Here is a 72089-nt window from a genome sequence, read left to right as displayed (position 1 = left end):
AAGATGTAGAGATATCATCCCCACCTTGACAAAACGGAAGATTATCTTGAGTCTGTGTCTTCCCTGTCTAGACCACACCACCTTGAATCTCGGAAGGATTCGGTGCCTCTGAAGCGGGTACAAATCCTTCACCCCCACCCATACCTCAAACATATTTCTCTAAGGGTGGATTGCACTGGAGATAGAGACTGTGAATATGGCTGAAGGATTATGAATTTGGAGGGGCCGAAGGGTTTATATGTAAGGGGAGTAACCCCCTATCCTACTTATATAGAGGGCAAACTGGTGGCATTTAATCCATGCAGGTTTCCAAGAAGTGCTACAGACAAGACGGTCTTGGTACAATTTCCAACACCATCTGCAACCATAAGGTTTGAATAACCTCGTGAAGGAAACATATTAATGGCGCGCCTCGAACACTAAAATATCGAGGACGCCGTGTGAGAAAACCTAGAGGGATGTCTCACAATTTGGCGCGCCCCCCACGCAAACGAAGAAACCCCGACATTAATGAAATGTAGAGCTGGGCAAGTCATGGTTTGGGCCTAACATCATCAAAACCCTCCTCCCCAACCACAAGGTCGGGCAGTAGGATTTTGAGGAGTTATTGTGGGGCTGGGAAATTTGAGGTCCCAGCCCACTTTACATTCAGGGCCCAAAGCCCAGGCCGAGGAGCCTTATTGCCGAGGATGTATGATGAAAGCCCCAAAAAGGCCCAAGGATGTGGCAGAGGATGATCTCACGCTCAACACCTCACAAAACGCCTGAAGAAAATGACAAACTCAGTACAGGGGCAGGACAAGGGAGAAAGCTGCCAACACCGCAGTATGGAGCCCTGCATCTGACAGGCCCATACGCCAGACCATGCTATTTAACCTTTCCCAACCACCCCCAACCACTCGGATGTATGGATTGATAGGACGAGTCTATACCCCAAAAAGCAAAACCTACACGTGGACACTAAATGGGAAGTAAACACTAGTATAAAAGGGAAAGAAAGCCAAGGGGGAGGGGATCCCGAAAAAGGAGGATAAAAATCCTACAAAAAGGGAGAATGGGAAGGATATGATGCTCCTCGGACGAAGTCCGAGGACTTAAACCCTCCAAGCTACATCGATGTAAGGCTTAGTTATTCAGGCCAAACCTACCTTCGTATGAGCTTCCATAAAAATCTTGACCAGACCGCTATCCGGTGACCAAGGTCCAGCCTTTCAAGTCCGCACTCTACAAATTATATTGTTCGGGCCCTTTACATACGAGCCCAATGTCACTCTTGAGTCGTTAATAATCATGTCCCTACAAATAAAATTTTCTCTCTACACATCATATTTACTGTATATTTAAATCTGCTTACTACATTCATAAAACCTGTTTTTGCATTAATTAAAATTGTTTACTGTTTTCTCATAAAAATTGTTCACTGTTTTCTGCATAAACTATTTCTAGCATTCTGCATAAAATTATTTTCTGTTCAGCATTATTTAAAAAATTGTTCACTCTCTTTTCTGCGTAAATTATTCTCTGTTCACTGTTTAAAAAATTGTTCACTATTTTCTCATAAAACACCTAGTGAAATCATGTTTTCTAAATTTAAAAGCCAAATCTGAATGCTTTTTCATGTTTAAATTTCACAATAATCGAATTTGTTTTTCTGCATTGATAAAATTTGTTTCTACGTTAATAAAATTTGCTCTCTACACATCATGTTTACTGTATTTTCAAAGCTGCTTACCGCATTCATAAAATCTGTTTTTTGCATTAATTAAAACTGTCCACTGTTTTCTCATAAAAATTGTTCACTATTTTTTGCATAAATTGTTTATAGCATTGGCGCAGTTATTGCACTTATATGGTTTTTGTGTTTTTTTTTTTAAAATATGTAACCATATGAATAATGGACAAATTCCATGAAAGAAAAATGAATGATTCGTATAAATCACCTAATGGTAAATGCCTCGAAAAATTCGAATTTGTAAAAAAGTTTGAATTAGTTGAATGTAGAACTGTTCACTAAGTAAAACTATTTTCTGCATTAAGTAAAACTGTTCACTGTTTTCTCATAAAAATTGTTCACTGTTTTCTGCATAAACTATTTCTAGCATTCTACATAAAATTATTTTCTGTTCAGCATTATTTAAAAAATTGTTCACTCTCTTTTCTGCATAAATTATTCTCTGTTCACTGTTTAAAAAATTGTTCGTCGTTTTCTCATAAAACACCTACTGAAATCGTGTTTTTTAAATTTAGAAGCCAAATCTGAATACTTTTTCATGTTTAAATTTCACAATAATCGAATTTGTTATTCTGCATTGATAAAATCTGTTTTTACGTTAATAAAATTTGCTCTCTATACATCATGTTTACTGTATTTTCGAAGCTGCTTACCGCATTCATAAAATCTGTTTTTTGCATTAATTAAAACTATTCACTGTTTTCTCATAAAAATTGTTCACTATTTTCTGCATAAATTGTTTTTAGTATTGGCGCAGTTATTGCACTTATATGGTTTTTGTGTTTTTTTTTTTTTAAATATGTAACCATATGAATAATGGACAAACTCCATGAAAGAAAAATGAATGATTCGTATAAATCACCTAATGGTAAATGCCTCGAAAAATTCGAATTTGTAAAAAAGTTCGAATTAGTTGAATGTAGAACTGTTCACTAAGTAAAACTATTTTCTGCATTAAGTAAAACTGTTCACTATTTTCTCATAAAAATTGTTCACTGTTTTCTGCATAAACTATTCCTAGCATTCTGCATAAAATTATTTTTTGTTCAGCATTATTTAAAAAATTGTTCACTCTCTTTTCTGCGTAAATTATTCTCTGTTCACTGTTTAAAAAATTGTTCGCTATTTTCTCATAAAACACCTAGTGAAATCGTGTTTTCTAAATTTAAAAGCCAAATCTGAATGCTTTTTCATGTTTACATTTCACAATAATCAAATTTGTTTTTCTGCATTGATAAAATCTGTTTCTACATTTATAAAATTTGCTCTCTACACATCATGTTTACTGTATTTTCGAAGCTGCTTACCACATTCATAAAATCTGTTTTTTGCATTAATTAAAATTGTTCACTGTTTTCTCATAAAAATTGTTCACTCTTTTCTGAATAAATTGTTTTTAGCATTGGCTCAGTTATTGCACTTATATGGTTTATGCAGAAAACAGTGAACAATTTTTATGAGAAAACAGTGAACAGTTTTACTTAATGCAAAAAACAAATTTTGTGAATGCAGTAAGCATATTCGAATATACAGTAAACATAATGTGTAGAGAGCAAATTTTATTAATTTAGAAACAGTTTTGATCAATGCAGAAAAATAGATTCGATCATTGTGAAATTCAAACATGAAAAATCATTTAGATTTGGCGTTTAAATTTAGAAAACATGATTCACTAAGTGTTTTATGAGAAAACAGCGAACAATTTTTTAAACAGTAAACAAAGAATAATTTACGCAAAAAAGAGAGTGATCAATTTTTTAAATAATGTTGAACAGAAAATAATTTTATGCAGAATACTATAAATAGTTTATGCAGAAAATAGTGAAAAATTTTCATGAGAAAACAGTGAACAGTTTTACTTAATGCAGAAAATAGTTTTACTTAGTGAACAATTCTACATTCAACTAATTCGAACTGTTTTACAAATTCAAATTTTTCGAGGCATTTACCATTAGGCATTTACAATAACAATGATAAGAAAAATACTATGAAGATTGGAAATAATCATTATTCCATTAATGGCAGCGGGTGGTGGTTGAGGTGAGAGAGAGTAGATCTATGGCGGCGGCGGCTACAACTAGGGCGATGGCGGTGGCGGCGGTTAGGGCTAGGGAGGTGGTGGTGGCTAGGGCTAGGGAGGTGGTAGATCTATGGCGGCGGCGGCTACAACTATTGGATTATATGTTCTTAACATGCATGCCAATCAAATATAATTTACCATTTGATTTATGAACTCATTTTTTATGCATTATTTTAAATTACTAAAATTGAAATCTAGACAATTGATTGATGACATGGCTATAAATCTTTGATCACCTGGAAATTTTGTAAGCATGAAAAATATACAAAGATAATATAATCTAACGGTAAATTTGTCAAAATACATCAAATTAAGAAATATAGGTTTGGATTCAAGTTGCACCTGATGTAATTCTAAAAAATGTTACACCACCCAATAACTTATTATTGAATTCATATTTTGAAAATCCAACCGTTGGATTACATGTTCTATAAGTTCTTAACATGCATGCCAATTTTCATGCCAATCGGATGTAATTTACCATTTGATCTATGAACTCATCTTTTATGCATTATTTTAAACTACTAAAACTTGAATCTAGACAATAGATTGATGACATCACTATTGATCTTTGATCACCTTGAAATTTTGTAAGTATGAAAAATATACTAATATAATGTAATCTAACAATAGATTTTTCAAAATTCACATCGAATTAAGAAATATAAGTTTGGGTTCAAGTTATACCTAACGTAATTCTAAAAAATGTTATACCATCTAATAACTTATTATTGAATTCATATTTTGAAAATCCAACCACTGGATTACATGCTCTATATGTTCCTAATATGCATGCCAATTTTCATGTCAATTGGATGTAATTTACCATTTGATTTATAAACTTATCTTTTATGCATTATTTTAAATTACAAAAACTTAAATTTAAACCATTGATTGATGACATGACAATTAATACTTGATCACTTTGAAATTTTATAAGCATGAAAAATATATGAAGATAATGTAATCTAATGGTAAATTTGTCAAAATTCACATCGAATTAAGAAATACAGAGCTGGGTTCAAGTTACACGTGTTGTAACTCTAAAAATTGTTACATTACCCAATAACTTATTATTGAATTCATATTTTGAAAATCCAACCATTCGATTACATGTTCTATATGTTCTTAACATGCATGTCAATTTTCATTCCAATCGGATGTAATTTACTATTTAATCTATGAACTCATCTTTTATGTATTATTTTAAACTACTAAAACTTGAATCTAGACAATTGATTGTTGACATGACTATTAATCTTTGATCACCTTTGAAATTTTATAAGCAAAACAAATATACGAAGATAATGTAATCTAACGGTAGATTTGTCAAAATTCATATCGAATTAAGAAATATAGGTTTGAGTTCAAGTTACACCTAACATAATTCTAAAAAAATGCTACACCACCCAATAACTTATTATTAAATTCATATTTTGAAAATCCAATCATTGGATTACATGTTTTATAAGTTCTTAACATGCATGCTAATTTTCATGCCAATTGGATGTAATTTACCATTTGATCTATAAACTCATCTTTATGCATTATTTTAAACTACTAAAACTTGAATCTAGACAATAGATTGATGACATCACTATTAATATTTGATCACCATGAAATTTTGTAAGTATGAAAAATATACGAAGATAATGTAATCTAACTGTAAATTTGTCAAAATTTACATCAAATTAAGAAATATAGGGTTGGATTCAAGTTACACCTGATGTAATTCTAAAAAATGTTACATCATTCAATAACTTATTATTAAATTCATATTTTGAAAATTCAACCGTTGGATTACATTTTCTTTATGGTCCTAACATGCATGCCAAATTTTCATGCCAATCGGATGTAATTTACCATTTGATCTATAAACTCATATTTTATGCATTATTTTAAACTACTAAAACTTGAATCTAGAAAATTGATTGATGACATGACTATTGATCTTCGATCACCTTAAAATTTTGTAAGCATGTAAAATATACTAAGATAATGTAATCTAACGATAGATTTTTCAAAATTCACATCGAATTAAGAAATATAAGTTTGGGTTCAAATTACACCTAACGTAACTCTAAAAAATGTTACATCATCCAATAACTTATTATTGAATTCATATTTTGAAAATCCAACTATTGGGTTACACGCTCTATATGTTCCTAACATGCATGCCAATGTTCATGCCAATCGGATGTAATTTACCATTTGATTTATAAACTTATCTTTTATGCATTATTTTAAATTACAAAAACTTAAATTTAAACAATTGATTGATGACATGACAATTAATATTTGATCACCTAGAAATTTTATAAGCATGAAAAATATATGAAGATAATGTAATCTTATGGTAGATTTGTCAAAATTCACATCGAATTAAAAAATATAGAGCTGGGTTCAAGTTACACGTGTTGTAACTCTAAAAATTGTTACATTACCCAATAACTTATTATTAAGTTCATATTTTGAAAATCCAACCGTTCGTTTACATGTTCTATATGTTCTTAACATGCATGCCAATATTCATTCCAATCAGATGTAATTTACCATTTGATCTAGAACTCATATTTTATGCATTATTTTAAACTACTAGAACTTGAATCTAGACAATTGATTATTGACATGACTATTAATCTTTGATCACCTTTGAAATTTTGTAAGTATGAAAAATATATAAAGATAATGTAATCTAACGGTAGATTTGTTAAAATTCACATCGAATTAAGAAATATAGGTTTGGGTTCAAGTTACACTTGACGTAATTCTAAAAAATGTTACACTACCTAATAGTTTATTATTGAATTTATATTTTGAAAATCCAACCGTTGGATTACATGCTTTATATGTTCTTAACATACATGCCAATTTTCATGTCAATCGGATATAATTTACCATTTGATCTATAAACTCATCTTTATGTATTATTTTAAACTACTAAAACTTGAATATAAAAAATTGATTGATGATATGACTATTGATCTTTTTGATCACCTTGAAATTTTGTAAGCATGAAAAATACACGAAGATAATGTAATCTAACGGTAGATTTTTCAAAATTCACATCGAATTGAGAAATATAGGTTTAGGTTCAAGTTACACCTGACGTAATTCTAAAAAATGTTACACTACCCAATAACTTATTATTGAATTCATATTTTGAAATTCAATCGTTGGATTACATGCTCTATATGTTCTTAACATACATGCCAATTTTCATGCCAATCGGATGTAATTTACCATTTGATCTATGAACTCATCTTTTATGCATTATTTTAATGGTAAGTAACTTTTATTCACTTTTGAGAGAGAGAGAGAGAGAGTACAAAATGCTGAAATTCTTGAATTTTAGGCTACCATTTTGAAGTTGAAAGTGCTATCATTTTTTTTATGGGTACAATTGTTTAGGAAATAAGGACAGAACTTCCTTATATAGGATGTATATAAAAGATTTTTTTTTAGACTGTAAACAAAATGTTCATCTAAAGAATACAAAGTGCTATATGTTTATGCTTTTCTTTTTATTTTTCTTTGAATTTTAGAATAACTTTTATCTCCCAAAAAAAAAAATATTTTAATGATTTTTTGCGAAAGTCAATCGTGGCCTTCGCAAATAATTTAGTATTAGTAAGGGCATATTTTTAACCCACATAAAAAATAAACTTTTTGCAAGGGATTTTTATTGTCCCTTGGAAATAATTTGGTGGGAACATCTCCCTCCAAAAATTTTGACATTTTAATGATTATTTGTGAAGGTCAATCCTAGCCCTCGCAAATAATTTAGTATTAGTGACAGTTTCTTTTAACCGTCACAAATAATACACTTTTTGCGATAGATTTTTAATTGTTCCTCGCAAATAATATGGAGGAAAAATTTCCCTCCAAAATATTAGTATTTGTGACGGTTATAACACATAATTGCGACAACTTTTTTTGTTGGTCACAAATATTTCACATTTTACCAAGTATTTGCAAGGGCTTTATTTTGCCATCACAAATAAGATTTTTTGAGAGGGCTTTTTGGGTCCGTAAAAAATTCTTGGTCACTAATAGGCATTTTTTTTGTAGTGATCATTCATTTTTCTTTCATGGAGTTTGTCCATTATTCATATGGTTACATATTTTAAAAAACACAAAAACCATTTAAGTGCAATAATTGTGCCAATGCTAAAAACAGTTTATGCAGAAAACAGTGAACAATTTTTATGAGAAAACAGCGAACAGTTTTACTTAATGCAAAAAACAGATTTTATGAATGCAGTCAGCAAATTCGAATATACAGTAAACATGATGTGTAGAGAGCAAATTTTATTAACGTAGAAACAAATTTTATCAATGCAGAAAAACAAATTCGATTATTGTGAAATTTAAACATGAAAAAGCATTCAGATTTGGCTTTTAAATTTAGAAAACACGATTTCACTAGGTGTTTTATGAGAAAATAGCGAACAATTTTTTAAATAGTGAACAGAAAATAATATACGCATAAAAGAGAGTGAACAATTTTTTAAATAATGCTAAACAAAAAATAATTTTATGCAGAATGATAGAAATAGTTTATGCAAAAAATAGTGAACAATTTTTATAAGAAAACAGTGAACAGTTTTAATTAATGCAAAAAACAGATTTTATGAATGCAGTAAGCAGATTTGAATATATAGTAAATATGATGTGCAGAGGGAAAATTTTATTAATGTAGAAATAGATTTTATCAATGCAGAAAAATATATTCGATTATTGTGAAATTCAAACATGAAAAAGCAGTCAGATTTGGCGTTTAAATTTAGAAAACACGATTTCACTAGGTGTTTTATGAGAAAATAGCGACCAATTTTTTAAATAGTGAACAGAAAATAATATACGCATAAAAGAGAGTAAACAATTTTTTAAATAATGCTAAACAAAAAATAATTTTATGCAGAATGATAGAAATAGTTTATGCAGAAAATAGTGAACAATTTTTATAAGAAAACAGTGAACAGTTTTAATTAATGCAAAAAACAGATTTTATGAATGCAATAAGCAGATTTGAATATATAGCAAATATGATGTGCAGAGGGAAAATTTTATTAATGTAGAAATAGATTTTATCAATGCAGAAAAATATATTCGATTATTGTGAAATTCAAACATGAAAAAGCAGTCAGATTTGGAGTTTAAATTTAGAAAACACGATTTCACTAGGTGTTTTATGATAAAACAGTGAACAATTTTTTAAATAGTGAAAAGAAAATAATTTATGCAAAAAAGAGAGTGGACAATTTCTTAAATAATGCTGAACAGAAAATAATTTTATGCAAAATCGTAAAAATTGTTTATACAGAGAACAGTGAACAATTTTTATGAGAAAACAATGAACAATTTTAATTAATGTAGAAATTAAATTCATATTTCGAAATTAAAATCTCTATATTTTACCATGCTTCTTGTGGGGCCCAATAGTTTAGGGGCTCGGCTCGCTCGTTTATGAGGAGTCTACAGGCCCCAAACTAAAGGAGGTCAGGGCCCAAGTCCACAAATAGGAAGCCCAAAGTGACCCGAAGATACAGCCGAGGACAGCTTAGTCCTCGGCAGACCCAAAGTCTCCCGGATTAGAGTGGAATACAAGTTAACTTGAGAGATCAGAAAATATCTTGGGGCAGTTGTCCTTAATACCCTTCACTGATATGACACTGCACCCAACAGAGCCGGATTTTTAGGCTTTATTGATCATCTCCAACAATTTCGGGATTAGATTGATGGGACAGATATCTGTCCTGGAAAAATTGACCCTACACGTGGACGAGGGACAACAAGCGTAGGCTAGTATAAAAAGAAAGGTAAACTAATAAGGAAGGGATCCCCATCTCACTTCCTAAAAAATACTCCAGGAATGAGAATGCCCGGATAGTATATGCGCTCCACCATGGAAAACCCATCGACGGGTAACCGGAGAAAAACACTAGTGCTCCTCGGACAGGATCCGAGGAACCCAATCCCTCAATTTGTAAAGTTAATGGGCTTAGATAACCGGACTAAAGCCTTTTCTAGTCTAGGTTTATCTAATGTCCGGCCCGTACTAACGCCCCGTGACCCAACTCTAGCCTTTCAAGCCCACTCTCTACAAAATTTATTGTGAAGGATCCATCACGCGCGAGCCCAACGTCATTGTTGGGCTGCTTGAGAATCGTGTCCCTACAATTGGCGCCGTCTGTGGGGAGGCTTGCGCGTTGGCGCGAGTGGCGCATAAGTCAGCTCTCTAGCAAGCAGAGATTCACGAGTCTTTCTCATCTCCGGCGACGTGCAGTTGTTGCTCCGCCATAAACTTCTGCTAGGGGCTACGCCTTGCACCGCTAACGGCGCGGGCTTCTCTAGGGGCTTCCGACCCCAAGTCAGCTCCCCCCATCATGGCCAAGGGGCTGACCTCCAAAACAAAAACAAAAAAGTTTTGGACAGAACCAAGGCCTTGCATGGTCCTCGGACCCAAGCCTATGGGGAAACCAAGTACAAACAAGAAATCTTACAAGTTTTGGACAGAACCAAGGCGTTGCATGGTCCTCGGACCCAAGCCTATGGGGAAACCAAGTACAAACAAGAAATCTTACAAGTTTTGGACAGAACCAAGGCATTGCATGGTCCTCATACCCAAGCCTATGGGGAAATCAAGTACAAAAAAGAGATCTTACAAGTTTTGGATAGAACCAAGGCATTGCATGGTCCTCGGACCCAAGCCTATGGGGAAACCAAGTACAAAAAAGACATCTTACAAGTTTTGGACAGAACCAAGGCCTTGCATGGTCCTCGGACCCAAGCCTATGGGGAAACCAAGTACAAACAAGAAATCTTACAAGTTTTGGACAGAACCAAGGCCTTGCATGGTCCTCGGACCCAAGCCTATGGGGAAACCAAGTACAAACAAGAAATCTTACAAGTTTTGGACAGAACCAAGGCATTGCATGGTCCTCGTACCCAAGCCTATGGGGAAACCAAGTACAAACAAGAAATCTTACAAGTTTTGGACAGAACCAAGGCCTTGCATGGTCCTCGGACCCAAGCCTATGGGGAAACCAAGTACAAACAAGAAATCTTACAAGTTTTGGACAGAACCAAGGCATTGCATGGTCCTCGTACCCAAGCCTATGGGGAAACCAAGTATAAAAAAGAGATCTTACAAGTTTTGGACAGAACCAAGGCCTTGCATGGTCCTCGGACCCAAGCCTATGGGGAAACCAAGTACAAAAAAGACATCTTACAAGTTTTGGACAGAACCAAGGCCTTGCATGGTCCTCGGACCCAAGCCTATGGGGAAACCAAGTACAAACAAGAAATCTTACAAGTTTTGGACAGAACCAAGGCCTTGCATGGTCCTCGGACCCAAGCCTATGGGGAAACTAAGTACAAACAAGAAATCTTACAAGTTTTGGACAGAACCAAGGCATTGCATGGTCCTCGTACCCAAGCCTATGGGGAAACCAAGTACAAAAAAGAGATCTTACAAGTTTTGGACAGAACCAAGGTATTGCATGGTCCTCGGACCCAAGCCTATGGGGAAACCAAGTACAAAAAAGAAATCTTACAAGTTTTGGACAGAACCAAGGCGTTGCATGGTCCTCGGAGCCAAGCCTATGGGGAAACCAAGTACAAAAAAGAAATCTTACAAGTTTTGGACAGAACCAAGGTCTTGTATTGTCCTCAGACTCAAGCCTATGGGGAAACCAAGTACACAAAAGCACCATCGGAGTTCCGTACTTCCCCGTCGATTGCTCGGATGGATTATTTCGAGATTATCAACCTTGGACGATGTTCACGCGCTTATCACAGAATATTCAACTGTTATCCCGGTTAGTTACCTAAGTTTGATTTACTATGAATTATCGATATAATGCCTGGTAATATTGATAAATTGGAGTTAGCTAGATTATGTTTCAAACTATTTTGCTCTAAATATTCTGAAAGAAACACACGCATGGGGCACACTCACTCACAAAGTAGTGTAGTCAAAAGAACAGTGTCCATAACAAGTAAAGAAATTTCCATTATCACTAAAACAAAGAAATAGTACAGCGTACAATGAAAAACTGGAATCAGTTTGCGTCAAAGCTCATTACATAACCGAAAAGAAAGGAAGATACAAGAGAATAAAATGAAGCTGAGGAAGTAGGTCAGAGGAGAGGTCGGCTACAGCCCCAAGACCTTGTTCTTCCTCAATGCTTTCACATGCCCACAACTCAAACAGCAAAAGAGATCCAACTTGAGCCTGACACCGTTGAAGGAAAGGTGCAGGGAGTTGGAGGTTGAGGGGCTTTCACTAAATATATGCTTGCCGCAAAGCAGAGGCGCTGATGGCGGAAAATCTTTCTTCTGACATACCAAAATTCTGGCATGAACAGAACCTGCTTCGGATTTTGACTAAAAGAGGGAGAGACACCCTTCCCCCTCGGTCGAAATGGAGTATTCTCCTGAACCTATGCCTCCTGTGCCCATACCGTACTATCCAGAGTCTCATAAAGGCACGGTGCTTCTGCGGCGGAGAGAGCTCTTTCTTCCCAACCCTTGCCTTAAACATGTTGTGCTAAGAGAGGAGAGCTCCAGATGTGGGAGTTATGATATGGGAGAAAACTGAAGGATTTGTGCGTATATAAAGCAACTTCCTCTCCCTCCTATTTATTGGAAAAGACAAGGTGGTGGCAGTCAACTCACGCGGCATCCCCAGGGTACGCTACAGACAAAACAGTTCTGGCTCAACTTCCAACATCAACTGCAACCACAGGATTAAAGAAGCCTCGTAAAGGCGCACCTCGGTCATTGTGACATCAGAGAGTGCTGCGTGGCCAGAAGTTGCAGAAATATCTCTTAATTCATGGGCTAAGTGGATTCGCGGCCCAGGCCCGCTTTGCGTGAGGGCCCAGATACTGTGGCCCACGCCGAGAAATAGCCGTTGCCAAGGACGACCCCTGCTCGGCGCCTTGGGAAATGCCTGATGAAAGGGAGTCTTGGACAGAACCTAGGACTTGCATCGTCCTCGGACCCAAGCCTATGGGGAAACCAAGTACAAAAAAGGTATCTTACAGGTCTTGGACAGAACCTAGGACTTGCATCGTCCTCGGACCTAAGCCTATGGGGAAACCAAGTACAAAAAAGGTATCTTACAGGTCTTGGACAGAACCTAGGGCTTGCATGGTCCTCGGACTCAAGCCTAGGGAGAAATTGAGTACAAAAAAAGATATCTTATAAGTCTTGGACAGAACCTAGGGCTTGCATGGTCCTCGGACTCAAGCCTAGGGAGAAACTGAGTACAAAAAAAGGTATCTTACAGGTCTTGGACAGAACCTAGGGCTTGCATGGTCCTCGGACTCAAGCCTAGGGAGAAACCGAGTACAAAAAAAGATATCTTATAAGTCTTGGGCAGAACCTAGGGCTTGCATGGTCCTCGGACTCAAGCCTAGGGAGAAACCGAGTACAAAAAAAGATATCTTATAAGTCTTGGACAGAACCTAGGGCTTGCATGGTCCTCGGACTCAAGCCTAGGGAGAAACCGAGTACAAAAAAAGATATCTTATAAGTCTTGGACAGAACCTAGGACCTGCATGGTCCTCGGACCCAAGCCTATGGGGAAACCCAGCACCGAAAAGAAAAAGTATAAGCCCTAAACAAAACCCAGGCTGTGTGAAGTCCTCGGACTCAGGACTCTTGGGAAACCAAGTACTCGGATGGAGAAGTTTCTCGGCTCAAATATCGTGAAATGTTAAGGCCAGTGTGTTAAGAAGACGGCGAAACAAATTGACGATCGTTAGCTTAAGGAAACTATTCATTGGGAAGGTGACATGTCCTCGGATAACTACTTCTTACACCTTATCGAACATTTAGTCCCCACCTCGACTAATTTTAAGGTAAGTCTCGTTCTTAACTGGTCGGATTGTTATGTCGAATAATAATTTGGTTAAAGTTATTATGGCGTCTTTTTATTAGCAAGTATTTTGGCCTTAGTTGTTATTGATTCCAATGCTATACTACTGTGCCGAGCAGAGCTTGCAAATTTATTAAAACATATAAACAGAACATGCGAAATAGAATAACAGTAATTTTTATTAATATAGAAAAAAAAAATTTATTACAACGTACAAGGAATGGCTTAAACAAGCCTATACAAAAAATGAACTGCCGAAGCAGTAATAACATCCGTAATACAGATAAGTAAACCGTCAGGTGTCCTTTAAACTCGCCTTCAAAGTCTCTCTGAAGTCTCTGCCTCCGTACTGCTCATATCAGGAGAAGAACCTTATATAGAAAAGATGAAGGAGAAGGAAGAAGAATTGGAACACATGGAAGCACTTCAGCAAGCTCTTGTCGCTGAGGAGTGTAAAGGAAAAAGAAGATGGAAGACATGAGCAAGAAGGAGGAGAAGAAGAGGGAAGTAATGAAAAGAAAGTAAAAGGAGCAAAAGAGGGAAAAAGAAAAACACCAGGATGGAGCTGGTGGTGGAAAGAAGAAGAAAGAAAAGTAAAGGATGGCGCCAGTGAACGAAGAGAGGAAGAAGCCGGGGCAATTAGTCCCTGCCTCAATCCTAACTCTTAGCACACTGGAGCCATATTAGGTATGCTCATGAGAGAGCGGATGGAGATGACAAGGGAGGTTTTCGACTCAGTCACACCGGAAGTGGGGTGTGACGAGTCCCTGCTTCGGATTTTGGCTAAAAGAATGGGGAGGTAGATCTTGAGTCTCCGCCATCCTTGCCCCGACCGAGCCATCTCAAGTTTTGTTAGGACATGACGTTTCTGGGAAAGGAAGGGTTTGTTCATGGCTGATTACTATGGGGGATATATTATCGGATAGGGAATAACCAGATTGAAGAAGTGAACTCTGAGAAGAGCCTGAGGGATTCTGATATGAGAAAATCACCTTCTGTCTTCTTTCTTTATATAGGGGACGAAGAAAAGGGTATATGTTGCGTTCAGATCCCCAGGGAAATCTGCAGAGAAGAATGCGCCGTTTCGTTCCCCCACGCCATCAGTAACTGTTAGATCTGGGAGGTCTCGTAAATGGGAAAATATTAAAGACACGCTGCGGATAACCAGACGGCATAATGGCAACGTACGCAAATTTAGGAAAACGGCTCATAGACCGGTACATTCCTCGGGGAGGTGAAGAGTCGCCAACGTTGATCAAGGGCTGAATTAAACGAACCGCAATGAAGGCTTGATATTATCAAAACCCACCTTTCCAACCATGACGTTGGACAGCCAGGTTTTGAGGGGCTAATGTGGGGCCCAATAGTTTAGGGGCCCGGCTCGCTCGTTTATGGGGAGTCCACAGGCCCCAAACTAAAGGAGGTCAGAGCCCAAGTCCACAAATAGGAAGCCCAAAGTGACCCGAAGATACAGCCGAGGACAGCTTAGTCCTCGGCAGACCCAAAGTCTCCCGGATTAGAGTGGAATACAAGCTAACTTGAGAGATCAGAAAATATCTTGGGGCAATTGTCCTTAATACCCTTCATTGATATGACACTGCACCCAACAGAGCCGGGTTTTTAGGCTTTATTGATCATCTCCAACAATTTCGGGATTAGATTGATGGGACAGATATCTGTCCTGGAAAGATCGACCCTACACGTGGACGAGGGACAACAAGCGTAGGCTAGTATAAAAAGAAAGGTAAACTAATAAGGAAGGGATCCCCATCTCACTTCCTAAAAAATACTCCAGGAATGAGAATGCCCGGATAGTATATGCGCTCCACCATGGAAAACCCATCGACGGGTAACCGGAGAAAAACACTAGTGCTCCTCGGACAGGATCCGAGGAGCCCAATCCCTCAATTTGTAAAGTTAATGGGCTTAGATAACCGGACTAAAGCCTTTTCTAGTCTAGGTTTATCTAATGTCCGGCCCGTACTAACGGCCCGTGACCCAACTCTAGCCTTTCAAGCCCACTCTCTACAAAATTTATTGTGAGGGATCCATCACGCGCGAGCCCAACGTCATTGTTGGGCCGCTTGAGAATCGTGTCCCTACACTTCTATTTAAATAAATAAAAACATAAAAAAGCTACTTATTTTTATCTTTATGTTTATTTGTTGTTTATCCCCAAAAAACAAAAACAAAATTTACATGGTACTCGAGTTTGGTAAGCTCGAGTACTGTAGAATTTTTTTTTTTTTTTTTGCATTTTTTTTTTTATAAAAGGTACTTGAGCTTGGTATACTCGAGTATTGTGTTGCATGGTACTCGAGTTTACCAAGCTCGAGTACCACATAATTTTTTTTAATCGTGCAAATCCAACTCAGCAATGCCACAGTGGCAGAACTGATGAGGAACTCGAGTTTCTGAAACTCGAGTTCTGGAAAAAGTGGTAGTTTGCCATTTATTTCTGAAACAGTGTTTTTTTGCTAAAAATTTCCAAAAAAGGTGGTATTTGGCCATTTTGGCCGGAATATTTTCCTATTTTTACTGTATACAGACAGTACCATGTCATGAAAAAATAAATAAATAAACACATTTCCCACCTAAGAAAGTCCAGAAACGTCTAGAAACACAATCAAAATTTCGCAATATATTTACAATACTCATGTTTTTAGTTGGGATGGATCTTAGAATAATTTATTTATTTTATTTTGACCTACAATATACTAACACCTTCATTTATTATAAAAATATTGTGAAATTTTATGGTGTTACTGAAAGAACTACTTCCACTATTATCAATTAGCCTACCGAAGTTTACCAAAAAAAATTAGCCTACCGAAATAAGTGACTACCAACTATAACCTTTATTTTTAAGTTAAAGCCTGTTTGCACTTTGACCAATATTCAAGGGTTTTTTTTTTCACTTATCCAAATTCCTCTCTAAAGTTCCTTTCTTTCACTTTAGGTACAGCCTGGGGAACTCAAAATTTACACTTAATAATAATAATTATTATTATAATACAACATCTTGTATGGTATTAAAGCAGTAAAGCATCCATTATTTTTTTCACCTCTATCTCTTATTTTTTTCATGGTTTCAAATTTTGAGTTTTTACAATAAATCTAAAATTTCAATAATTAGAAAAATAGAGAAAGAAATTTGGAAATTTATGGTATGTTTGGTAACTGTTTTTTCTCCTTATTTTCTGTTTTCAAAAACAATTTTCTATTTTTAAAACTAAAAAACTTGGTTGGCAACTCAAAATGGATAGAAAATAAAAAACTGTTCTCAAAACTTAATTTGTAAGGAAACTGAAAACATGCAAAAAACTGTTTTCAATTTCTAATTTTCAAATGTCAATGAAAATACGCATTTAATTCAATGAATCTGTCTCATTTAAGAAGTTAGCATTAAAGTTCAAATCAACAACATTTTATAGTATTTTCTTTTTTTTTCCTTCAAAAAACTTTTTTTTTTTAATTTCAACTAACCAAACATGTTTTTGATTTAAAAAATACAAGATTTTTTTTTTCTTTATATTCCCAAAAACAAGTTTTTGAAATTGAAAAAAAAAAAAATTGTTGCCAAACATAACCTTATTTTCTCAAATTATTACATGGAATCAAATTAGATGTCTAAAATTTGTGTATATAGATTAATTTCTTACTTTAATTGTTAGTAACTATGAATTTGTTGTTTTACAATTGTTTATTTATTTTACAGGTTGTTTAAATTTTAATGTTTTTTATAATAATTATATTTATAATTTTATTAGTAATATTGATTATTATCATTATTATTATTATTGTCTTTTGATCTTCCCCTCTAAACTAAAATTATGGCTTTGTCCTGCCTTGAGTTGTTTGGTGAAAGTGCAAATTTGGTGGGTTTGTTCATGTGCTCCAAAAAGAACACGTTTTCAATCATACTATACATGCAAAACCTACCCTAGTGAATAGTGTGAATCATGAGTCTACTTTCCAATCTAAATTTTCAGAATCCAATTGTATACCTTTTGTTTTAACTATGATCTCTCACTCTTGTCTCACTCTTCACCTCTATCTCTTATTTTTTTCATAGTTTCAAATTTTGAGTTTTTACAATAAATCTAAAATTTCAATAATTAGAAAAATAGAGAAAGAAATTTGGAAATTTATTTTCTCAAATTATTACATGGAATCAAATTAGATGTCTAAAATTTGTGTATATAGATTAATCTCTTACTTTAATTATTAGTAACTATGAATTTGTTGTTTTACAATTGTTTATTTATTTTACGTTTGTTCAAATTTTAATATTTTTTTTAATAATTATATTTATAATTTTATTAGTAATATTGATTATTATCATTATTATTATTATTATTATTGTCTTTTGATTTTGCCCCCTAAACTAAAATTTTGGCTTCGTCACTGCCCTGAGTTGTTTGGTGAAAGTGCAAATTTGGTGGGTTTGTTCATATGCTCCAGAAAGAACTTGTTTTCAATCATACTATAAATGTAAAACCTACCCTAGTGGATAGTGTGATTCACAAGTCTACCTTCCAATCTAAGTTTTATCAATCCAATTGTATACCTTTTGTTTTAACTGTGATCTCTCACTCTTGTCTCACTCTTCACCTCTATCTCTTATTCTTTCATAGTTTCAATTTTTGAGTTTTTACAATAAATCTAAAATTTCAATAATTAGAAAAATAGAGAAAGAAATTTGGAAATTTATTTTCTCAAATTATTACATGGAATCAAATTAGATGTCTAAAATTTGTGTATATAGATTAATCTCTTACTTTAATTATTAGTAACTATGAATTTGTTGTTTTACAATTGTTTATTTATTTTATGGTTGTTTAAATTTTAATATTTTTTTATAATAATTATATTTATAATTTTATTAGTAATATTGATTGTTATTATTATTATTATTATTATTGTCTTTTGATTCCCCCCCCCCCCTAAACTGAAATTCTGGCTTCATCACTACCCTGAGTTGTTTGGTGAAAGTGCAAATTTGGTGGGTTTGTTCATGTGCTCCATAAAGAACTTGTTTTCAATCATACTATACATGCAAACCTACCCTAGTGAATAGTGTGATTCACAAGTCTACCTTCCAATCTAAGTTTTATGAATCCAATTGTATACCTTTTGTTTTAACTGTGATCTCTCACTCTTCACCTCTATCTCTTATTCTTTCATAGTTTCAATTTTTGAGTTTTTACAATAAATCTAAAATTTCAATAATTAGAAAAATAGAGAAAGAAATTTGGAAATTTATTTTCTCAAATTATTACATGGAATCAAATTAGATGTCTAAAATTTGTGTATATAGATTAATCTCTTACTTTAATTATTAGTAACTATGAATTTGTTGTTTTACAATTGTTTATGTATTTTATGGTTGTTTAAATTTTAATATTTTTTTATAATAATTATGTTTATAATTTTATTAGTAATATTGATTGTTATTATTATTATTATTATTATTGTCTTTTGATTCCCCCCCTAAACTGAAATTCTGGCTTCATCACTACCCTGAGTTGTTTGGTGAAAGTGCAAATTTGGTGGGTTTGTTCATGTGCTCCATAAAGAACTTGTTTTCAATCATACTATACATGCAAAACCTACCCTAGTGAATAGTGTGATTCACAAGTCTACCTTCCAATCTAAGTTTTATGAATCCAATTGTATACCTTTTGTTTTAACTGTGATCTCTCACTCTTCACCTCTATCTCTTATTCTTTCATAGTTTCAATTTTTGAGTTTTTACAATAAATCTAAAATTTCAATAATTAGAAAAATAGAGAAAGAAATTTGGAAATTTATTTTCTCAAATTATTACATGGAATCAAATTAGATGTCTAAAATTTGTGTATATAGATTAATCTCTTACTTTAATTATTAGTAACTATGAATTTGTTGTTTTACAATTGTTTATTTATTTTATGGTTGTTTAAATTTTAATATTTTTTTATAATAATTATGTTTATAATTTTATTAGTAATATTGATTGTTATTATTATTATTATTATTATTGTCTTTTGATTCCCCCCTAAACTGAAATTCTGGCTTCATCACTACCCTGAGTTGTTTGGTGAAAGTGCAAATTTGGTTGGTTTGATCATGTGCTTCAGAAAGAACTTGTTTTCAATCATACTATACATGCAAAACCTACCCTAGAGAATAGTGTCATTCACGAGTCCACCTTCGAACCTAAGTTTTCGGAATCCAATTATATACCTTTTGTTTTAACTCTGATCTCCCACTCTGGTCTCAACTGCACGACAATTACTATTAATTAAGGACCCTTGACTAACAGTAGGGACACCTTTGTGTGACAATGGTTAAATGAGGGATCACCATTGGATTCAGATCAGCTTAGATCCACGTGTTTACCTTCTGACCTATTAAAAAAAAAAAAAAGTCCGCAGGCTTGGTAGGTGAATGGTCAATCAACATTGACGTGTAATGATGTTATGTAATCACTAAAATGGTGTGCCCAGGGGCAAGGACCAGGAGGACCAACAAGACCTACTATAGCCAACACTCACTTCATATGCATGAAGACCTTTTTGGACGTTTACTATTGTAAGTTTTTTTAAAATTTTCTTTTATTTTTTTTATGTATATTAAAAATATTTAGTAATTTAAAAAAAAAAAAAATCATATGCATGGTATGGATATTTAAAGCTACTATCTTTGCTTTTATTCCAGTTTAAATGGATAATTAATGCATATGCAAAAGGTTTTGGCACAATCATTTTTATGTAAAAGTTAATGGATATTTTAGTGCATCATAAAATATTTGTAAAAACTTTTTATGAAAAAAGAAAAAATTAATTAAAATTTTTAACTGCTTTTTATATTTTTTTTATGAAACTAGTATAAAAGTTTTTTTAAAATAGTCCATTAACGAATACTTTGAGAGTATCTATTAATCGGACCTTTATTTTTATCCAATTCATTTCTCTCTCTCTCCTCTTTTTTTTTTTTTTTTTTGCAGTTCTTTCTCTCTCCTCCTTTTGTTAAACCTAAAGACAATCTTTTTGAGAAAGAACCTAAAGACAATCTAATTCTCAATCTTTCTCTCTTTTAAATTCTATCTCCTGATTTTGTCTTTCTAACCCGAACAAATACTCAAGCTATTTGAAAAACTTTTACAAAGGAGTCTCACATAAAACCTCCTTATCCGGTCTGTTATAAGTTTTGTAAATAATGTATTTGTTCTTCTAAATGTATTGTCCTCATTTGGTGTGGATAAAAATTACACATAGGCTTATATTTTCTTTTTATAATAATGCAGGAAAAAAAAACGTGGAGGATAAATTATTGCAATAATAACATATAACTACTAAATATTTAATACTAATACCAATAATAATAACAAATTCTGATAATAAAATAATAATAAGACTATAAGAGTGATGCTAGGAAATTGGAATACATTTTACTACATAAGTTTTTTTTTTTTAATAGGAATTTTACTACATAAGTTATACAAACAAATGTGTCATAGATTATAAAGAGTACTTTAATATTTATTTATTATATTGTGAAAGTGATACCAATCACATTTATTATTAGGCTGATTTATAAGCTCTTTTTAAATGAAATTTGTAATCGTTTTAGCATTCCCTAAATAATAAAATATCAACAATATATTCCTAAATACTTAATGATTATTATCTTACAATTAATCAAGCAAATCTCGTATGGTGGACTAGGTATTGCACCGAGTGCAATTCACCTTACCATTTCTCACAAAAAAAAAATTAATTTATACTTTTTTTAACTTATACTTTTTATTTCTTTTTACTTTTTTTCTTTACTTTTTTTTAATCAATGATTAAGGTTGAAGGTTACTTTTTTGTAACAATCAATCTCAGCCCTTAATAGGAATTGCAGCAGTGCAATTCCCTATCAATTTCTCGTTTGGTATCTCTCACATTAGATGGATAGGAGGCCACCTTTATTTTGCTAACCTTTTTTAGCTAATGATGGCTAGGGGAGTGGATTCAACCATTCTTATGACGATTGTCGACATATATAGGCTAGGTATAGGTATATATCCAATTTGATAATCAAAAACATGCCACTCATGTAACGATCATATATGATTTTTTATAGTTGATGAGTCATATCATAGATTACGATAGATAATAAACAAAATTATTGGTATAAGCTATGTTGTCACTTGTCACCAAATTTTTTTTTTTTTGAAAGGTCTTGTCACCAATTCTAATCCTTAGGGCTGGACCCAAGCAAATTATTATTTAGGGATTTAAAAGTTGCACTTGCAACACGAGTTCAGCAGTCGCAATCATATCCGATGCAAAATAGGGATTTTGACTACGAGCAAACCCTTTAACATAGGAGTTGGGAGTGTCCACGAAGTTTTGATCCTCCTTTTGTTTGTCAGTAGTATACTTGTATTCCCGGCGGTGCATAAGTGCTCCAATGCCGTGATGTTTCCAAGCTTCTTTCAGGCTTCACCTTTCACCGCTTTATTGGCCAATTTGGGAGGGGGAGTAGGAGAAATTATTAGGTCTATCGGAAGCTATTGAAATAATCCTTCCAACTAATAAAATAATGTCATTTATGTAAATATATGAGTCAGAGTTTTAATCAGTACAAGAATTAAAAATAAAAAACAAAAAACCACTAGAATCTAGATGACCACTTCAGCAATCCTCCTAATAGACCTAATAATTTCTTGGAAAGTAGAGTTACTAGAGTAGAGTAGGCCGAAAATTAGGCTAATTTTCAGTCAACTCTACTCTATACCCTAATGTTGGACAAACTCTACTCTACTCTTCTTCCCCCTATCCATCCAACTGGCATATGATTGCTGCTAGTCTATTACCATGTTAGAGTTTTGTATGCTTAACTAAGGTTTCAAATATTGTTATAGTGTTGCTTCGATGGGTTTTAAGGCTAATTGTATGGAAAAATACTATGTGCACAATATTTTCATAATATATATATATATATTTAAAAAAAAAAAAAATTTAAGTAGCAGGTTGTTACTAGTGGGCAAAAAAAGTAATTTTAGTATCGGGTTCAAATTAAAATCAATAATAATTTACTACATGAAATTTGTTGTAAAAGTGTTATGAAAATGTCATAGCTTAGGAGGGTAGGACATAAAATTTGGAATCATAACAAGTAGATCAATTAAAATTGGTAGTGCCTATATCACCGGGTCAATTGTGAAAATATTGTTAAAAATATATATAATTGTTTTGGTAGCTCTATGGCACTGGTGAAGATTTTTTTTTTTTTTTTTTTTGAGAGAATGGTGAAGTTAATTAAGGGAATGATGGGAGGTGTAAATTGTGGTAGTTAACTATCAAAATTGCATTGTTTGTGTCGCTTAGAGCATTAGTATTGGTGGTGGTAAAAGAAAGGATTTTGACATTTCGGCAAAAGAAAGGACAAAATACACCGCATTTTGTCTCACGAAAAGTTAAATATAGCTGCTTGAAATCTTATATAGAATTTCCTGAAGAAATCTGTGGACACAATTTCTCCCATAATTCTAATGTGACAAACGGTAAGCGGTGAAAAAAAAATAGTGAATTCATATGAATATTATAAGCAATGATTCACAAATTTTCATATTAAATTGTGGCAAAAGTTTTGACACAAAAAATGTGGTATTATAAGAACTCTTCAAAACAGTGAAATACTAAAATACGTTTAAACACTAGCCAGGTTTTTGGTATTTCAAATGCCAAAATGTCATGATTTTTTTTCTCCAATTTCAGTCTGCCATTTTCCATAATACTTCTTTATCTTCATTTTCTAGGAAAAATGGGTAAATACCCTTAATTTAAAAAATATATAGCAAAATATCCCTCTTTTTAAAGTATTTAGCAAAATGCTTATGTTTTGAAACTCAATTTTTGTGTAAAATTTGATCTTCTCAAAATCAGGTTTATGCGTATTTTTAAATCGAACTCGATATTAGTAATGTCAAGTTCTACTTAAACTTTCAAAAAAAATAAAGTGGCAAAATATGCATAGAACTCAACATTGCTAATTTCGAGTTTCAACTGTGACTCAATTTTTTTTTTTTTAAATCGAGTTCTAAAAACAGGGACATTTTGCTAAATACTTTAGAAAGATAAGGTATTTTGCTAAATAGTTTTAAAATTAAGGGTATTTACCCATTTTGCCCTCCTTTACTTAATAAACTTTTATAGTGCCATAAATTTTTTTTTTTTTTTTAAATACTTCTTCTTAAAAATATTTGGCCCAATGGCACTCTATCAACTTGGTTTTGGACCTACAAAGAAATGAACATTTATTCCCTACTTTAAAGGTTAGGGTTTGTTTGGTTGGAGGGGTGGAAAAGTGGGAAAATAGAAAATGGTGGAATGATGGAAAAGTGGGAGAATAGAAAATAGTGGGAGAATGGAAAAGTGAGAGGATAGAAAAGATTTTAATTTATCTCATTTTTGTTTGGTTTAGAGTGGAAAAGTAGAGGGATGGAAAAAGTGAGTTTGTATAAATTTACTTATACACCCTTGTTAAAAAATGATGGCCAATTAAAACAAAATAGTGACAAACAACCAAAAAAAAAAAAAAGTAATCACCCAATTTATTTTTAAAAAAAATCATGTCTAGTTAAACAAAAGAGAGAGAGAGAGGGAAGAGGCATCTGCCCACAAAAGCACAAAAAAAGAAAAAAAGAAAAAGAATAAAAAAGGAATTGGACGAATTGCATATGGGCATTTTTGTCCATTAAGCAGCCTCATTTTCTCCCTTCAGTTATCTCTCTATTTTTGGGAGAAAACTTTTTGGTGGGCCCAAGAGAAAACACCTGAGCCCCACAATTTATTTTCCATTTTCTTTCCTCCCCATCCAACCAAGCACACTCCACAAAAGTTTTCCTTTCCATTTTCTCTCCAAAGTTTTCCATCCACCCTATTTCACCTCCAAACAAACACACCCTTAGAGTTGCTCCGATGGTCAAGCTAGTGAAGGTAATTCAAAGAGAACAAATGCAAAGTAATATAGTAATCGGAGAATGCATAGTTTTTGTGATGTTTAGAGTAGGATGTTTATAGTATTCATTCATTGGAGGTTGATGGGTGTTTCCTTTGTGCAATAAGGCAAAGAGCATACCAACATGTCGCCCATTGAGGTTGGCTAAGAATACTCAAATCAGTAAAATTTGCATCCAAGTTCCAACTCCAAAATTTCTTCTAAAAAAAAACTCCAAAAATTATCCAAGTCCATGTAAATTTGTATAAATTTAAATCATTGCTACAGTAATCATGTAAATGTACATGATTACTATTTACATGCAAATCTATTTTTTAAATACTTCTTTACTCAGAGAGAGAGAGAGAGAGAGAGAGAGAGAGAGAGAGAGAGAGAGAGAGAATATTGATAAATAAATAATATTGAATGAAATATAGTGTAAAATAGATAATATGATGTGCGTATTTTTGAAAATCAATTGTGAAAAATAGAAAAAATAGGTTCTTATGCTAAAATAAATATAAATTTTTGCACGAACTGATGTGAATGCTCTAGGAAGATGGCCCTCGAGGTGTTCTTCTCCACAAATGCAAAATAATGACTTATGTCTAATTACATTAATGCAAAAAGATTGTTGGTGGGAAGTATTAAATGCATATGCGATGGATGATAGTGCTCTATAAGCAATCCTTTTAGGTAAAGCTAGTTGGCCGCTAACCATTAAGTTAACTTCATCAAAATCTAATATGATGTAAATTGTTGTAAGGGAACGTTTGGTTTCCAATGATGTGCCCTTGATGTAATGTGCATTATGATAATGTGACATTAAAGTTTTTGGTTTATTTTATTTTTTCTAACATTACCATAATTTAAAATTACAAAATATATCACACCATCTTAATCTTATCACTTTTTTTTTTTTTGATAATCAACATCAACTAAAATTTCATTAACTTAAGATAATGCTCAACTGAGCTACATCATACAGAATTTGATTGGCAATAACAGGTGGGGTATCTTCCACCCATACACAACAATCAGATATAAACTTGGCATGCTTTGCCATGAGATGTGTTGCAGAATTTTTGGCTTTGCAAATGTGGTTTACTTCCCATGAATCAAAACCACAGAGTTTTATTTTTGTTCCATCAATCACCTTATGGATGAAGCTCAATGCTAGGCCCTGTGCATTTAAGGATTTTACAACAACCTGGGCATCACTTTCCACACTAATGTTCCTTAGGCTGAGGTCCCTTGCAAGGATGATGCCCTCCTCCATTGCTTTTGCTTCCGTTTCCAACACTTTCAAAGGCAAATCCAACCTTTTACTCATTGCGCCCATTATTTGTCCTTGTTTCTGATGACCACTCCCACCCCACTACAGCCCATTTCTTTAAACACCTCCCCATGGTATACTGAATTCCTATTACTCCATAGACTCCATGTCGTGATTGCAAATAATTCCCAGTCAAGCTCCGACTTCTTGAGCTTAATCTCCCACATGATATCTATAAAGTCCCTGGGCGTGGTCTCTAAATATGGCAACTTCAATCTTGTGTTTCCCCATACTTCCCCTGCCAATTTGCACCCCCACAAAACATGTCCCGACATTTCACAACTGCCGCACAACTCGCATTTATCATCTCGCCCAATGCCCCTGAGTCTTAGCTGGTACTTGGTTGGGAGTGTGTTCAAGCATGCTTTCCACATGAAGTGTTTTACCTTATTTGGACAGTTCAAGCACCAAATCTACTTCCAAATGTTCTGCATACCTGAATTTTTTGAGATAACATTAATGTAAGATTATAATAATGTAATATTGTGGTGTAATGTAACATCACGACAAACTAAACGCCCCTTAAGTAAATAGTTCGACCTCTTTAAGGTGTTATGTGACCACGTTTGACAGTTTTACTTGACGAACCATATGCAGGGATGGAAACACGGAATGTATAGGATAATTCCTATTCCTCATTCCTGCCTTACTCTAGCTTCTAGACATTTTTTCCCCTACCCTATCCTAACGGGCACCTGCAAGGACCTGCCTTGCCCTGTCATATTCAATTTTGATTATATACTTTATTAAAATTTGGTTTAAAATATATATCATATATTAACTTAAAACTCATAAATACATTATAAAAAATAAGTTCTAAAATTACAAAAAAATTTCAAAAGCATAACAATATAACAATTCAAGTATTAAAAAAATTATAAAAATTTAAATATTACAACACAACAATTGAAAAATATATACAATTTAAATCTTAAAACATGAAAATATAAAATCAATAATGCAACATAAAAAAACATTATAAATTTAAAGATTGAAGGCTAAAGCACGCATATATACCTTATAAAAAAAACATATAAAATAATTTTAATTTTTTAAATGTAAATGGGACGGTTACAGGAGAAAAATTAAAATAAAAATTAACCTCTATTCTCGCACCAATTGCATTTGTGGGACGGGAAAACCTGGCCAATTTTTAGTTGTCCTAGGTTTTCTTGGGCCAAACTATTGGATATGCTTGTGGTACAATTTCAAATGTCATGCTTAAAAAAAAAAAACTAATAATAATAAAAGACTTGTAGTGAGGAGCTATCTCAGGGACCTGGGCTGTAACCTGTACCTGAAAAACGTTTTCACAGTTTCACACTGACCCAATTCCCTTTCATATGTTTGGTAGTCTCTAATTAAAAATGTAGTAAAGTCGTTAAGACAGATTATAAACATGTTTGTTGCAATAAATAGTTTGAATTTTTAGAACTTTGTCCTGGAATCTCCCTGTTTTAGATTAAAATTTAAATATATTCTATGGTGAAAAAAAAAAAACCATTGAAATTTCCATTAGTATCTTTCCCTTTCATCCCAGTTCAACTAAACCAAACCGGTTTTTAAGAATAATACTCCGAGTTTGTATTACTTAAAACATTTTTTTTGGGCTCAAAAAGTATTACTTGACCAAGTACAGGATAGGAAGATACTGGATAAGATTGTGGAAATTGAAGAAGCTAGTGTCCAACTTCCAAGTTCCAACTGCTACTATGTTGTTCTTTTGTGGGGTTGGGTTTTCTGTGTTTCCCTTTGTTTTTATACTTTATCCCTCTAATTAACAAGAATCCAACTTTTCTTCTTTTCTTTTTTTGCTGAATACAAATATCCAACTTTTAAAAACAATAAATTAAAACTTAAACATAAACCCAAATATATTATTCAATGAGATTCCTTTCAAATTCAAGAATGGCAGATCTTGTCGATCCAAACAAAAAAATGGCAGATCTTAGCTCACACATGAATATCAAACCTATATTAGTTCTTATGATTTTTTTTTTAAATACATAAATAAGATAGAATTCAATTTATGGTGTCAATTCCATAATGATTGCTGTAGGGTGACGTATTTGGAGCTCTGGCCCAACAGGTGGGAGATTCTGGCCCAAAAGTCCCTCAACAATGAATTTGTAGAGAGTAGGTTATAGAACTGGGTCTTTGACAGGAGAAACGAAGTTACGACCAAGCCATGCAACCAGTTGGACGTAGGGATATTCTTTCAAACTTTTGGAGTAACGGTCCCTGAGGCTGTTCCTGCTACTTCTCTCTTTTTTCTCCTCCTTTATCCTTTCTTCTTTCTGCTTGCGATCCTTTTTCCATGGGGATTTCCTTCCCTTATATAGCACCCTTCCTGAGATCATGTCCCTACACTTGTCAGTCATCCGGTCCTCCACTCGAGTGCCTGTCCCATAGGTCATCCTCCCTCCTTTCTATGAGTTGCACTGGCCAAGGTCATTCTGCGTTCCTGTCCCTTCCACATTAATGCGGCTGGAAAAGTAGTTCCTTGGCATTTAATGCGGCTGGAAAAGTAGTTTCTTGGCATTTAATGCGGCAGTTGTGATTGTCCCCTCCTCCTTCCTGAGTGTCACGCATTGTTTCTTCGTACTGGGTGAACTTTCGCTAAGTATGGGGTGCAAACTGGACGCTTACTTGGTGAGTCCGAGGAGGTGTTCCTCCTCGGACACCCCTTAGCAGGCCCGGCCCATCATGATTGGGACGGGATATCCTACGCCCATGCCTTTTCTTCTTTATCGTGGCTGGGCTTGGTACATGAGTTACGGCCCAACATCAACCGACAGACTTTGCCCACCACAATAGCCCCTCAAAATGCCGGCCTTTTTTGAGTCCGAGGAGAAAAGGCGGGATTTTGATACCCACTTGACGGCTCGTGGCGAACCACTGCTTCACACGTGGAAGGGGGAAGGCACGCCTTTACGTGCTTCATTAATGCTGTGGGCAGTTGGTGACTCAGGGGGAAGTAACCGCAGCTTTTGAGGTTTTACACTCGCCCCAATCAACGGTTGGAGGCAGGATCTACGGTGGACAACGTCTCGTATGCCTTAGACGCGAGTGCGTCTGTTCGACTTCTACCGAGTATAATAGGTCTTGAGGGCGTTCGTCCCTCATTTTTGACGAGCTTTCCAATATTCAGAACTTCTCAGAGCCTATTCCTTCAGTCTGTTCTTGCTTCCGCTACCATTCTCTTGAAGACTCCTTCGAACCTCTTACCCGTAAGTTCGCGCTTCTTCTCCATTATTCTTCATTAATCATACTGCCTTCAAGTTGTTTTTAGGATTAGAGGGGATGGGTAGGCTTGAGAAACTGGTAGATTCTCCGGCTGGTATGGCGGGCTTCAGGGCGAAGTATCATATCCCACCGGAGGTAGGGTTAGAGTACTGTCACCTGGAGGACATTTTGATGAAACGGAGAACAGAAGAAGTCGCAATTCCAATGATAGCCTTCGTGGAAGGAGGAATGACTATTCCGATGGGGAGAATAACTAGGGACTATCTGCGTGGTCATAGGTTGGCCCCCCATCAATGCACCGCTAATGTATTCCGGATCCTGGGGTGTGTCGAAACCCTGAACGATCAGATGAACCTCGGCCTCTCATGGCACGACGTGGTTCATCTTTACGAATGCCATAAGCTCGGCGACACATACTATCTAAAGTCTAGGGTTGACGCAGTGAGGTTGATATCTTGCCTTTCGAAGTCTAGCAAAGGCTTGAAGGACGACCATTTGATCGTCTCCGGGCCATGGTCTGACGGCTTTCACTGTCCGACTAGGGAGGGAAAGCCAGGTGGGGTGTCGTAGAATTAGATGCCGTGGGGAGGATTTTGGTTTCAAGCTCCTCCACCCCTTTTTCTTTTACTTGCTTTAGATTTGTTGGTTTGATTGCATGTCTCCTCGGACTAACATAAATCGTTTGACGGCCTTTGCAGACAAGAAGCTAACCACTCCTCGGCTGAGCCTAGTCAATGTCCCGGCTCTAAATTACCTCCTGAGGTCCGAGATTTTTGTTAGCAGGGACGGACAACTACGGTCGGCTCCTTTAATTTTGGATTATACTCCGCTCACTCGAGCCCAGGTAGAAGCCGGACAAGCTATAAGGGCTGGTAGTCCGAGATTAGCACGGATTAACGTGTCCATACCAGGGTTCCTTGCTGATACAGACTTGCCTCCAATTCAGTTACCTCCCCAACGCTTTTTTCCCCCGGTAGATATCCCAGAGGTGGAGTCCGGCTCTTCGCATTCATCCTTAGAGGATCAGATAGACCGGTTCCAATTTACTGAGGAAGGGGAGGCTTCGGTTAGAGTAGTAGAGATCTCCGACTCTGACGCTGATTTGGACCGTGCCTCATCGGCTCCTGGTACTGGTTTGGTCATCGCACAGCCTGATCTTAGCGAGGACACAGAGGAAGAAGAAGGAATGGACCTCCAACCGAGGACTGGCCTCAGGGGTCTTTTATCCAACAGGTCCAAAGGGCAGACCTCTAAGGAGACCACGAAAGGACAGGTCGTCTCCAAAGCCCCCGCTCTTCCTCCCCCTCCCTCGTCGGGCGTGGCGCTGAAGCCTATGCCTAATCTAAAGCGAAAAAGGCCTGTAGAAGAGGCAGAGGAGGGAGAGGTTGCCCGCGAGAAGGCCGGGCCTAAAAAGAAAGGCAAGGAGACAAAAGAGCCCCGAGAAAACAGAACCAGGTCCACTGAGAGCCGAGATGAGGCGGTCACTCAGAGGGGACCACGAACATGGTCTCCTCGGATCGAGCTAGATGGCGCTCCAATCCTCTGGGATGCGACCCTATGGGAGACTCAGCGCGAGCAAGCTTCGTTCATGGCTGAAGCGTTGCAGCAGCCTCTACTCTTGCCCCGCGATATGGAAGGCCTCAGGAAGATTCGTCAGCCAGAGCTTTTCATGTCACTGAAGAGGGACATGGCCGTGGTAAGTGGAATCTTCTATCTTATCTTCGTGTTGAGAACCCTCTCATCGTCTTATCTTGGTATCGTCTTTATTTCCGTCTGAGTGCAGGTCACCCAACAGATTTATGTTGCTGAGGAGTGGGCCAAGCAAGCTCGAGAGGATGCGCATAAGGAGGCTCAGTCCCGTGTTACAGCTGAGAGGGCCGCGGGCGATCTCAAACGAGATCTTGACCGTAAGGATCATGAGCTGAAAGAAATAAAGAAGGCCAATGCAAGTGCAGAGGCTGGCCTGAAGACTGCTGAAAAGCAAACCGAAGAGCTGCGGAAGCAGCTCCGACACTCTGAGGAAAGACTGTCAGCGGAGCAACAAGTGGTGTCGGAGCTTAAGGCTGAGCTTGCAAGGGCAAAGGAGGAAGCCCGCTTGTCCAGGGAGGTTGCGGAGAAGGCGGTGGCGGCTTCGTATGAACGTGGGGTTCACGATACTGAGGAAAGATTGGCCGAGGAAGTCGCCACTGTCTGCAGGGACTATGTCACCTCGACCTGGGGATTGGCCATGGATAAGGCAGCTGTCCCCGCAGATTCTGATCTCAGGAAAGCTGAGAACATCTTTTACCCTGCGGAGATACGTGAGACTCCTGGGGAGGCTGCCTCCACTGAGCCTCTTCCAGCAGATCCCCCTATTCCCGAGACTGGAGGCATGGAGCAAGCTTCGCAGGGCCAGTCGCCCGAGGACAGTCTTCGCATCAGCGAGATCCTTGCCCAGGCCCAGGAGATCGCCCCGGAGAACCCAGCAGTGGATGATCAGCCTGCCCCAACTCAGGGCCCTTAGGGACGTAGAATAGGAATTCGTTTGTCCCCTTTTGTACTTTGTTTTGTTTGATCCTTGCTAATGTTCTGAACTGAATTACTTTGAACATTTTAAGACAAAAGTTATTTAATTGCATATATCGCTGCTTTGCTTTATTTTGTTTTCGTCATGAATGAATATCGATCTTACCCTTTTACTGCTTAAAGTCGAAGAATAATGAATGAAGATGTTTAGAATTGCGACACTTTGTAGTTGAGCAATAGCGATTACAATGTTGATTTTTCCTGAATCCATGGCTAAGAATCCGCACAGGACCTGGACTCCCTTTAACGTTTTTCGCGAATCATGAAAGGTTATCCCTTGATGAAAGAATCGCGTGGTTAATTTCCCCCAAGTCTGTGGTCCGAGGAGCCATGCAGGACTTGGGTTCTGTTTAACGCTTATTGAAAATTGCGGCGTGGTTAATTTCCCCCAAGTCTGTGGTCCGAGGAGCCATGCAGGACTTGGGTTCTGTTTAACGCTTATTGAAAACTGCCGCGTGGTTAATTTCCCCCAAGTCTGTGGTCCGAGGAGCCATGCAGGACTTGGGTTCTGTTTAACGCTTATTGAAAATTGCGGCGTGGTTAATTTCCCCCAAGTCTGTGGTCCGAGGAGCCATGCAGGACTTGGGTTCTGTTTAACGCTTATTGAAAACTGCCGCGTGGTTAATTTCCCCCAAGTCTGTAGTCCGAGGAGCCATGCAGGACTTGGGTTCTGTTTAACGCTTATTGAAAACTGCCGCGTGGTTAATTTCCCCCAAGTCTGTGGTCCGAGGAGCCATGCAGGACTTGGGTTCTGTTTAACGCTTATTGAAAATTGCGGCGTGGTTAATTTCCCCCAAGTCTGTGGTCCGAGGAGCCATGCAGGACTTGGGTTCTGTTTAACGCTTATTGAAAACTGTACAGTAGAGCGACATCAAGTAAAATATTCTTCATTAATAAAAGTACCTTTTCAGGTTATTTACATTCCACGGACGTGGCACTACACGTTCATCCAAGTCTTCCAAATAGTACGCTCTAATGCCAGCCACAGAGGTGATACGGTATGGACCCTCCCAGTTTGGCCCGAGTTTTCCCCATGCAGGGTTCCTCGCATTGCCCAGGACCTTCCTCAGCACTAGGTCCCCAGGCGTCAACGGTCTTGACTTCACCTTGGCGTCATAGCCCCGCTTGAGCTTTTGCTGATACTGAGCTAGGTGCACCATCGCGCAATCCCTTCTCTCTTCAAGGAGGTCCAAGCTTTTCTCTAGAAGCCCGTTGTTAACAATAGGGTCGAATGTAGCAGTCCTCTGGGAGGGAAAGTTTATCTCTAATGGGATGACGGCCTCGGCCTCGTAGGTTAATGAAAAGGGGGTTTCTCCCGTGGATCGGCGGGGCGTGGTGCGATACGTCCACAAAACATGGGCGAGCTCTTCAACCCACCTCCCTTTAGCGTCGTCTAACCTCCTCTTCAGCCCATTCACTATGGTTTTGTTAACTGCCTCGGCTTGTCCGTTACCCTGCGGGTAGGCTGGTGTAGAGTACCTGTTGACAATCCCCAATTCACTGCAAAATTCCCTGAAGGCCTTGCTATCAAATTGCAGGCCATTGTTCGAGATTAGGGTGTGTGGGGTGCCGAATCGGGTGACAATGTTTTTCCAGATAAACTTCTTGACATCAACATCCCTAATGTTTGCCAGCGCCTCAGCCTCAACCCATTTCGTAAAGTAGTCGGTGCCGACGAGAAGAAACTTCTTGTTCCCGGCAGCTTTGGGAAACGGACCTAATATGTCTAGGCCCCATTGTGCAAATGGCCAAGGGCTGGACAATGGGTTAAGTACCCCACCGGGCTGATGTATGTTCGGAGCGAACCGTTGGCATTGGTCACACTTCTTCACATATTCCAGAGCTTCCTTATGCATGCTTGGCCACCAGTAACCCAGCGTCATCGCCCTGTGGGAGAGGGATCGGCCCCCCGTATGGCTCCCACAAATCCCCTCGTGCAACTCCTCCATAATGAGTTCAGTTGCGCCTGGGTGTACACACAGCAAGTATGGCCCCGAGAATGAACGTCTGTAGAGCTTGGAGTCCTCGGACAACCAGAATCGAGAAGCTCTCCTCCGGATTTTGTCGGCCTCGACTTTGTCGTTTGGTAAGGAATCATTCTTCAAGAATTGGACAAGAGGGTCCATCCAGCTTGGCCCCTCGCCGACATTGTGTATCCGAATACCTTTAGCCTCCTCTTCCGTGGGGCGGCAGAGGTCCTCGACCAAGATAACCCGCGGAAGGGGCTGAGCCGAGGATGTGGCCAGTGTTGCCAAAGAATCGGCGTGAGTATTCCCGCTTCTGGGTATATGCATCAAGCGGAAGTCATCGAAGTGGGCGCGTAGGCGTTTAGCTTGGGCAAGATACCGTTGCATTCTTTCGTCTTTTGCCTCCAATTCCCCGCTTACTTGCCCCACTACGAGTCTTGAATCCGAAAATATGCTTGCGCATTTCCCACCCAGCTTTCGGATCATAGACATCCCTTCTAGCAGTGCTTCATACTCAGCTTCGTTATTCGTTGCTGGGAATCCCAGTCTCAACGACTTCTCCAGGGTTATACCTTCGGGAGAGATTAGAACGAGCCCCACTCCGGACCCCTTTTGGTTCGCTGCACCATCAATGTACGCTCTCCACTCATTGTGCTCTTGCACAGAAATCGTGCTGACCAGTCTCCTATCATTATTCGGTGATTCCGACACGTCCACCCCTTCCACGGTCGGCTCCGCAAATTCAGCTACCAGATCAGCGAGGACTTGACCTTTGATGGCGGTGCGCGGCATATATCTGATGTCAAAGGCGCTTAAGATAGTTCCCCACTTAGCGATTCTCCCAGTGTAGTCGGCGCTGCGGAGGATTGATTTCAATGGAAGTTGGGTTAGCACAACCACTGTATGCGCCTGAAAATAGTGGGGAAGCTTCTTTGTAGCTTGCACGACAGCCAATATTGCCTTTTCAAGGGGGAGATACCGGGTCTCTGCCTCCTGTAGCGACTTGCTTACGTAGTACACGGGCCGCTGCGTGCCGTTGTCCTCTCGGATCAGTACTAGGCTGACTGCATGATCGGCGACTGCGATGTATGCATAGAGTACCTCGTCGGCCTCGGGACTGGACATGATCGGAGGTCGGGCGAGGTATTCCTTGAGCTGTTGGAAGGCCACGTCACACTCCTCAGTCCACTCGAAACCCTTCCACTTGTGCAATAGGAGGAAAAAAGGTCGGCATCGGTCCGCCGAGCGGGAGATGAAACGGTTCAAAGCTGCTATCATGCCGGTAAGCTTCTGGACTTCTTTGGGATTCCGAGGCGGTTGCATACTATGAATGGCCCTTATTTGGTCAGGGTTAACTTCGATCCCCCGATGGGTTACCATGTAGCCAAGGAATTTTCCCGATCCCACTCCAAATGAACACTTGGATGCGTTCAGTCGCAGCCTGTATCTTCTCAGGATGTGAAACACCTCGTCAAGGTCCCTGATGTGGTCAGTCACCAATTTGCTCTTTACTACCATATCGTCTATATACACCTCGACAGTTTTTCCCATCTGTTGTTCAAACATCCTAGTCATCATCCTTTGATAGGTCGAACCGGCATTCTTCAGGCCAAAAGGCATCACCTTGTAATGATAGTTGCCAATCGGGGTGACAAAGGCAGTTTTTTCCTGGTCTTCCGTGGCCAAGGATATCTGATGGTAGCCCTGGAAAGCGTCCAAAAAACTCATTCGGGGATGCCCGACAGTTGCGTCGACCAGTCGGTCTATTCGCGGCATTGGGAAAGGATCCTTCGGGCAAGCCTTATTTAAGTCCGTGAAATCCACACAGACTCGCCATTTCCCGCTCTTCTTCTTCACCACGACTGTGTTCGCCAACCATTCGGGGTAGAACACTTCCTTGATAGCCCCAGCTCTTTTCAACTTCGCCACTTCTTCCCTCACAGCGTCTGCATGCTCCCTGGACGGGCGCCGAGGGGGCTGCTTCTTTGGGGTAATAGCTGGGTTAACGTTAAGGTGATGGCGTATTAGGTCTGAGTCAACCCCAGGGGCTTCATAAGGATCCCAAGCGAATACATCCTCATTTCGACGCAGAAAATCAATTAGCGCCGACTTCTCCTGTGCTGGTAGCTCCGAGCCAATCTGGAAAAACCTTTCGGGGTCTGATCCGACGAGCACTTTCTCTAGCTCTTCACAACTCACCTCCATGTCCGGTCCTTCATTACCTGTAACTAGGACCGGGGTTTTTGATTGCTATAAGGTATTCTCGGTTGAAGTGGAAGGCGCGTCGCTTAATCGTCGAGCAATGGCCGACACCATGCAATGCCTGGCCATTCCTTGATCCCCCACTATTTCTTTGATTCGGCCCTCTGAGGGATACTTCACCTTCTGGTGCAGGGTAGACGACACAGCCCCTAGCATATGAAGCCATGGCCGTGCCACAATAGCCGTGTAGGGTGAGTATGCGTCCACCACAATGAAGTCCACTTCCACTATTTCTATGTCTGTTTGCACAGGCAATCTGATCATGCCCTTAGGGATGACGATTTTTCCCTCAAAGCTAAGCAGAGGAGTGTTGTATGGCGACAGGTCCTCCTGCTTTAAGTTCAGCCCTTTATATAGGTCCGGGTACATCACCTCCACGGCGCTACCCTGATCAACTAACACCCTCCTCACGTCATAACCTCCTATTCTGAGTGTCACGACTAGGGCGTCGTCATGGGGCTGAATAGTTCCCTCCTTGTCCTCTTCCGTGAAGCCAATTAATGGCACTCTCCCTCTAGCCCTCTTGGATTCCCTTTTGCCTGGCTCTGTCGGGAACCTTCCTACTGACATTACCCTGAGTGGGCCCGTACCGGTTCTCCCAGGTGCGGCAAGAATGACATTTATCGTGCCGATGGGTGGCCTCAAGGCGCTTTGCCTGGTGTCGACATTTGACTGCTCAGGGCGTTGCAACAGATGCCCTAACTTTCCTTCTCGGACGAGTCGATCCACATAGTTCTTCAGATTCCTACATTCGTCCGTGACGTGGCCGGGCTCTTGGTGATACGCACAATATAGGTTCTGGTTGCGTTTTGAGGGGTCACCTGCCATCCTGTTTGGCCATTGAAAAAAGGGCTCGTGCTTTATTTTTTCCATGATCACGTGTAATGGCTCTCGGAACACAGCGTGAACTACCTGAGCCCCTGTGGATCCCGACTGTTCTGCATAATCTCTTCTCGGCTTATTACTGTTACTGAAGCGGTCCGACCTGAAGTCCCTTCTATCCTGGGGGACAAACTTCGCCTTTCCCTTCCCGGTTTGCTGGTCCTCCTCGACCCTCTTATACTTGTCTATCCTGTCCATAAGTTGCCGCACGCTGGTGGCTGGCTTCCCTGTGAGTGACTTTCTCAAGCCATGCTCTGTCGGCAAGCCCCTTTTAAAGGCACTGATGGCGACGTCATCGTGACTCCCTTCTACCTCGTTGTGCACCTCCCAATATCTGTCCGAGTAGGCCTTTAGTGTTTCTCCTTCTCGCATGGACAGAGATAAAAGGGAATCGAGGGGCCGAGGGACTCTTGTGCTGGTGATGAAGCGGGAGCCAAAGGCCTGTGTCAACTGTTTAAAAGAGTCTATAGAGTTTGGTGGGAGGGCATCAAACCATCTCATGGCCAGGGGCCCCAGGCTGGAGGGAAACACTTTACACATTAACGCCTCGTCCCTGGAGTGAACGGCCATCCTTTGGTTGAACTGGCTCACGTGCTCCACTGGGTCAGTTCGACCATTGTACAGGGTAAACGTTGGCTGATTAAATCGCCGAGGGAGCACCGCCCGCTCTATCCTACGGGTAAATGGCGACTGAGAGATTCGATCCAGGGCTTTGCTCATGGCGTCATTGACTAAGCCTTGGTAAGGTGGGCTTTTGCGGCCGCGTTTGTGAGGCCTCTCTTCCTCATAGGAGAACGTCTCGCTCGGGGGGGTCCTCCTCCTTCGTCTGTATTCATCATCCTCACCACTGCTAGTATCTGAAATGGGCAAAGGACGTTTTTGTTGGGCTCGCCGCAGCCTTCTCTTCAAATCCTCAATCTCTTGCTGCAAAGCCTTCTGCTCGTTGTGTTGGTGGGATGCATGGTCTTTCCCTTTCGAGCGACTTTTACTCGTGTGAGCGGTGTTCACACTGCCCTCTCGTTGATCATTTTGGTCTTTCGCTCGTTCAAGGTTTACAAAGTTGTCGTGTCGTTGAGATTCAGTACGTCCGGTTTGGCGCGGACCTGATCCTTCCATCCCTTGCTGTTTCACTTGTCGAGACACAAGTTCTCCCCACAGACGGCGCCAATTGTAGGGTGACGTATTTGGAGCTCTGGCCCAACAGGTGGGAGATTCTGGCCCAAAAGTCCCTCAACAATGAATTTGTAGAGAGTAGGTTATAGAACTGGGTCTTTGACAGGAGAAACGAAGTTACGACCAAGCCATGCAACCAGTTGGACGTAGGGATATTCTTTCAAACTTTTGGAGTAACGGTCCCTGAGGCTGTTCCTGCTACTTCTCTCTTTTTTCTCCTCCTTTATCCTTTCTTCTTTCTGCTTGCGATCCTTTTTCCATGGGGATTTCCTTCCCTTATATAGCACCCTTCCTGAGATCATGTCCCTACACTTGTCAGTCATCCGGTCCTCCACTCGAGTGCCTGTCCCATAGGTCATCCTCCCTCCTTTCTGTGAGTTGCACTGGCCAAGGTCATTCTGCGTTCCTGTCCCTTCCACATTAATGCGGCTGGAAAAGTAGTTCCTTGGCATTTAATGTGGCAGTTGTGATTGTCCCCTCCTCCTTCCTGAGTGTCACGCATTGTTTCTTCGTACTGGGTGAACTTTCGCTAAGTATGGGGTGCAAACTGGACGCTTACTTGGTGAGTCCGAGGAGGTGTTCCTCCTCGGACGCCCCTTAGCAGGCCCGGCCCATCATGATTGGGACGGGATATCCTACGCCCATGCCTTTTCTTCTTTATCGTGGCTGGGCTTGGTACATGAGTTACGGCCCAACATCAACCGACAGACTTTGCCCACCACAATTGCTCTTATTATCATGACTAAGATGCCAATCAATTTTTTTCTGTAAATAGAGTTCAAATTCTAGAATTTTTTATTTGACAATGGTTAAACTAATTAAAACCCACAAATCTTATAAGTTTAGAGTAACCTAGTTAAATAAACCATCTTCTCCCAAAAAAAAAAAAAAGTTAAATAAACCATATTATAAGAAAACCTTAGATGGTCAACTTTATAGTTATTTTAAGTTTTCAACAACAACATCCTAATAAAACTCTTCAAATAACACCTATGAATGAATTAATAATTTTTTTGGCATAACATGGGAACTTTATTAAATAAAGGCGTAAATGCACTTTTGGTACCTATATTTTGGGGTTATTTTTATTTTAGTCCCTACATTTCTATTTTATCATTTTTAGTCCCTAAAAAAAAAAAAAAAAAAAAAAAAAACGCGTTCTTGGTCCTTACCGTTACTCACTTAATGGAAATATCCTATGTGGCAAACGGAGTATACTGTTTGCACAGTAAATACTGATATGTCTATTAAAATAATATCAGAAAATGCTACATCAGCATCCACATCAGCATCTAACTTAAAAAATTAAATTTATCAATTATAAAAATTAGAAAAAAAAAAACATAATTAAAAACAAAAAAATGTTGGAATTTATATTTGTTTTGTTTGTACTTAGTTTCTTTTTCTTCTTTATTTTCTTCTTCTTCCCTAGATCTTTCTCTCAGTTTCTTCGCCTCCCATTCTTCCTCGCTCTATCTTGGTACTTAGCCTTCTTGAACTCTTTAAGCAAGTTCCTCCACTTGTCCGTGCACATAGTGGGTGATCGATCGAACCCTTTTTCTCTCATCTTCGATGAAATCTACTCCTACAAGTGCTTGTTCGACTTCGGCTTGGACCCACATCTCGACTCTCGTCTTGGACCCATGTCTCGGCTCGCTTCTTGGGAGCCTTGATTTCAACTTTGACTTCATGGTCCTCGTCACCGCCACTACTATCATCGAGAATCATTTGTTGGTGGTGGTGGTGAGAGTGGGCGTGAGTGTGAGGGTGAGGTTGACAAGCATGGTGAGGTGGCAAGACGCTGGCGCCGGCGCCATCATGTGGGTTTCCAGGTAGATCCGAAACCCTTCTCCATCCTCACTTTCTCATCTCACTCTCTCTTTATCTGGGTTGAGTCTGCTGTATTTCTTTTGGATTTTTGATAAATTTGAAAAGGGATAATATGGGTTTGTGAAAGGAAATTTTTTGGGCTTGTGATAGAGAATTTGTTGGGTTTGTGTATAAGGGGATTTGTTGGGTTTGTGAAAATGTTTAGATCTTAGGATTGACATCAAAAATTTGGTTGGTTGTCAAATCTGAATTTTTTTTTTTTTTTGTGAAATTGGAAAATTTGTTTGGTTGCCAAGAAAATGGATAAGAGTATCTTAATTTTCCTTAAAACCAATTTGAGTTCAAAGATGGAGTTCTTCACTGCCTTGAGTCCACTGGTTGCCGGGGGTTTGTGTGTGTTTTTGTGTTTGGTTGACAAGAAAATGCTAGAAAATTTGGATGTGTGTTCTTATATTTAAAATCTGGGTTTGAGTTCATTGTGTTCTTGTTGAAGGTGAACCCAGATTTAAATTTATGTATTTTTTGAATTTTAATTATGTTTTTTTTTGGTTTAAAATTGATAAATTAATTTTTTTTAAAAAAAAATTAGATGCTAATATGACATTTTTAATATTATTTTATTCGCCATATCAGCATTTACTGTACCAAATTACAAATAGTACACTCTGTTTGTCACGTAGGATTTTTCTGTTAAGTGAGTGACGGTAAGGACCAAAATGGAACGTGTTTTTTGTTTTAGAGACTAAAAGTGGTAAAATAGAAATGTAAGGACCAAAATAGAAATGACTTCAAAATGTAAGGACAAAAAATGCATTTATGCCTTAAATAAAACATAACAGAGAGTATAGATGTTAGAGCATCCACAGTAATGGAGCCAAATTTTTAGCATTTTAGCACTACAAAAGTCATTTTATCTATTTTAAATTATCATATCCAACAGCAGTGATTTTATTTTAACTTTTAACCTAATAAAGTAATATAAACACTACAATAAAATAATATTTCATTTAATCACCAAAACACAACTATAACCACCATCAAAACCATAGAAATCATTGCATAGAGACACAGAGAGAGGAAAAATAGTGTGAACGCAAAATAAAAAAATATTTTTTTTACCTTTCAACTACCGTGTACAGCCAAAAATAGTTGTAAATTGTAGCTGTGGAGCAAAAAAAAATTTATTTTGACTCCACTATAGTAAGATACATTTTAAATTTTAGTTGGGCTAAAAAGTTAAAAAAAACTATATCCTATATAGCTATGGATTGTGTTAACGGGCACCACAAGATGCCAGTTAAGCAAATTTTTTACGTTTTCCTAACACAGATTTTGTCTTTTTTTCCATTTATGTTAATTTTTCAGATTTGTAGTACTATTTGAGATTTTTTTTAACTTTTTCTGACAAATTTTTTTTATCTTTTCTGCACTTAACCAGCACCAAGCGGTGCTGGTTAACATTCTCCTGTAGCTATTTTGGACCACTATTGCTTGTACTCATACAACACAAAACGAGAGGACAAATTTACAACAATACACACTGCCCAAGAGTGCAAAGGACACACCATGAATGAATTAATAATGCTATATAATTTTCGTCAAACATGCTGAGAAACAAGTAATACGCGGCCGCAGCGCAGTGTATGAATCGCTTGGGTACTAATGTACTATTGCCTCAAAAAAAAAAACAAAAAACACAGCCTGGCACTTGATCTAATTTTTTTCAAAAAAATAAAAAATAAAAAGGGTTAATTTCACAAATATACCTGAGATTTGGGGAAATACCAATCAATGCAAGTCTATAGCATCTGGTTGAGGAGATGGTATTGTGTGTTTACACAGAAGTTTCTCCTGGTTGAGGGTACTCAATGAGTTCATTGGTTTAGAGACAGGTTTAGAGCGTGTCTCGCAAGCAAAGAGAATAATAATAAAATAATATGAGGATATTACTTTTTTATTTATAATCAAAAATAAGTTTTATTAAGAAGTGTTTTTAGAATTATTATTAATAAATTATTTTAGAAAAATTTTGACATTATTTTAATAAGAAATATAAAAGCATTCAAAACAATTAATTGTTTTGTTTTTTATATAAAGTTTTTAAAATTAGTCCATAGAATAATGTAGAGCATCCTTTAACATTTTCTTTTAAAAATAAATGAAAACTAGCCTCATCACACTCGTTTCACGCTTGGGAATAGGCTTTTTTTTAGTAGTCCTATTTTGTAGAAAAAAAAATTTGTGTTTTTATTTTATATATATAATTTTTGTTTTGAGAATTTAATTTATAAGTGGATAAAGAAATTTGAAAATCTACAAGAGAATGACCCTATTTTTTAGGTAATGTTTTAACGAAACTTAAAGTTGTATTTTTTCCTGATTGTTCTTTAGTTTTATCTCTACTTAGAGATATAAGGACATTTTTTTTAAATAAATGTAGGAACATTTTTAACACAGTCACACGTCCAATAGTAGTGCGGATAAAATAAACTTTCTCACAAGTCCAATACAGTCACACGCGTAAAGAGTCGTGGATTACTAGATTTTAGACCCCACGACGAAAATAAATGCATAAGGTTCTGCTGCCACTCTGCAAAATGCAAACGCAAACTTAACTCTAAGCGGGGTTGGTGGAACGTGCTGTGCTGTATCCGTGTCATCCCTACTTCACCACGTATTACTCTTTTTGTTTACAAGTCCTCGTTCTTATCCTTTTCAAAAGACACGTCTGCACTCGGATAAGACGGATCACCGTCATATTTATTTTATTTTATCAATTATTGAAAAAGAAAGAAAGAAGGAATAGTCCAAGTAGACTCAGCCTGACCTTGCTTCACATTCACAACACTCCATCGCAACAAGGACAAAACCTAGTACGCCAATGGTTTTTCTAGCTCCTGCCACCTGTCCTCTCCTCTGTCTCTTGTATCGCACACCGTTCGATCTATATAGACTATAGAGTAGAGTACAAACAAAAAAATCTCCTCCTCTCAAGGAAGTGTAAAATGTGGATATTGCGGTGCATGCACTTCGTACACATAGAGTGCGCATTAATATACCCCTAAAAGAATTTGAATTATCAAGATAATTTACCAACTTTTTTTTTGTTATGTGCTTGTTTGAGATGATTTATTTTTATTGGTTAATTGGATTTAATATATGTATATATTCATGAAAAGATGAATTTATTATGTATAAGTAATAGTCAAGCTTCAACCAAGAAAAAAGTACTGTAATAGTCAAGCAAAGGGAAGTTTCTTTGCAGTAGAAAAGGGAGAAGAACTTCTCGGTCCAGATGTTGAATACCTTTGCAAGCCAAAAAAAGTCAATGCACTTGTTTGCTTCATGGAAGATGGGTGCGTCTTGAGTCTTTGACCTTCCATGGTCACGCCAACAATGACCTGTAAATAATCATAAATCACGTTATATAAACAAGGAGGAAATAGGTCTGATAAGGATTCCAACCACTTGATAGCAAGCTTTTTATTTGTTTATTTAAATTTGGTAGTTATAATGGGATGAAAGATTTGAATTGAAAATGTCTCAAGTGGAAACGTCAGAAAGTGTCAATTGAACTACAAGACTTTTAAGTTTTAACAACCATTTTATATTTAACATTGGATCAATTTCCAAATAATTATGGCAATATCTCGGTTAATCATAGAAGTTAAAAGTCCACAACAAATGGCTCAAGATTCAACCTGCACATTTTTAGTGATTCTGAGGGTTATAAAGTTTTGCATAAGCTCCCCTAGGTGCAAATCATATTCATGGGTTAAGTAGAGATAAATTGGTACTTAGACTTGGTTCACCTTTGTTTTAGTGTCTAAATTTATGTTAATTGCATTTCCCCTACTTAACTATCATGTAATTGTAATGACAATAATTTCAACTTGTTCTACAAGTATCCGCCACACAGCCCACATCTACCTTGCATAACAAATGAGGCAAGGACGAGTGTTTCAACCTTTTCTCCTATACCCATTCTGTTTATATTAAAACAATTAAAAAGTATTATATATATATATATATATATGTGTGTGTGTGCGCGCGCGCATGCCTTCAAACTTTAAATTCATGATGTTCTTTGATGTTGTATTATTGAATTTATATTTTTATGTTTTAAGATTTGAATTGTTTATATATATATATATATATATTTAAATGTTGTATTGTTATATTTGAATTGTTTTTGTGTTTCTTAATACTTGAATTGTTGTATTGTTATGCTTTGAAAATGTTTTGTAATCTTAGAACTTTATATATATATATATATTACTAGTTTTAATATAATATATTCAAAATAAACTTTTAATACATTATATTATAAAAAACTTGAGTGTGACAGGCGAGTATCCGCTATAACATGGCAGGAAAAATAAACCCTCCTTGAAGCGGGACTGGGGTGGGTGAGGAATAGGAAACCAGCTCCATTGCCATCCTAACTTGTAATATCTCCTTAGACTTAAATATGAGCAATGACTTCCCTTAATTATTAATAATAATCACTTTGCCTAATATATCTTAGAATCTCTATCGAATTTAATGGTAATTAAAAAAAAACTTGTTCGACAAAAATTTGAAATTTTCATTAAATATAAAAAATCATATTAATATTGGAGAATGTGTTTATTATCCATAGTATTTTTTTTTTTTTTTTTTGGAGAGAGTTTCAATTTATAGCGTCCGCTCTTGATGATTGCTTTTTATCATTAGACCAAGACACCAATCAGTTTTTGGTGTAGGCGGGAATTGAATCTCAGATCTCTTATACAACCATTAGAGACTTTACCAGTTAAACTAACTGGAACTCACCACTTATTATCCATAGTTAATGAATCATATTGCATAGCTTTGTAGTTTAAGAAACATTGTAACTACACTATATTGAAGGAGGAAAATTAGAATAAATATGGTAAAAAAATTTTGTATCTAAAAAAAAAAAATTGTGTAAAAAACCCTTCTCTCTAAGGAAATAAACTAAATATAAAACTAATCCAAAGATAAATTCACTTGTTTGGGGTTAAGATCTTCTAGTGTTCTTGATACACCTTTATTGTAAACATCTTAAAATCATATCTATCCAACTGAAATTAATAATTAAATTATCACCCCAAGGAAATCTAATGACTCCTCAGCTAAATAAAACCAACATGAAGATAAATCATGCTAAACATACTTATTTTGAGATTAAAATCTTATTGTCTCTTGAGACAACTCTATTATGAAATTCTTAAATTACATCTATTCAATTTGAAATGAATGATCTAACACTCCTATCAAATGCACAATTTTTTTTCATTTAAAAATTATGATTTTTTAAAAATTTTGAACAATTAACCACAATATTTAATAAAAGTTTATTTAGAGGCTTTAATTGAATAAAATTAAAAATTAGATGACTAAACTGAAATTTTTTTTGTTTAATTTAGTCAATAAAAAAGATTTTTAGTTTAGTCATTAAAAAAAAAAAATTTAGTAATACAAAATTTTTTTTAACTGCACACTCCCCAGTTGCAAAACCTAGTACAGTTTACTAATTTACTAATACTACAATTCTACGGTGTATAGTGTATACAGCGTTAGCTGTTTAACTCTTCGTACTTCTCATCTCATGTCTCAACAACAACCACAACAACCACCACCACCAACCCAAAATGCCATTGTTCTTCCTATAAAAGACCATTTCAAAACTAACTCTCACACACAACCAAATAGTGCGAACCCCCAAAATCAACACACAAATAAACTCTCCCATCGCAACAACAACTGCGCGTTCCTTTGCCTGCAACTGCAAATATCTCACCATCCGATGCGTTTTGATTCCTACACTTTTCTGGTTTTTCAGGTATGTAACCAACCGCATTGCGTTTTCATATATATTTTTTTCTTTTTCTTTCTGTTTGGTTGCCGAGAAAGTGAAGGAAAATTATCTTTACTTTACGTTTTGGTACCGCTAATTCGGTCTGTTATTTTCACAGATCGCTAGAAATTAGAACGAGAATATTAAGATTTAATTCTCTCTCTCTCTCTCTTTGTTTGGCAGTGAAGTACAGCTCGAATAAAATAACTGAAACTAAAATAAAATCGAAGATTGTTTTTTTAAGTTCTTAAGAGAAAATCAATGGAGGCTAAAATTGCAAATGGTTTGCTGGTTTCTCCGCGGATCGATTCGGAGAAAATCGCAAGGAGAATCGGAACCGGCGGTTCCGTACAGTTTTCTCGGCGATTCAGAGAGCAAGATAGGCTTCAAGTGCTAGCCTCTGCTCAGCTTCAACCTAAAACAAGGAATTCGAATCGGCACAAAACGGTGTCGTTGGAGGTTTCCTGTTCTTACAAGAACTTTCCAGGTATTTAACAGATGATTCTATCTTTCACTTAAATATATATATATACACACACACACACACACACACATTTAATGTAATGTATGGTTTTTTTTTTTTTTTTTTTTTTTTTTGTGTTTTGATTTTTTATTTGTAGAGTTAATAGAGTGAGTAATTTTTTTTTTTTAATTTTTTAAATTGGTTGTTGCTTTAATTAATTAATTTATGGTCATAGAATAGCTATTATTCCGGATCAAACTGTTGATCAATTTGTTTTACTGCGATTGAATTGAGAATTTAGGCAAAAATCAGATCAGCATGTTGAAGAGTAGGGTTTATTGTGTAATCTCGCTGAGCTCCTTTTTAAAACAGGTATGAGTGTAGCTTAAAATGCTTAATGTGTGGAACTTTGTGAACAAGTGTAGAAGGCAGCCGTGATGCATTAGAATAAGGGGATCGAGTTGTAGTTTTTGTCAAACTTTTACATTATAGATTTTGAACAAAGATTTTATCTTTTAGAGTTATTGCTTTCATAATTCACTATTGGATGGATTACCGTTTGATTTTTCATTACCGGCTGGACTTGTTTGTGGTTTGGGTTTCTGAAGGTCATTGAGAACACTGGTCTAGGAAATGTGTCCTTTTATTTCACATTCTTTGATCTTAACCATATTAGATGACCCATTAAATCTGGATGTCATAGCTTGAAAGTTATAGAACAATTGCAATCCTTAATGACTTGGAGCACATATTTTTCATGATAGTTTAATGCAATGACAGGATATTTTTGAGACCAGTATATTAGTTAGATGATTTTGAGGACATGAGTGTGCTGCTTTTGTACCTTATAAGTGTGGAATAACATTTTGATTCTATCTCTTCTTCGCATGCACTCGTGTAGTGACCTAAGTTCTCTCATTTCTAAGTATTGAAATTTATTTTTAATTTTACTTTTGTAGCTTCACTTTTGGAATCTGGAGGTTTTCAAGCTCCTCTTGATGAAGCTAGGATTTTGAAGGTATGACATAATATCCCTTTCGTTGTTAAATTTGGGTCCATGAAGCATGGTGACATTATATGTTTTTCTTTTCTTTATTGAAGTTGGCATCTCTTTACATTAAATGTTTACATAAATTATGGCCTCAAAGTTAAAACGTTTGAGGTTGGGTTGTTGCTCTTCTAAGGACAGCTTTTGGGTATTTTGCTCACTAGAAATTAATAAAATTGCAGAATAAGTCACAAGAGATCGGACGATATTTAAGTGGACGCTGTATATATCTTGTTGGTCAGTTTCTTTGTTTAAATTTAAGCCCTTTTTATATAGTGAAAGATTTAATTATTCTGGTACTTGAACTATACTGAAATTGTGAATGCAGGCATGATGGGCTCTGGAAAAACAACAGTGGGCAAAGTTTTGTCACAAGTACTTGGTTATTCCTTTTTTGATAGGTTTGTACTCTGTCTACTTCCTTGTAGGCCTTTTAGGCAAAACATACACCCTCTGTTTGAATCTTGGAAAGGTTGAGGGGAAGGAGGGAGAATTTATATTAGGAAGGATGCTATTCTGTAATTTCTCCCCACAATATCTCACTCTTTCCATAGTTAAATGGTGCGGAATCCAATATCAAGTGATTTGATGGACTCTCAGAATCTGTCCTTATAAAAAAATATGGATCTTGGTGCACACAATCTGGTCTAATTTTTTGCACATGGATTCTGATTTGAAACTGTGAACATCTGAAATTTCATCACTCCTTGCATTTCATTGCATTTCTAGCTGTCCCATGCATTTTCCTACTTCACAGGCACAATGTATTTCCTGCTGAACAATCCTGCATATTAATATTGTTTGTGGAGTCTTTAATATTATTTGTGGATGCTCCAGTGACACATTGGTGGAGCAGGATGCTGAGGGAACTTCTGTAGCTGAAATATTCAAGCTCTATGGAGAGGGCTTCTTCAGAGATAAGGAGGTTGGTTAGGAAGTAATGATTTTAATACATTTGCTGCAGTTTCTTTAAGTTTTGACTTTAGAGACTCGTGCACCATGCATGTTTCTATTTCCCCTTTCCCAGAGAATGTGGGTTTCTTTGTAATTGGAATTATATTGTTACCGTTTCTCTGTTTTCCCTCAGTTCCCCCATATTTTTGGATGATTTCACATTTGAGGGAACTTATAAATGTGGAAGTAAAACCTCTATATTTTATTCCTTGTATATTCTAGATTACTACGCATTCTTTTCATAGCATTTCTATCCATTCTTCTTAACATTATTTTAATGTGAAGCTAATTTAACATCAGTTTGGGGTTTTTGTCAATTTTCATTATTATTTTACTCTAGGACTTTCTTTTCCTTTAGCTGACAATGTGCTTCAGAAACTAATGTTCTTTTCACATGGGAAAGGTTAACACTTCATACTGCAAAACATAAGGAAGCTGTATTCTCTGTGTTTGTTGTTTAGATATTTTTGAAAGATACATGTCAACACATGGTAATTGTAGAAGAGAACCATAAAAGAAATTCCACACACACACACGCACACACACACATAGAAACTAGGTTTAGTAATATGAAATAGCATAAGTGCTTGGACATTAATTGTATCATGAAATGACAACACACAGACAGAGAAACTAGGTTTGGTAATATGAAATAGCATAAGTGCTTGGACATTAATTGTATCATGAAATGTGACGTGAGGAATTTGAAAGCAAATAAAAGTTGGTGGTTTTTAGATGTCAAAATTGGTGTTAATATGAGCGGGCATGTCAATGGTATCATGAAATGTGACGTGAGGAATTTGAAAGCAAATAAAAGTTGGTGGTTTTTAAATGTCAAAATTGGTGTTCATATGAGCTGGCATGTTTGACAAAGGATGAAGGACATGTTTGTTAGTCCACAATAGGTGCTGCTAATTATAAAGTCCCTTTTTCCTTCTTTATTACTTTTATTATTAAAATCAAGGTTTATGATTTTACTTTTTCCTTTTAGACTGAGGTACTGCGAAAGCTATCTTTAATGCATCGACTAGTTGTTTCTACTGGTGGAGGTGCAGTTGTTCGGCCCATTAACTGGTAATAGTTAACATGCAAATGAGAACTTTTTTTTTTTTTTTTTCTTTGGTATGGTCAAATGCCTGTGTCACTTGGGTAAATGAGAATGTCTTTTATTTGAATCATCAGGAAATACATGCAGAAAGGGATAAGTGTTTGGTTAGATGTTCCTTTGGAAGATTTGGCTCGTAGAATTGCAGCTGTTGGAACTGGTTCTCGCCCCCTTTTGCATCATGATTCAGGTGATGCATACACAAAGGTAGGCCTTTTGTCTTCCATGCTAAAAATTATCAGCAAGATAAGTCTTTAAATTCTCGTTTGTGGGTTATATTGGGAGTGATCCAAGTTGAATTTGTAATCACTGATACCTTTTGAAATTTTACTTTACTGCAGACTCTCACGCGGCTGTCTACTCTTATGGAGGAGAGGAGTGACGCATATGCCAATGCTAATGCACGGGTTTCCTTGGAAGGTATGTGGCCTTGTCTTCTTGTCTGGGTTGTTTTTATGTGTTGCCAAGAAAAAGAAGCAAAAGGAAGAAGAGAAATTATTGTTTACTTTTGGAGGATTATTTCTTGTTTCTAGTCATTGCACTTTATTGGGGCTCTAACTCAGATGGCACATCTTCTCTTGTAATAGTAAGGTAGAGGGTGTCATAGTTTCAACATCCACTGGCTGTACATGTAATACTGACTCCAAAAAAAAAAAAAAAAAAAAAAAAAAAAAAGCATAGTTCAGACGCTCCTTTATTTTATGTTGGGGTTAGCCAGAATGCTTATTTAAAAAGTGCTCAAGGCAGGTGTTCTCATTTGCAGATATTGCAGCTAAACTAGGACATAGAGATGTGTCAAATCTCACGCCCACTGCCATAGCAATTGAGGTATCTCTCTCTCTCTCTCTCTTCATTGTAGTTAGCCACCCCCTTTTTTTAAGCCTGTGGAAAATAGCCAGAGAAATATTTGAGTATTTTTGAAACTTGGTTATGCATATTATGTTCCTATTGCTTATAGCTAGTTTGGCTTCATATTTTTCCAGGCGCTTGAACAAATTGAGGGCTTTCTAAAGGAAGAAAATGGCGATTTTGGATTGTAGTTCAACAAGCTTCTATACACGTATTAGCCTATTAGGTACTTTATGATTTTCATTATGTTCGGGCATGCATGCCATGTTTCTAATTTTAGTAATGGAACATGGCGTGTGTTGTGTGTTGCTATCTATCTGGCATTCAAAGATATCTGAAATGAATTATTGTAATTTGTAAGGTTTTCATTGTAATGTTTGAGATGCCATAGTTGTACATAGTGGCTGATCTCATATAAGGAATTCAATGTTAACCTTTTATATGGACGGTTTCTTAAATGATCAATGATGCTTTGTGTTTTAAAATGCTAATTTGGTTTTGAAAAAAGTTATTTTCTTTTAACCATGAATTTAACTTCAGCTGTAGTAAAAGTTGTTTATATAAAGTGTGCGATTAAGGGTCTGTTTGGATACCGCTTATTTTGCTGAAATTGAAAATTTATTGTTAAAAGTACTGTAGATAAAGGTAAAAGTTAATTGAAATAGTACAGCTGGGTTCATGAACAATACTAAAAAGTGCAGTGAGGCTCATAAATAGTAGCAAAAATAAACTGAATAGTAAAATAATTTTAATTTTTCATTGGTATCCAAACACACACTAACATTAGCTTATTTAGTTTTTTTTGCTAAAAGTGCTCTAATACATATTTGTACTTTGTAAAAGAGAATACATAAAAGTTAAAAGGAAAAAGCTAATGTCAAACAAACACTTAGAGGGTGTTTGGATTATTGAAAACTTAGTTATATAACTTATTTTTCATCATCCAAAACTAAAAAAATGTGGACCCCACTAGAATTCATGTTGCTCGGTTCAGTTTTCATAATTCTATTTTCATCACTCAAAACTTAATTTTTGAGTTTGAGTGATGGAAATTGAGAACAAATTTTGGTTGTTTACAGATTATGAAAATTGAGATAAGTGACATTTTCATAATTATCAACAATCGATGGGACCCACTTTTTTGTATTGTCCATATCAAGTTAGAGTTGCCTTTACTCTCCCCTCCCCAACGGCTCTTTCTTAGAGCACTAGCATTAGGGGATGAAAAAAATCCCCCATAACCAAAAATGAGCAACATTTGGGTGTGGGTAGCTCTACTTTTTATAGGAGAAATTACAATAAACCTTTGGTTAGGCCCGTACACTTTGCTCACTTGGGGTTTGCTTTGTTAGAATTTCGTTATCCATCTCTGTTAAAATTGAGGGTAAATAGGTATTTTTGCTTTTCTTTTATGTCTCTCTCTTCCCAAAACAAAATATTCACACAAAATCAAAAGAAAACAAGATAAAAAAATGTCATTATGTAAAAATGGTAAAAAGTTGCTTAAGAACTTCAAATATGTAGAAACTTCAAGAACTGTTCAACAAGAGGCAATGTAATCATACGCACATCATAACAAACTCCCTCCAACATATGAAGGTTTTTCTAACAACCCAAACGAATGAACAGCTGGAAGCCTCAATAGCACGAACAATCTCAAAACTGGGTTTGTTTCTAAAGACCCAAAATTGGGTTTGCCGTGTCCAAACTTCTCTCTCTCTCGTCCACCAATAGTCACTTCAACCACTTTTGAAACCCATAACCAATTGCAAACCACAACATACAACCATCGCCAAAATCAAATCAACCACCTCTACCACAACAAAATCAGATCAACCCACAACCCAAAAAAAATAAAGACCCATGAAGCAGAGCGATGTCATCGCAGTGGCTACTCCACCTTTGAAACCCATAACCAATCGCAAACCACAACACACAACCACTGGCAAAATCAAATTAACCACCTCTACCACAACAAAATCAGTTCAACCCACAACCCTAAAAAAAAAAAAAAAAAAAACTGAGACCCACGAAGCAAAATGAAGTCATCGCGGTGGCTACTGTTTAGGTGTGTTTGTGAGACGGAGAGAGAGAGAGAGAGAAGACAACAAACCTAGTGAAACTTTGGCCATGGGTTCCTTGGATGAGATTGAAGAGAGTGAAAGGTGGAAACTGAGATTGGGTGGTTTAGCCATGGATCTGAGGTCGGTGGTGGTGATGGTTGTTTGTGTGTGAGTTTCTGAAAGTGTAGGATTTTTTAATTTAAGGTTATTGTATTTATATAAGAGTAAGATTTTATAAATTTAAGGTTACTGTATGTATATAAGAGAAGAATGTTTTTTGGATTTATGTGAATATGAAATTTTATTTGGATTGATTGGCTCAAGAATGTTTATACCAAGAGATAGTGTGTTCTTCAATTAGAACTTTACAATTTTTGCAAATTTACTTTTAGATCTTATTTTTCTTATTTTTTTATGTATTATTTTGTTTTGGGAGGAGAGAGATGTAAAAGAAAAACCAAAATACATATTTATCCTCAATTTTAACACAAGTGGGTAACGGAGTTCTAACAGAGCGGACCCCAAGTGAGTAAAGTGTTAAGTTTTGAACCACGGGTAGGTAAAGTGAAAATGGACCTAACCACAGGTGGGTTTACTGTAATTTCCCATTTTTTTTAACTAACTATGAACAGTTGGTTCTATATTTATATAGAATCAATGGTAGCCATGTCAGTCATGGGGAGGTAGAATTTTGAAGAAGAAAAAAAAAGTCTAGTTAATGGGTGCCCTTAGGGCATTTGTAATTTAACTATTTGTGTAAATTGCAAATTACACCCCTAAAGTTTAGGGGTGATTGGATTTTACACCTTGAAGTTTTACAATTTAGATTTTATCCCCCTGAAGTTTGGGATGTTTAAATTTTACATCTTGATATTTCAGAATTTGAATTTTACTCCCTAAAGTTTAAGGTTGTTTGGATTTAGAGTGTAAAATCCAAACATTCCTAAAATATAGGGGATAAAATTCAAATTCTGAAATTTCAGGGTATGAATCCAATCACTTCCAAACTTTAGGGGTGTAATTTGCAATTTACCCAAATAGTTAAATAACAAATGCCCTAAGGGCACCCATTAACTAGTCTTTTTTTTTTCTTCTTCAAAATTCTACCTCCACATGACTGACATAGGTACTAAATTGGTTCTATGCTAGCCTTCGATTCTTCAAACCCTCTAAACTTTATGTAATATATGGCATACACATTCTATGCATAGCTTAGTGGAATGATTTTCTTGGACTATAGGATGACCTATATAGAAGGTAATAAATTTACTAGATAGGGAGCTTAATCTTTTTATTTTTTATTTTTATTTTTTTATTATATAAATTATAAATAAGGGTATCTATACAGTGTCAGCTCTACAGTAGATGCAGTTGATGTGGTTGCCTAAGACCCTAAGTAAAAAAAAGTCCCCCAAATTTTAACCAATAGGATTATTTTTTTAATTAATTAAGCCTAAATATTAGCTAACAAATAAAATAAATTTTTGGCTAAAATCCAAAACTGACCTTCTAAGTTTTAACTTTTGTCATTTCGGTTCTCTAAATTTCAGTTTTGCCATTTCAATCATCTAAGTTTCAATTTTTGTCAATTAAGTATTCTGTTAAGCTTCTGTTAGCTCTTTTTGTTTACTAACCAAAACAACACCGTTTTGGGTTGTTTTATTATTTTTTTTATAAATAATTTTGTAATTAAAAAAGTGAAACTATTATTAAAAAAGAAAAGAAAAAGCAGCTAAGGGAAATGACGTTGTTCCCCTACTACCCCTAAAAGCAAAAAAATATCAAAATTAGACCCTAGCCCACTGGAGTACTTGGGAGCTGCTGAGTATACCTAGTTCGCCATAGTAGATGCCACGAAATCCATCTTCTCACTCTCGGTCTATCTCCCCTGTCTCTCTCTCTCTCTCTCTCTCTCAGACAGAACCTCAAACTGAATCTCACGATCTCTCACCCTCGTTGATCCCTAATTCTCTCTCTTTCTCCCTCTTTCTTTCTCCCCCAAATTTCTAAGTTAGGGCTAAATCAGTATCGTGAATAATTTTGATATTTTCGTTTTCAGTAGGGGAACGACTTTGTTCCCCTTAGCTGCTTTTTTTTTTTTTTCAATAACAAATTTGCTTTTTTTAATTATGAAAATAAAGAAATAAAAAATAAAAACCGAAAATGGCGTCGTTTTGGTTAGTAAACAAAAAGAGCTAACAGAATACTTAATTGACAAAAATTGAAACTTAGAGGACTGAAATGACAAAAATTGAAACTTTGAGGGTCAGTTTTGGATTTTAGCTTTTTTTTATTTTTATTTTTATTTTTTTATTATCAAATGAAAGACAAGAAAAAAGAAAAAAAGAAATGCTATGTTCATAACATTTTTACAAAAAATCCTAAATAGCAAGTTGTTACAAGCCGTTATTGATGGCAAAAAAAATAAATAATTCTAGTAGTAGGTTCAAATTAGAATTAGTAACAATTAAACATCTAAGATTTGTTGTGAAAAATATTGTGAATGCAGTACTTTTCAAAAAATAAAAAGTTCACTACATTTTTCACAATAGTTGAATTGACAAACTTTTATTAGTTATCACCTAGATACACCACTAACATCATTTTTTTACTTACCACTATTAATCTACCACATCAATAGGTGTGAAAATTTTGACAAATTTTTTGTGGTTCATGTTAATTAGTAATAGTTTTGCATATAAAACAAGATAATAGAGTTTAAGAAATATTTAATTTTTTAAGTCATAATTATATATATATATATATAAGGCCTCAATGTTAGTTTTCGCCTTAAGCTCCCAAATGCATCAATCCGCCCCTGTATCTATATTTCTTTTAGCACCTAAATATTCCCTTAGGTATGTGTATTTTTTGTCTCATACACATAGTTATTACATAGAGAGTGGTCCCAAGATAGGATTGGAGGTTTTGACCTGAGACCTTATGAAACCTTAAGAACTACTTAGTCAATCCTTTGATGTTGAAGCATAATTGAGTCTTGAAAGCTAAAAAACCAATGGGAAATTGCCCTTCAATTGACTAAAAACTTCAACTTTTTTTTAGTAAACCTTTATTTTATTGCAAAAAGGTCTTACACATAAGTTCAAATCTAAACATGTTTCATTGTTCCAAAATCAGTAGTGTTACAATTTGAATGTTTATGAAAGCCTCGCATATAAAAATGAAAAATCAAATGACAGCAAATTGCAAGGCAAGTGGTCGTGTAGTTGCACTTTTTAGCGAACAAAGAGAGAGATGGTAATAAGACCATTGCGTGCCATATTATACAAGGATTACATCCTTCAAATTACCTACACATTTCATAGAAAATAAGTAATTGTATCCCATCTCAAAACACCATAGTTTTTAAGTTTGAGCAGGATTGTCGGTAATAGCTGCTAAATTTCTCGTTTGCTTAACAGATATTTTACAAAGCTTCGGACAGGGTAATAATCGATGCGAGAGTTAATAGGGTTGTACCAGTGCAATAATTATCTCGTGCATAGAATATATGCATTCTTGCTCTCATTGTGCGTAGACCTCACAATCGTGTATAACCCCACACTTGTATATATCTGATGAATAGGTATGAGAAGATGCTTTCTGGTACCAACAGCTGTTTGGAAGACACCTTCAGAGCTGGACAATTTGCAAAAACATGGCCCCAGATGTGTGAAGTGCTAACTGAACCACGTTGCTTTGGAGATCTGAGATCAGAGTGCAGAGTTCAGAGTCAGGCTTGCCTGTTGCCCATGGACCTACCTCATGTGCACAAAGCAGCCATTTGCTGCAAGATACCAACTTTTATGAATAAATCAATTACTAAGGACATCAAACAGGTGCCCCAGCAATTACAGATCAACTTCAACATGGTTTAAAATTCTAAGTTTTCAAAAAATTGTGAGAGCTTGCTATGCATGAGATAAACCTTTACATGTCAACCAGTGCCATGATTGCAAGACCACCTTGAATCTAATCTAAGAGCAAACAAAGAATGATTTCAGTTGACCCAATCAGATTCTGCCACATGAAAGAATTGGGATGTAATGATGTTGAAGTTTTGGAAGACCAACTCAAATATACATGAAATGATGTTACCATAAATTTTGAAAATCACGTGACTTGTTTAATAATTTAATGAGTTGCATGATTATAATAGTAGAAAGAAAACTTTGTATTTCTAGTCTTCTGGAAAAGGGACCCTTCAGCTTAAGGTGGAAATGAACCACATGCACCACAATAGCTAATCGTATCTAATGTAATCCACAATGTAAACTACTAAAACTAAAAGTCACCTTAGAGAAGAATGACATGCACTAGGATGAAGCCCATGATGGACCAAGGCACGCTTGTCGCTGCAATCAAGCGATGCGCTACGGTTCGAGACCTTGAGACCATCCAAGCCTACGTGATCCGAACCAATTTTACACAAGATAGCTTCCTGCTTAGCAAGTTGATTGAGTCTTATGCCATCACTTTACCAATTAGACAGATTGCACACGCCTATAAACTATTTTCATGGACCCACCAGCCCAACCTCTTCATGTGGAACACCATCATCAGAGGCTACTCCATAAATGACTCGTCATCGCTCAAGGCCATCGCTCTTTACAAAGACATGCACCTCAGTGGCATTTCATCAAACAGTTTCACTTTCGGGTTTGTTCTCAAGGCGTGTTATAATTTACCAAGACTTGAAGAGGGCAAAATGGTCCATTCACAGGTTTTGAAAATGGGTTTAGACTACGAAACCCATGTGGTTAACGGTCTGATCAAATTGTATACCACGTGCGGGCGCGTTGACGAAGCACGCGACCTGTTCGACGAAATGTCTGAACGAGACTTGGTTTCGTGGAGCACCATGGTTTCTGGGTACGTGCAAAATGGGTGTTCTAATGAGGCCTTGGTTTTGTTTAAACAGATGCAAGCTCAGAATGTGAAAGCTGATGAATTTACTTTAGCTAGTGTTGTTGGGGCTTGTGGAGATATGGGTGCTCTTGATTTGGGCAAATGGGTGCATTCTTATATTGATAAAGAAGGTATTGATATTGATATTGTTTTGGGAACTTCACTGGTGGACATGTACTCAAAATGTGGGAGTTTGGATAATGCAATTAGGGTCTTTGAAGGCATGTCTAAGAGGGATGTCATGGCATGGTCTACCATGATTGGAGGGTGTGCCATACACGGGTTTGGTGAGAAAGCTATAAAAGTGTTTCATGCCATGAAAAGTGCCAATGTAAGACCCAATTCTGTTACTTTCACTTGTGTGTTGTGTGCATGTAGCCACTCTGGCTTGGTCAAGGAAGGTTGTCAATATTTCAATAGCATGTCTTTGGATTATGGAATCACTCCCCAAATTGAGCATTATGGATGCATGGTTGATCTATTTTGTCGTGCAGGACTTGTGCTTCGAGCACATAAGTTTATTCAAAAGATGCCCATTAAGCCTAATGCAGTTCTCTGGCGAACATTGCTTGGTGCATGCAAGACTCATGGATATAAAGAACTCAATGAGATTATAACTAGAGAGGTACTTGAGCTAGAGCCTCATAGTGCTGAGAATTTTGTGCTTGTGTCCAATGTTTATGCTTCTCTAGGTAGATGGTCAAGTGTGAGCAAGATTAGGAGCCAAATGAAACACAAGAAAGCTAAGAAACAATATGGTTGGAGCTCTATAGAGATGGGCTTCGTTGTGCACCAGTTTGTGATGGGAGACGAATTACATCCTGAAATCAGACAGATATATCAAATGCTGGATCAAATGGCTAAAAAGTTGAAGCAAGAGGGACATGTAGCTACAACAATTGATGTCTTGCATGATATAGACGAAGAAGAAAAAGAGCATGCATTAGGTTTTAATAGTGAGAGGCTGGCTATTGCTTATGGATTACTTCGCTTATCAAAGGACTCGCCAATTAGGATAGTGAAAAATCTTAGAGTGTGTACTGACTGTCATTCAGTCATAAAGTTGATTTCTAGTGTCTACAAGCGAGACATAATTGTTAGAGATCGAATTCGTTTCCACCACTTTAGAGAGGGGAAGTGTTCCTGCAATGATTACTGGTAATTAGATCGAATGCTTGTTCAACTTCTAATATTTATACACTGAGACTTGACATACCAACACAAATATTATTGCTGTTGTAAACCTCTTGTTGAGATGTATATCAAAACAAGCAATTTCAAATTTTCACTGTCCTGAGACTTAACATAATGTGGCTTTCTTCTCTTTTTCTTTCTTACATTTCCTTCTTACCTTTTTCTCTCAGTCCTTAAAAAATTCCTTACCACATACGGTTCTAGTTGGGTATTTCTACAGTTAGGGATGCTATTTTTCATATTTGATTTGAATGAAAAATGCTCGTTACTGAAATAATATTCATATTAAAGACTACTCTAAGATATTTGGGAACTGCTCATTCAACTTAAATAAGAAGACATTTGAACAAAACAAAAGGACACAAAAAATAATCCAGCAAATCAACCTGAACATCCACTTTTAACATTGCAAATGAATTATGTTCAAGTTCCAGTGACATAGAAGGGGGTTGTACCCAATTCTCAGAGCTTTTGCTTTTGCGGGGTATAGAAGAACTGATTCGTAGGCAGCACTACTTTCCAATTTATGGAGAGGCTGATTTCCGTACTTGAACCCATGACACGTCGCTTTTGGTGGAAGGTGCATTTGCCACCGCACCGAGGGATAATCCTCATAGTGGAAACTGGAAACATAGTGCAACTTGCAAGATGCTTGATTATTTGAGAGAAAATGGATAGTTGGTACTGCAGATTTGATCATAGAAAAAAGGAAATATTTCTAATGAATCTGTAGCATATACAGTAACTTGACTGCTTTAAAACCAAATAATTTTAAAAAAATAAAAATAAATAGAAAAAAGGTTGAAATGCAGAATGCACTATATAGTTAGGTGTGTCCAAGAACCATGTTAGCCAATAGTTCAGTTCTTCCCCCTTGTTTTGAATTGGTGCTATTGGATCATGTTGTAACCACCAATTTGCAGAAGTGAAAGTTAAGTCAGACAAGATTTGAAATGTCTAGTCATTAATGGATAAGCTCAGTCCAACACAAGTAAGATAGAATCCATCCAGAGCATCTAGAAGTTCATTCAAGTAGGAATAATACCAGTTAGGATGCAGCACAAACTCGCACTCAACATCAGGAATCTTTTGCTGCAGATCCTGTAAATTCATCTACAGTTGACAAAATGCTGATCACAAAATTTCTGCTCCAAACCCATTCATCACAAGAAGATTTCCTTATAAAGAGCAGTTTAGACAATAAGTAAGCACCTGGTGAAATAAGACCGTAGATCATCAATGTAAATATAAATGATTCTACAAATTGAATAAGCTACCCCGAGAATGACCTATTACTAATTCTGAAAAGTTGATTTAAATATTTAATCTAGTACAATTAAAATTAGTTACTTAAGAGTGCTGGCTTAGTTGGTAGAGTCTCTTGGCTTCGTAGAAGAGACCTCAGATCTAATCTCACCTTCACAACAACACCACCACCCCCCTCCCCCCCCCTCCAATATCATGCGGACAATTCATAGTTTTAAGTATTCCTAACACTGAGTAACAAGAAGACAACTCTCAGATTAAAAGGTACAATTGCAACCCAGTCATTCTGACAACATCACTTGCCCAACTTGGTTCAAGGATTCCGTTTTGTTGGGCTTGTCACAGATAAGTTGGTATAAGATTTCTGATTAGAGATCGATTTAAGTGAAAGCATGAAAAGACATGAAAACAAGATTCAGAAAGTTAATCTCAAGGTTGTAACATTTCATTATAAACACTGAAGCTTGGTACAGGTATGGTATACTTCCATACAGATGACAACTTACATAAATTGAACCTATATACACCAAAGCATAAACTTGCCATTACAGTTGAAAAGGCTAATTATTTGCAGAACAAACAAGCACATGAGGACTCTTTGAGTACTCTTGCTATTTCAAATAACAAAGAACAAACTTGACATGAACCACATGAAGAACACTCATACAAAGAGCACTCTTTGAGAAACTCTTGTTATTTCCAACCATGAAATGATTTTGAGCAATTCACCTGACACTAACTGAAAGGAGCTTTTTCCAAGATTTCCCTCAGATTGCTGAAACCAATAGAGCACGCTAGAATCATGAGCTCCTTGCCTAGTCCCATGCAGAGGGATTCAGTTCCCACATCCAGCTTGAGCTGAGAAAAGGAAAAACAATATACTTTGAATTACATTCCACTTTAATAAACTAATGCCTTTGGCTAATTAAAGAAAGCAACCATAAAATACATTCAATAGCAATAAATTTAGAAATCCAGGACTCAGTTTCTTAATGCAATACAACCTAATAAGGTGGGCAGCCGTTAATGGTACAGTTACATGAGGTGTACTTCGTATTTTTTTGGGGTCAGTGTCTACCCTCACTATACAGAGTTGTTACCTTGACCCATCAAAATACTTCATTAAAGCTATTGGAATACAAGACCAAAGTCCCTCACACACACATCTCCTTCCTCACTGCCATCAATTTGGCACTCACATCCCCCAACCTACCATGGAACCAGGTATCATCTCCGCTTTAAAATTTTTCTACTTTGAACTTGATAAATATTCATGCTCTTGCAAATGACAAGCAATTGATAGAATTCTAAGACTATACACAATCGCAGTCATTGCAAAAGTGTTGGTAGAAATCAAGCGCAATTGAGTGCACAGCTCAAATGCATTATATTATACACAATCCAAAATCTCTAAAATCCATAACTGACAGTATCCATTTAATGATTCCACAATCCAAAGTATACACCATAAATAGACCATCAACATTCTACAAGAAGGTTTGCATACACAATTACAAACTTTCACCAAGTATAACAACCAAACTAATAAGTTAACATATATAAACATGTGTGAAGCAATACTACCTCAAAATTCCTCAAACTATACACACCCTACCAACATAAACATTAATCAATCACAATCTTATACTATAGTTACTACACATAATATTACATATTATATTATTGACCTCAGTGGATACCTTAAACATCACACCTCAACGGCCACGCAATGCACGATGGAGGATCCACGGGGCACGGTTCTGACCTTCTCAACCCACCCAATTTGCCCCCACAACTCTCCACTCTCCCTCATCTCCACACCAATCTCTGCACACCAAATTTCCATCTCTCTCTTCCCTTTCTCCTCCCAAAGTACAACCAACTTCCCTCCCAAATTCGCCATCGTGGCACCGCAAAGAAACCTCGAAAGCCCGCCCTCCAACCCCTTAACCTCCCTCCACGCGCCCTCCCGCGCGTGAAACCCACGTATCTTCCCCAAATAATCGTAGCAATACAAAACCCCACCCACAACGCACGCTCTCCCCCTCCACCCGAAATCCAGTTCCCCCTCCACGCGCCCCCACGCGCTCTCTCTCGCGTCGTACACAATCCCCCCTCTATCCGCCATCGCGTAGACCTTCCCATCCATCACCGCACTCGCGTGCATCCACTTGTCCCGGATCAGAACCGGGCTCTCGACCCGTTCCCATTTCTGGACCTTCGGGTCAAACCGCTCGGCCCAATGGGCCGACTTGGCCCACGAATCAGTAACACACCCACCCATGACGTAGATGTTTTCATCCACAACACCCGCAGCGGAAAACTCGCGGGCGACCCGCATGTTGGGGCCGGGTCGCCATATGTTGAAACGACAATCTAGAATCCAGACATGGGATGTGGGAACATCGTTGGTGGAGCCACCAATTACATAGATAGAGGGGCCCAGTGAGGCGATTGAGGAGCCAACGGTGGAAGTAGAGGGGATAGGTGGGACTGGGAAGAGGGAGTGAGAGGAATTGGAATTGGAGCCGAGGCAGAACCAGAGGAGAGAAGAGGAGACAGAGGAGCGGAGAGAAAGGTAGAGGAGGGGTTGAGAGGAGTGGAGGAGAGATCGAGTGGCGAAGAAGAGAGGGGAGGAGAGGAGGGAGTGGATGGGTTTTGAGACTATGGACAGTGTTGGGTGGTGGCACCGGGGTATTCGAGCTAGGATGTTCAAGCCCAAGTCGTCTGGGAGAGATGGAATTAACGGTTGTTGTGGTTGTGGTTGGGACTCGGTGGCGCTGGCGCTGGCGCTGGCGGTGGACATGAGTTGCCGGAGAGTCTGTGTGGATGGGAAAAAGGTTGTTGGGGTGGACGTATCTGTTTTGGTATGAGGGACCTTTTGGGCTATTAAGAAAAGAAAAGAAAATTGTTTGTTGTGCTAATCTGGGCCCGATATTTAGTCCGAAAATTGAGGCCCAATGTTGTCTTCTGCTTGAAATCTTGCTTCTGACTTTTAGGAAACGTTTTTGTGCAATGGGCTTTTGAATGGAATAGGGTACTGGACTCAATCAATTGGTAAGAGCTTTAAGGTTCGAATTTCCTCTTCTCTTTATAAGTCGTAACTATGAAATCATAAAAATACTATAAAACGGAATGAATGGTTGATAAGGACCTATATACGCATTATTTAATATTTTAAATAATACATTATTACATTCAGAATTACATATATTGGGGGCTAAAATTGTGTCAAATATGAAATACCCTCTGGATTTCTCTCTATAAGTATTTAATATGGTTATAAAAGTCGTAGATAGATTTTCAATAGATTGATCCTACCTACGTAGCCATTACGGTAATTACCGTATAGGTGTGTATTATGAATGAGTAATTTTGGTGCCAGCACAATTCTGGTGTGGTACATAGACCTACTATCATTCTTTCATTAATACAACTCACCACATAAACACATTGTAGTCAAAATTGTACCTTTTAATGTGACACCAGAATTATCATTCTTTCATTAATACGACTCGCCACATAAACGCGTTGTGACCAAAATTGTACCTTTTGATGTTAACACCAGAATTTTTCTTATGAATGGGACATGACATGCACTCTACAATAAATGTTCTGAGGACTTGTACAAGTGCATGTTACACCTCTCTCTCTCTCTCTTTATATATATATATATATATATATTTTTTTTTTTTTTGAGATGCGAGCCATCTAAATTGACTTTGAAAAATTGACTTCCTCAAAACAAAATTCCTCCAAATTAAACTTCTGCGCCATATATTATTAGTAGGAGTGGAGGCACTGACAAATGATAACGAAAGCAGAACACACACTGACATGCTTACTTTATTTTCAGCCCGGTAGTATTTCAATGTTTTTGAAAGAATTAATCCTTTTCCATTTTTGTTAATTTTTGGTTATATATATATATAAACTTAAACACATATTTTTAATTTTTAAATAACATTATAAGTATTTTTACATATTTTTATATCTATATATATTTTTTAAAAAATTAAAAATTATTATTTAAACACACATATCAAATGTACCATTTCTTTTTATATGGGAGAGAAAAAGCATGTAATCATTATTTGCAAAAACAAATTTGTCAATAACACTTCACAATAAATACATAATTAATCATAATAAAATATGTTTATATTTTTCATCGTGTCAATGACATAGTTAATGAAATTGACACCTAATGTCTCTTTCATGAAAAATTATTAGGTACTCTCAAAATATTATAAATACGTACATTCTTCTCTCATATGAATGGTAGGTCTTATTATGAATTTAATTAGTAGAACCCACCATTCATGTGAAAGAAAAAAATACACATTTATAATACTCTACGAATATACAATAATTTTCTCCCTCTCTCATACTCTCTCTCAGTCTCTCTCTCTCTCTCTTTCTCTCTACCAATTGCAAATCTCAAAGCGTTACTTACCCTCTCTCACACATTTCTATCGAAAAATGTGCTTGCCGTTTTCAGCTTAAAAATCTATGGTCTAATTAAATGCTCTCTCTGAACAAAATTAACATACCCTCTTGAATTGCCATATCGTTTAGCTCAAAATTATATATAAATGAAAAAAGAATTGCCGTAACGTCATTACTCATTAATCATTATTCATCAAAACACACACACACACACACATCCCCAACCTCCCTCATACAATTTCTGCCCTGCCCAACGTGAACTCTCCCCCTCCTCTCATTTTTTTTTTTTTAATTTTAGTAACTGTCACAAATTTTTTATTCTTCTATTAAATCCCTCCTCCTCCTCTATATCTCCTCCTCTATATATTGACATCTCACCCCACCCACCAATCCTCCAATCACAAATTTACACTCTCAAGTCTCAACAAACACTGTCTCTCTCTCTCTCTCTCTATCACAAAGTTCACTTTTTTCCTTCAAAAATGGAGTTGGGTTTAGTCACAAAAGACACAACCTGGTGGGTTTTCACAGTACCAGCTTTCCTTGGCTCCAAAACCCTTCTTGATGGGTATGTTTTGGTTGCGACCCTTATGGCCTTTGTGTCTCTCTCTCTTCTCACTTGGGCTTTTGCCAGTGGTGGAATTGCATGGAAAAATGGTAGGAACCAAAAAGGTCCAGTTCCAATCTCTGGGCCTAGAGGCTTACCTTTATTCGGTAGCCTATTCACTCTAAGCCGTGGCTTAGCTCACCGTTCCTTGGCCGCCATGGCTTGGAGCAGAGCCACTACCACTCAACTCATGGCTTTTAGCCTCGGCTCCACTCCAGTTGTTGTGGCTTCAGACCCTTTCACTGCCAAAGAAATCTTAACCTCTCCCAACTTCGCTGACAGACCCATCAAACAGTCGGCTAAGAGCCTCATGTTTAGCCGAGCCATCGGCTTCGCTCCAAACGGCACTTACTGGCGCCTCTTGAGAAAAATCGCTTCCTCACACCTCTTCGCACCCCGGCGAATCTTAGCCCACGAACCTAAACGCCAGCTAGAGTGCGCCGCCATGTTGAGCAACATAGGAACCGAGCAGAAACTCAGCGGCACCGTTTTGCTGCGTAAGCACCTCCAAGCCGCCTCGTTGAACAACATCATGGGAAGCGTTTTCGGCAAGAGATACGACACGGAAACGGCGCAAGATAGCGAAGAACTGGACGAGCTCAAAGACATGGTTCAGGAAGGGTTTGAGCTTTTGGGTGCTTTCAACTGGTCTGATTACCTTCCATGGCTGAGTTATTTCTATGACCCATTTCGTATAAAGGAACGCTGTTCTAAACTCGTTCCCCGAGTCAGGAAACTCGTCCGAGACATCATTAAGGAACACCGCGCCGCTGGGCCTAGAAGTCTCTCCGATAACGCTGATTTCGTTGATGTTTTGCTCTCTTTGGATGGTGAAGAGAAGCTTCAAGAGGATGACATGGTTGCTGTATTATGGGTATCTAAAAAATACAACTTTTTTTTTCTTCTTTATATATAAAATTTTTATTCTATCTAGGTATACTGAGTCAACTCAAGTACTGAGTTCTGGGTTACTGTGCAGGAAATGATATTTAGAGGGACTGACACAACGGCGTTGTTAACTGAGTGGGTAATGGCCGAGTTGATATTACACCCAGAAGTGCAAGAAAAGCTTTATAAGGAGATTGACAACGCGGTGGGGAATAAAGCGGTGACAGATGCTGACGTGGCGGGACTACCATATTTACAATCCGTGGTGAAAGAGACTCTCCGGGTTCACCCACCCGGCCCATTGCTCTCATGGGCCCGATTGTCCACGTCGGATGTCCAGCTCAGCAACGGGATGCTGATTCCCGCCAAAACAACGGCGATGGTGAACATGTGGGCCATCACGCATGACCCGAAAGTGTGGGAGGACCCACTTGAGTTCAAGCCCGAGAGGTTTATGGAGGCTGACGTGGACGTGAGGGGTTGTGATCTGAGGCTTGCACCCTTTGGAGCTGGCCGTAGGGTTTGCCCAGGCAAGAACCTTGGGTTAGTCACTGTGAACCTTTGGGTGGCTAAGCTGGTCCAAGGTTTCACTTGGGTTCAAGATGGGTCCAACCCAGTTGATCTCAGTGAGGTTCTGAAACTGTCTTGTGAGATGAAGTACCCTCTACATGCTATTGCTGTGCCAAGGACTAGTAGTAATATTTCTATCTAGGTTTTTTTCTTTTAGGGTATGATGTATAATTAGTATTATTAACTGCTGACTCTGGGTTTGATTAGCCAGTATTAAGAGTAATCCTTAATAGACTATGGTTCAGCTATCAAACCTGTTTGATATGTGCTTGATGAATATTTTTATATTAGATAATATTTCAATTTTGTTTTTTTTGGCTAAGAGCATTAGCATTGCCATATCTAAGGGAAATTTGGCATTTGCAGCCTTAAAATCATCTACATCATAAAATTGTAAAGGCAAGTATTGTAAATTTTTTGCAATACTTGCTACAGTACAATTCTAAAGATAGAATTGCACTGTAGCAATATTGTAAAAAAAATATATATATATATTTTATCTCTACTCTCTCTCTCCTCTGTCTCTCATTTTTTCTGTTCTCTTCTTTCTCTTCCGTCTCTGCTTCTCCATCTGCTCTCTTGTCTCTGCTCTCCATCTGCTCTCTCATCTCTCTCATTTTTTTGAATAGGTTTGCTCCGGTGGCTTCGGTGATGATTTATTTTTGAATGGGTTTGCTGCGGTGGCTCCAGTGATGATGTTTTTTGAATGGGTTTGAATGGGTTTGCTCCAGTGGCTCCGATGATGATTTTTTTTGAATGGGTTTGCTCCGGTGATGATTTTTTTTTTGAATGGGTTTGAATGGGCTTGCTCCGGTGATGATTTTTTTGATTGGTGGCCTGGGTTTCAAATCAGCGGCGTGGGTTTCAGATCGGTGGCTTGGGTTTGCTGATCAGTGGACTGGTTTGATGGTTTGTGTGTGTGGCTCTGTTGATGGTTTGTGTTTGTGTGTGTGGCTTTGTTGCTGGTTTGATGTTTGTGTTTGTCTGTGTGGGTGTGGTGATGGTTTTGGATAGGTTGATCGATGTATCATGAGTGTGTGTGTTGAACCGGTGCTAGAGGTTGAGAGAGAGAAGAATAGAAATGGCTATTGGAAAGCCCAAGAAAACGGTTGGAAAGAAATAATAAAAAAATGTTAAAAAATAATATTTTAATAAAAATAGAGTTTTGAAATGTGGAGGTATTGTAAAATGGTATGGTATATTAATAAAGTGGTGTTTTAAAATGGTAAAATAGAATAGCATTGGAATTTTCCAATGCTAAGCTCTAGGTGAAAAAAGAAAAAAGAAAAAAAAGAAGGTATTTGTATGATCAGTTGTAACAATCCTAATCGTATTGTTTATGATTATGGTAGTTGACTCATGACTTGTAAGTGTGTTTTAAAAAAAAAAAAAAAAATTCGTTGAGTCATGGTAGCTCTTACTGTTAACCTAAATCAACTCATGTTTCTGTTGCGGATATTAACAATGTCATTATAACGATAAATACACTACATTACTATTACATTTGATTTCGTGGACTTATTTTCTTTACGGTGAATCAGTGGGCGTGCAATAAGAGAGGTTTCACTTTATTACTTTAAGCATAGATGGTGTTCCCTTTAGATGGTATAACAATTATTTATTATTTGACGAATACATTCCCATAACAATGAGTTTAAGAACACAATATTTTCACAAATGGTGAAATAATCTATTGTGATTAGTGTGCAATAAAAATGGAGTTAGTGATGTTCCCAAGTGATGTTCCCAAAACCCAAATGAATGGTCCAATTACAAATGACCATGTCAACAATTATGAAAAATGTCGTGACTCTAATATTATTTTTTGTGAAATGTTAATGAGTTCATGTAAGTGGAGTTTTATGTTGGAAGTAGTATAAATTTTAAAATATCCTTATTGGTGAAAGTTGAAAAGAAATTAATTAATTTATATGAGTTCTAGTTAGTTCAGCTAGTGTAATTGACTGTCTCAAATAAATAAATAAACTAGTGTAACTGAATAAGATATGTTTGGTTTAAACCATACCTACTCTAAGAACCAATTGATAACTTAGCTTGATAATAAAAAATAATTATCATAGAATAGACATAAATTCAGACTAAATTGTATCTATCAAAAATAAAATAAAAATAATTAATTAACCTATAACAAGAAGTAATCTTATTTTATGACATACATTAACTACATATACTGTCAGAACTATTGTTTGTTAAAGAATAATGTAGTTCAATGCATTCAAGAAATCACAATGCGCGACTCAAGGTGATGCTACATGCAAAAAATAAAAGAAGCTAAAGGACAAAGAAAAGTGCTAGGAACACAAAAAGATCACAAAATCATCGCTGCAACTCTCCACATGGCAAACTATGGATGGTGAAGGTTGGTAGGTCCACACATTCACCATTCTCAACTCGCCACGTAGCTAATTGTGATAAAAGTTGCGCCATTTTTTATCTCTCTAGCATTGCTTAAGGAAAAATTGAAGATCGTATAGCGATATCTGTTTAGAGCATCAGCATTGGTGGTACAAAAAATTTAGCAATTTGGCACTACAAAAAGCTATTTAATCTATTTTACCACCTCACTTTAGAAAATACCCAACATCAGTGGTTTTATTTTAACGTTCAACACAATAAAATAATATAAACAACACAACGCAATAATATATTTGAAAGCTCAAATAGCGTGAAAACATTATAACTTGTTTAGACCCCTAATTCTTAATTACGACTTAATTAATTTTAATCTAAACAAAATTGATGCAGAATATACGTGATTAGAAAATTAATTAATTGAAGCACTCAACAATTGTATGGATGAACGAATAAGTGCAATGCTAAAATGGAAAGGGCAGTGGGTAAAAGAATAGCAAACCCAAGATAACACGGCAATGTGTTATCGAAGAGAAAACCAAAAAATTCGGCAAAAAACCTCTCCGTGATTCTCTAAGTCGAAATGATCCACAAGTGAATAAGTTGGAGTACAAGGATACCAAAAAAACCCTCCAAGCTTAATCTACCTATTGTGCAGATAGCACTTCAGAACTCAAATCAATAACAGTAAATAAGCGAAAATTAAATAATAAACACACACAAAGAATACAAGAATTTACGTGGTTTGGCAAACTGCCTACCTCCACGGAGACGACAGATAAATTTCACTATAAAATTAGGGAGATACAATAGTGCACAAGAACACTCTCAATAAACCCAAATCTCAATACACCTTAACTCTCCCTCACCCACAAGACAAGAAAACACTATTCTTCTTCATGAAAGTGAATGGATCTCCACTGTTGGTTACGAGAGCAAAACTAACCATGTCTTCAAAGTCATATCTCCGTGGTACTTTGTGAACCCGCTTCTCTTAGCAATTGAATAAGGCTTTTCTTCTTGCTGCTGTGGATCAATCTCAACATCACCCTTATCACTTGGTGAACTATTCTCGTCAAATTCCACCTCAACAGTTAATTTCTCCTGTAGACTTTTATCACATGTCTCTACTTCATTCTGTTTCAACATATAGGCTTCTTCAAATATGACATCTTTGTTGGTCACCGTTTTCTTTGAGATTGGATCCCAAAATCTGTAGCCTTTAACACATTTTTCAAAACCAAGAAATACACATTTTCTTGACTTCGAATCCAATTTAGAACACTCTCCACTCTGCACATGCACATAAGCTGGACAACTAAAGATTTTTATATTAGAATAATCAACTGGTCTACCTGACCAAACCTCTTCTGGAATCTTGAAATCAATGGCTAATGATGGAAATCTATTAATAATGAAGCTTGCTGTGTTAATTATCTCTGCCCAAAACACCTTTAGCAACCCTGCATTTAATCTTATGCATCTGGCTTTTTATGCTAAGGTTCTATTCATTCTCTCTGCAACCCCATTTTGCTGTGGAGTTCCTTTAATTGTGAAGTGACGAGTAATGCCTTCTAATTCACAAAATCTTATGAATTCTTTATTTATATACTTTAGTTCATTATTTGTTCTAAGGTATTTTATTTTCTTGCCAGTTTGATTCTCAACTTGTGCTTTCCACTTTTTAAATATGCCAAACACATCAGACTTATGCTTCATAAAATAAATCCATACATTTCTAGAGTAGTCATCAATGAAACTGATGAAATACTAAGCACTGCTATGAGAAGAAACTAATACTGGACCCCAAACATCTGAATGAATGTAGTCAAGAACACCTTTACATGTATGAGAGCCTGTTTTGAAACTGACTCTATGTTGCTTTCCATACACACAATACTTGAAGAAGTCTAGCTTGCATGTCTTCACCCCTTTCAATAAATTTCTCTTGTGCGACTCTAACGTACCACATTCACCAATATAGCCAAGTCACATATGCCATAATTTTGTGTCGTTAGTGCTGGACTCCACCGGAGTGATGACTGCAACTCTTCCTACATCTGTGTTCCCAATCAATCTGTAAAGTGTGCTTCATCACCATCAAAGCACCTTTGGTAATCTTCATGATTCCACCCTTTGATGAGTATGAATAGCCCAAATCATCCAATACTCCTAAAGAAATTAAATTCTTTCTAAGATCTGGAACATGTCTGACATTACTAAAAACTCTCACAACTCCATCAAACATCTTGATCTTCACGGTACCAATTCCAATAACCGGGCATGTAGCATCATTGCCAATTTGGACCATACAACCGTTGTGAGGCTTATATGTGTCAAACCAATCTTTCTTTGGAGTCATATGATATGAGCATGCTGAATCTAAAACCCAAGATTCCAAAAGAACATTGTTACCTGATGAAATTGAAAGTAATTCTACGCCTACTTCACTGTCATCTGATGTTTCTTCAGCAACACTAGCTAATTCTAGGGGCTTCTTTCCATTCTCCTTCTCCTCTAAATGCTTTTTCAACTCTTTACACTGATTCTTATAGTGCCCTTTCTTATGACAATAAAAGCACTCTACATCTTTCTTTGCACGTGATTTAGACTATGATATGTTCCTGTTGGAGTTCCGTCCTCTTGACATGCTTCTACCCCTATTACTTGACTCAGACTTTACAATAAGTTCATCAGCTTGAGAACCTTCACCATCTTGCTTCATCTTTATGTGTGACAAGAGAGCACTAGTAACCTCCTCGAGTACGATAGTCTCTTTCCCGTACATCAACGTAGTCACTAGATGATCAAAAGAAGTAGGAAGCGACACTAATAAGAGTAACGCTTTATCTTCGTCCTCATAATTCACCCCAAAACTTGACAGTTGGGTGTTCAACATATTAAATGTGTTGAAATGCTCCAACAAATTAGAACCCTCCTTCATATGCAAACTATACAATTGCTTCTTCGCGTACAACTTGTTCGTCAGATTCTTTCTCATATAAAGATCTTCTAGTTTTTCCCAAACCTCCTTTGTGGTCTTTGCCTCTAGGATGTTGTGAATGACCTCATCACCTAGGTTGAGACAAATAGCGCTAGCTGCTTTCTCAACCATCTCTACCCATTCTACATCCTTCATCGTTTCCGGTTTCTTCTCCTTCCCAAGCAAGGCTTTATGAACTCCTTGTTGAATTAGGAGATCCTTCATTCACTTTTGCCAAAGTGAAAAATTTCTCTTACCACAAAACTTCTCTACATCATACTTTATGCTTGACATCTTTACTGTATTCAAAGAATTGAATCCTAGCCTGGCTTTGATACCACTTGTTGTGTAGATAGCATTCTAGGACTCAAATTAATAATAGTAAATAAGCAGAAATTAAATAACAAGCACACATAAAGAACACAAGAATTTACGTGATTCAACAAACTGCCTACCTCCACGGAGACGACGGATAAATTTCACTATAAAAATAGGGAGATACAATAGTGCACAAGAACACTCTCAAGAAACTCAAATCCCAATACACCTTAACTCTATCTCACCCAC

General features: G+C 37.0%; 4 protein-coding genes across 12 annotated transcripts; 2 read left to right on the top strand and 2 right to left on the bottom strand.

Moving 5' to 3' along the window:
- Window positions 1-33274: 33274 nt before the first annotated feature.
- LOC126689981 (uncharacterized) lies at window positions 33275-34917 on the bottom strand. Its single transcript, XM_050385130.1, has 3 exons — window positions 34772-34917; window positions 33442-34648; window positions 33275-33304 (listed from the first exon to the last, which is right to left on the bottom strand). The coding sequence occupies exons 1-3, from the start codon at window positions 34915-34917 to the stop codon at window positions 33275-33277; spliced, it is 1383 nt and encodes a 460-aa protein (XP_050241087.1).
- Window positions 34918-45552: 10635 nt separating this feature from the next.
- On the top strand, window positions 45553-50712 carry LOC126733247 (shikimate kinase, chloroplastic-like). The gene is made up of 11 exons (XM_050436470.1): window positions 45553-45787; window positions 45986-46289; window positions 47225-47283; window positions 47496-47550; window positions 47642-47714; window positions 48151-48238; window positions 49259-49341; window positions 49450-49579; window positions 49714-49792; window positions 50136-50200; window positions 50356-50712. Exons 2-11 carry the CDS (start codon window positions 46064-46066, stop codon window positions 50410-50412), a joined length of 915 nt encoding a protein of 304 aa, XP_050292427.1. The 5' UTR covers window positions 45553-45787; window positions 45986-46063; the 3' UTR covers window positions 50413-50712.
- A 4873-nt stretch (window positions 50713-55585) lies between these two features.
- LOC126733246 (F-box/kelch-repeat protein SKIP6) lies at window positions 55586-62543 on the bottom strand. Of its 9 annotated transcripts, none has more exons than XR_007659654.1 (6): window positions 61353-62543; window positions 60382-60510; window positions 59432-59598; window positions 58842-59070; window positions 56580-58013; window positions 55586-56071 (listed from the first exon to the last, which is right to left on the bottom strand). XR_007659654.1 is itself a non-coding variant. In XM_050436469.1 (5 exons), the coding sequence occupies exons 3-5, from the start codon at window positions 59463-59465 to the stop codon at window positions 55918-55920; spliced, it is 417 nt and encodes a 138-aa protein (XP_050292426.1). In that variant the 5' UTR covers window positions 59466-59564; window positions 60382-60510; window positions 61353-61364; the 3' UTR covers window positions 55586-55917. The 9 variants fall into 9 exon arrangements, 2 of the variants coding, with proteins under 2 accessions (XP_050292426.1, XP_050292424.1); XR_007659656.1 differs by having other exon boundaries at window positions 55586-55991; XR_007659655.1 differs by lacking the exon at window positions 56580-58013.
- Window positions 62544-64394: 1851 nt separating this feature from the next.
- Window positions 64395-67337, top strand: LOC126733245 (cytochrome P450 78A7-like). Its single transcript, XM_050436466.1, has 3 exons — window positions 64395-65582; window positions 65688-66291; window positions 66796-67337. The coding sequence occupies exons 1-3, from the start codon at window positions 64584-64586 to the stop codon at window positions 66816-66818; spliced, it is 1626 nt and encodes a 541-aa protein (XP_050292423.1). The 5' UTR covers window positions 64395-64583; the 3' UTR covers window positions 66819-67337.
- Window positions 67338-72089: the final 4752 nt, after the last annotated feature.

The sequence above is a fragment of the Quercus robur genome, chromosome 6 (genome assembly GCF_932294415.1).
Source record: "Quercus robur chromosome 6, dhQueRobu3.1, whole genome shotgun sequence".
NCBI classification, from domain to species: Eukaryota; Viridiplantae; Streptophyta; class Magnoliopsida; order Fagales; family Fagaceae; genus Quercus; species Quercus robur.
The sequence above is the reverse complement of the archived record's forward strand: the minus strand, read 5'-3'. Positions and strand labels throughout refer to the sequence as shown.

Bases quoted from the DNA above. Each gene is read 5' to 3' on its own strand.
- LOC126733246 (XM_050436467.1), bottom strand. From the start codon at position 62,458: ATGTCCACCGCCAGCGCCAGCGCCAGCGCCACCGAGTCCCAACCACAA.
- LOC126733245 (XM_050436466.1), top strand. From the start codon at position 64,584: ATGGAGTTGGGTTTAGTCACAAAAGACACAACCTGGTGGGTTTTCACA. The intron at 65,583-65,687 runs GTATCTAAAAAA...GTTACTGTGCAG, and splicing joins ACATGGTTGCTGTATTATGG to GAAATGATATTTAGAGGGAC. The intron at 66,292-66,795 runs GTAATATTTCTA...TTTTTTGAATAG, and splicing joins TGCTGTGCCAAGGACTAGTA to GTTTGCTCCGGTGGCTTCGG.
- LOC126733247 (XM_050436470.1), top strand. From the start codon at position 46,064: ATGGAGGCTAAAATTGCAAATGGTTTGCTGGTTTCTCCGCGGATCGAT. The intron at 46,290-47,224 runs GTATTTAACAGA...TTACTTTTGTAG, and splicing joins TTCTTACAAGAACTTTCCAG to CTTCACTTTTGGAATCTGGA. The intron at 47,551-47,641 runs GTCAGTTTCTTT...TTGTGAATGCAG, and splicing joins ACGCTGTATATATCTTGTTG to GCATGATGGGCTCTGGAAAA.
- LOC126689981 (XM_050385130.1), bottom strand. From the start codon at position 34,917: ATGTCCAGTCCCGAGGCCGACGAGGTACTCTATGCATACATCGCAGTC. The intron at 34,649-34,771 runs GTATCTCCCCCT...AATCCTCCGCAG, and splicing joins CTACAGGAGGCAGAGACCCG to CGCCGACTACACTGGGAGAA. The intron at 33,305-33,441 runs GTTGATGTCAAG...GATTGTCAACAG, and splicing joins CGCTGGCAAACATTAGGGAT to GTACTCTACACCAGCCTACC.